General features: G+C 36.3%; 6 protein-coding genes and 1 long non-coding RNA gene across 9 annotated transcripts; 4 read left to right on the forward strand and 3 right to left on the reverse strand.

Moving 5' to 3' along the window:
• Positions 1-1883: 1883 nt before the first annotated feature.
• On the reverse strand, positions 1884-18745 carry LOC126495627 (olfactory receptor 4C45-like). Of its 2 annotated transcripts, XM_050133228.1 has the most exons (5): positions 18722-18745; positions 16832-16942; positions 5589-5675; positions 4624-4683; positions 1884-3021 (listed from the first exon to the last, which is right to left on the reverse strand). In XM_050133228.1, the coding sequence occupies exon 5, from the start codon at positions 2987-2989 to the stop codon at positions 2063-2065; it is 927 nt and encodes a 308-aa protein (XP_049989185.1). In that variant the 5' UTR covers positions 2990-3021; positions 4624-4683; positions 5589-5675; positions 16832-16942; positions 18722-18745; the 3' UTR covers positions 1884-2062. The 2 variants fall into 2 exon arrangements, with proteins under 2 accessions (XP_049989185.1, XP_049989184.1); XM_050133227.1 differs by lacking the exons at positions 5589-5675; positions 18722-18745 and having other exon boundaries at positions 4624-4715; positions 16832-16943.
• LOC126495625 (olfactory receptor 4C12-like) lies at positions 12694-23315 on the forward strand. 2 transcript variants are annotated; one of them, XM_050133223.1, is made up of 2 exons: positions 12694-14397; positions 16709-17670. In XM_050133223.1, the coding sequence occupies exons 1-2, from the start codon at positions 14384-14386 to the stop codon at positions 17622-17624; spliced, it is 930 nt and encodes a 309-aa protein (XP_049989180.1). In that variant the 5' UTR covers positions 12694-14383; the 3' UTR covers positions 17625-17670. The 2 variants fall into 2 exon arrangements, with proteins under 2 accessions (XP_049989180.1, XP_049989181.1); XM_050133224.1 differs by lacking the exon at positions 12694-14397 and adding an exon at positions 23298-23315 and having other exon boundaries at positions 16290-17603.
• LOC126495628 (uncharacterized) lies at positions 23296-27432 on the reverse strand. The gene is made up of 3 exons (XR_007590197.1): positions 26897-27432; positions 24110-24226; positions 23296-23527 (listed from the first exon to the last, which is right to left on the reverse strand). It is a non-coding gene; the product is annotated as an uncharacterized lncRNA (long non-coding RNA).
• LOC126495626 (olfactory receptor 4C46-like) lies at positions 24568-25730 on the reverse strand. Its single transcript, XM_050133226.1, has one exon. It carries the CDS (start codon positions 25495-25497, stop codon positions 24568-24570), a length of 930 nt encoding a protein of 309 aa, XP_049989183.1. The 5' UTR covers positions 25498-25730.
• Positions 27433-34192: 6760 nt separating the features above from the next.
• LOC126495629 (olfactory receptor 4C45-like) lies at positions 34193-35116 on the forward strand. The gene has a single exon (XM_050133229.1). It carries the CDS (start codon positions 34196-34198, stop codon positions 35114-35116), a length of 921 nt encoding a protein of 306 aa, XP_049989186.1. The 5' UTR covers positions 34193-34195.
• Positions 35117-41436: 6320 nt separating this feature from the next.
• On the forward strand, positions 41437-42345 carry LOC126495622 (olfactory receptor 4C12-like). Its single transcript, XM_050133221.1, has one exon. It carries the CDS (start codon positions 41443-41445, stop codon positions 42343-42345), a length of 903 nt encoding a protein of 300 aa, XP_049989178.1. The 5' UTR covers positions 41437-41442.
• Positions 42346-49628: 7283 nt separating this feature from the next.
• LOC126495624 (olfactory receptor 4A47-like) lies at positions 49629-50558 on the forward strand. Its single transcript, XM_050133222.1, has one exon. It carries the CDS (start codon positions 49629-49631, stop codon positions 50556-50558), a length of 930 nt encoding a protein of 309 aa, XP_049989179.1.
• The last annotated feature ends 2054 nt before the right edge of the window (positions 50559-52612 follow it).

A 52612-nucleotide genomic window follows, 5' to 3' on the forward strand; every position in this document is an offset into this window, starting at 1 on the left:
AGTTCTTTATATATTTTGGAGATAAGTCCTCTGTCTGATGTGAGGTTGGTGGAGATCTTTTCCAATTCAGTAGGCTGCTATTTTGTCTTATTGACCATGCCCTTTGCTTTATAGAATATTTTCAGTTTCAGGAGGTCTCATTTATTGATTGTTGGTCTCAATGTCTATGCTACAGGTGTTATGTTTAAGAAGTGGTCTTCTTACCAGTGCATTCAAGGCTACTTCCTAGCGGTGGTAGAGGAGAGGATATAGAGATGAGAACATGATGGAACAGGGATGGCTGAGGTGGGGACTGGATAGAGTAGGAGAACAATAAAAGAGATATCTTGATAGAGGGATCCATTATGAGGTTAGGGAGAAACCTGGTGCTAGGGAAATTCCCAGAAACCCACTAAAATGACGCCAGCGAAGACTCCTAGCAGTAGAGGAGAGGGTGTCTTAATTGGCACCCCAAAATAAGTCTTGTAATCATATTGGTAAATATTCTGTCATGATAGAGCCTCCATCCATCAACTGACAGAAGCAAATGCAGAGAAACACAGCCAAGCACCAGGCTGAGCTCTGAAAGCCCAGTGGAACAGAGGCAGGAGAGATTATTATATGATCAAGAGGGTCAAGATCATGATGAGAAAATCCATAGAGACAATCTCAGAGCAAACTTCCTGATACTTTGGCTCTTATAATCTTTCTACCAATTCCTTATTATATAGTTCGCATGTATGTATTTAGGAATATATATGCATCTACATATATGTTTGTAAAAACAATTATTAAGAAAAAAGAGGTCGTAAATTTGAAAGAGAGCAAGAAGGGATATACAGGTAGGATCAGAGGGAGGGGAGAGAGGGAACAATGATGTAATTGTGTTATATTTTCAAAAAATAAAATAAGCAATTAAAAAATACAAATAAAATTAAGCAAAAAACAAGCAATAGTGACTTTGACTCAGTTAGGCTATTCGTAGCCTTTTAGTTAGTTTATAAAGTCATAGACTTCCATATGGTTTTTCCTACATTCTTAGTTTTTGTTCAACCTTCTCCATCACACCCACTTTCCTCCATCCCTGCCCCATTTAAATATTTCAATCTCTAGTATCTATACATTTACATTCACAGTATGTGTGTTCTGCTTCTGCTCCCCATATCCCCTCGTATCTCCACACCTTTTTTTGTTTCTTTTCTTGCTTTCAGAGATCTATCTAAAAGATTTTAACTTAATACAGAAAAGCAAACATTCAAGCTAGGATTTCATGTGTAAGAGAACATGTATTATTTGTTCAATCTGGACCTGGGTTATCTCATTCAGTATAATATTTTAGAATCAACTATTTATATAAATATTACTTATTTTCATGTTTCTTTAGTGTGGAATAAAATTCCAGTCTGTGTATTGCCACATTATTTATTATCCACTCATCTATGAATAATCATCTTGGTTAATCCTGTTTCTTAGCTAGTGTGAATAGAGAAGCAACTAACACAAAAGTACAGATATTTCTGTAAATGCCCAAAAGTGTTATAGTTGGGTTGTATTGTTCTATTTTTAGATTTTTTAAAAACCCTATCTGATTTCTCACCAGCATTTGTTGTCATTTGTTTTACCTCACTGAAATTGAGAACAGAGTAAAGTCACTACAAACTGAAACTGAGAAAGAGAAAGAACAATAGGATCTGGGGTAACATATTCCTAAATATGGTTTGATAGAAGTACGTTATAAGCAGACTAGGGTGACAATAACACATAATAATTTATTTTATGTTATATATTATATTACATAATTATAGTTAAATTATATTAAGTGGAACAGAATTTAAAGATTCTAAACACAAAGAGATGATAAATTTTTGATGTCATTGAAATCCTTATCATTCTGGGGTTTTCATACACATTATCTACATGTATTATTACACTGTTCCTATTTCTTTAGTACAGAAATCATCCATTTGTAAATTCTGATGCAGAGTATAATAGACATTATCAATTAAAGTCACTTAGGGCAAATAAATTTATATGAAATATTTCTAGATATTACTATATAAATATAGAAAATTACTAGACTTCTTTAACCATAATGTGTCTTTATTTGACCCAGGAGTTTCTTAATAACTTTCTTGACATCTTCATTTCTGAGGGTATAGATTAAAGGGTTCAACAGAGGTGTCACTAGGGTGTAAAACACACTCACAATTTTGTCAATAGGAAAGGAGGTCATTGGTCTTACATACAAGTATGAGCAAGGTACAAAGAATAAGAAAACAACAGAGACATGAGAAGCACAGGTAGACAGGGCTTTGTGACGTCCTTCTGAACTGTGTTTCCTCAGGGAGTGAAGGATAACTATATAAGAAACAATAAGTAAACAGAAAATGATTAAGCACATTGACCCACTGTTGGCAGCAATAAGGGGCCCTAGAGTGTGAGTGTCAATGCAGGCCAACTCCAGAATGGGTATTAAATCACATATAAAATGATTAATGATATTGGGGCCACAGAAGGGTAACGGGGCTATAAAAGTAGTCTGTATCATTCCATGAACAAATCCCACAATTCCAGCTGCTACCACCAAGGAAACACACACAGAACGGTTCATGATGGTCATATAGTGCAATGGCTTGCAGATGGCTACATAACGATCATAGGCCATGGCAATCAGCAAGATGATTTCAGCTCCTGCAAAAAAATGCTCAGCAAAAAGCTGGGTCATGCAGCCATTGAAGGATATGCTGCTCCTCTCAGAGATCAGGTCGTAGATCATTTTGGGTGCTATGGAAGAAGAGTAGAAACCATCTATGATGGACAAGTAGGACAGAAAAAAGTACATGGGAGTAGCCAGGGCCGGGCTGATGAAGATGGTGACTGAGATGAGCGTGTTACCTGCCAGTGTGATCACATAGATTACTAAGCACACAATAAATAAGAGTTTCTTCAGATCTGGGTCTTGAGTCAAGCCCAGGAGAATGAATTCTGTGACATTGCTCATCCTTTTCATCAGTTTAGTTCAGGCTCTGAGCATCTGGTCATCTGAAAAAAAATCACAGTGTGTCTCAGTGATGATATTTAAAAGGAAACACTGAAAAGAATCAATCATCTCATTACTTCTGGTCCCTGAGGTGGCTATAGCTTCACTTCTCATCTCTGCCGATGGTATCACATCCTTTGCACTTTTAAAGAACAGAAGTAGATTCTATTTTTCCTAATTAACTTTTGTGGGGTAGTGATAGGACGTTATATAAATACTACAAGAAAACTGTCATTATAATTGATGACAAGGGTGACTTTCAAATTTTCTTCCTACCAGTTCCTTAAGTGTATAATTTCATTGTGGTTTTGGAAGGCAGATATCATCAATATCAATTATTTTGAAGCTTCGTTTGTCTAGTTGCAAAGATTTTTTTTATAAAAAATGAAGTATTTAATGAACAACTGTGAAATACACACTGAAAGGATGAGTGTTGCTGCACTTAAAGCTCTCATACTCTTTCATTTCCAATTCTTTTCTGTCATATAAATGCATCTGCTCCTAGAGTTAGAGATGTGACTCTGGATGGAGCTGTCTTCTCTCTGGATGCCAAAGCACCGCATTCGTTTAGCTCATTGAGCATACTGAATTCCAGAAACCAGATTTTTGTGCCTGGTTCCCCATGGCAATTATTTTCATTGTTTCAATGTTTCTTGTCTCCATATCTGTATGTTTACATGTAAGTTCCACAAAATATCTCCTAAACACCACAGTATTTTATGAATAAATTTTTCTTGTAGTTGGACTTTGATCAATTATACGATTATTCACAGATTTAGGTACATTTCTCCTCCCTAATCACATATTAAAAGTAGATAATGAGACTACCCTTAATTTCTTGTTGATAAGACACAAATGTCAGTATTAGTTAAGACACCACCCTTTACAGTAAATTCATCCAAAATAGGATGAATTTGCAGTTTTCCTTGCCTTGTTGGAGAAATGGTGAGGATAGTATAATATATTCTTTTCAATGAAATTTTCAAGTATGAATTAGAGGTGATAATAATGAGCTGAGATATTTTATACTTCTTTATCTTTTTCATTAAGACCTACCCAAAATCAAACCAAAAATTTCCTCAGTCTATCCCAGCTTCAAAAAATAAAATTCTGAAAAGAGTGCTAATCGCTTAATTTTTCAGACCCTTTAGAGTGAGGGGAAGAAGAAATGAGAAGAAGCCCTATTTGTTTTCAATTTGACTTAATTCAGAGTGTCTCTACACTGTGCATGATATCTATAGATTAGGACAATATAGTTAATCATTCTCAATAAATTTAGTTCACAAATTTTAACTTCATAATGATAGTACATATATCATGAAGAGGGAAAATCTTCAAGTCATTACAAACAATCATCTAGAATCAATGCATTTAGTGAGACATAGACATTTAACATTGCATTTTAGAAATGATTCCAGTCTTTCTCAGCATCACCTAATTAAGTAAAATTACCAATAGTATTTCCATGCTAGTGTGTCTAAATTAATTTCATAGCAAAATATAAAACTTCAAGTCAAGCATATAACTGTAAAGTCTACTTCAGAATAAACTGGCTAAATTAAGTTAATCTTAAATTTTGGGAAAAAGATTTAGGTTTCACTTACCAGGTTGTGGTTGGCTGTGGATTCCTCTGTTGATTGATTGCAGTAATTTTTTCTTCCCCTCTAAGCACAGCCAGTACAGTGTTCAGTAGACTCTATAAGGTAACATTGAAATTATCATTTTTCTATATAATTATATAATTTAGACTTTTTATTTATTTAACTTTGATCGTATTGCCAGCATTTACATAAAAAATAAACTATTTCAGTTAGGAACTTTGATATTACTAGTGATTACTTGCTTTTGTCTTGATTTTGTGTGATTGGTGGTGTGAATATACACAAACTTACAAACACACACACACACACACACATGTACCCACACATACCAACATTAGTAGATTATATTCTTTTCAGATAACAATGCTGTGCATAAAGCCTAGTTACTCAAATGGGAAAACCTTAGTATATTCCACTTTGACACGTATAAGAGAATAAAACCAAATGGTTTAGACTCTTTTCCTTATACTTTTGAGCATGTTTTCTGCTTCCTGAGAGTCTATGAACAACATGGAGAGAGAATTCGTCTCATTCCTCTACCCCAGTTCCTCTTTACCCCCATCTCCCTAGAAACCTGTCCATACCGAACATAGTTCCTCTTAAACAGATCTTCGTCTTATTGATTTACATGCTGCTCCAGTCATCAACACAACGACCTTTTGTTTTAATTCTTGATGCTAAATACTTAAATAGATTTGCAGTCTAAAAGTTCTGGTGATGTTTTGGTTTAACAAGTACCCAGAGGATTGGTAATTGTTTCTTATGAAATCTTCACCAAGGCCTTTTGATTAACCCCACTTGGTTCACCAGACATCATTACCAGTGGCTAGTTTCAGAAATTCATTTGGGTCATGAATTGAATTCAGGTTCTTGTATTCTGGCAAGGGTTCTACCAATGAACTTTATATAGCCCCACCTTCAGAGACTAGATAGCCATAAGAGCTAAGGTAAAACCAAATATTACTGACCTAATAAAACAATAAATGACTTCTAATAGTATTCTGCTATCCTCATAGATCAGTATCTTGCTGAACCATCATCAGAGAAGCTTCCTTCTGCAGCAGATTGGAATAAATACATAAGCTCACAGCCAGACATTTTTCACAAATAGAATGAGTGACCTTGGAACACACAACCCTAAATGAGTTGTCCCCAAGAAACTCTTCCCTCAGAGCTCAAGCAACCCTACAGAAGAGGAAACAGAAAGACAGTAAGAATCAGAGGGCATGAAGGACCCCAAGAGAACAAGGCCCTCTAAATCAACTGAGCAAAGCTCTTATGAACTCACAAAGATGGAAGCAGCAAGCCCAGGGGCTCCATGGGTCTGCACAAGATCCTCTGCATATATTTTAGTTTAACATTTTTATGGGATGCCTGAATGTGTGAATGAATGGGTTTCTGATTATTTTGGCTTCACTTGGAGCTCTTTTTCCTGTTTGTTTTTCCTGTCCAACTTTGATTTTATGGTTTTTGTTTTAACTTATTATATTTTATTTTGTTATGTTAAAAATGCATCCCATCACCTTGCCAAACTAACAACTTAAATTCACCATTCATATTATTGAAAAATATTTTTATAAAAGTACTAAGTAAAAAAACTAGAAAAGGAAAACAGCATCTTCTGGAAACAGAATGGAAGTTGCAAATATGAACTCATAGCAATTTTGAAAGCACACAAAAGACCTGTGCAACACATCAAGAAGAGTGTAACCCATCACGAAGTATAAAGTTATGCATGAAATATCATCTCTATATGAGGAACTGTTGTCAATTTTTAGTTGCTGGGGTAAGGGGCATAAGTCTTCTTCAGCATGTAGCCCCTGGTAAGTAACTCATGCTCCAGTGAAAGGCCACACATTCAGAGATAGTGAGGCAGAGCAATTGGAATTGGTAGAAAAAGAACACAAAGCTGGGCAGGTAAGTAAATAGGGGGCAGACGTGGGAGGAGTTGTGGAGTGAATATGAGCAATACACGTGACATAAAGTTCCCAAATGTTGGAAGACTAGCTCCTAATTCCCACTGGGTCCAATGACCTGGGATGGATGTGTGAAATTAGTGCAATGATGGAACTCTGATAAGCTGATATAAAAAAGTGGCCCCATATAGCCTGAGCCATTTTTATTTATACAATTCCAATGGTTTGGATGAATAGTTTTATAATCAAGTTTATTTCTTTAAGTTTCTAATAATGGTTACAATAATTGTCAGTTTGTTCCCTTACCTCATTCTTCTTCCATCCCATAACTTTCTCACTGGTAACCATTACCTACTTGACTCATAGCTCTAATGACAAAATCATAATAGGTATTGCAGGCAACAAAGAAAGTTTTCTAACTAGGCATACCTACAGGTAAAACAGTGTACCCAGTTGGCATTTTCAGTTATAGCATCATGCAAAATGAAAGAGAGTTTTGCCATAAGGTGGTTAATGTTTACCTTTGGACAAATATAAATTCTCATAATCAATTTATCAGTCAAGGTTGGATCAATTCATTTTTCATTATTTACTACTCCAACTCCAATAGTGGATATACCAGGTTTTTTTTTCTGTCATCCTGCAAACTACGTAACTAAAAAGTTTACTCTTAATAGGTGGCACTGCTTACCTCTTGTTCTCATGTCCTTCTCCTCTCAATTTCCTACAGTTTTGGCACAGCCTTTGGAAATTAGGTTATTATGGTTTCTATGATTCTGATTCATTCCACGTTCCTATACTATTACCATTAATCCCTGATGTATATTTATTACTATTTCTCCTGGACTCTTATGGCTAACATCAGTCTCTCCACAGTAGTCATGCAGATTTGCAATGCCATGAAGTACTATGACTCTTTTAAGGCTAATCACAAAGTGTATTGGAAAGGCAACATCTTGTTCTTAAGATCCTGAATTCATGGTCACACTTGCAATATCAAAGGCTTTAGGGGATGGATTAGATGCCCTATTTATTTTTTTTAAATATCTCCTCTGAGAGGGTGCCTGATGATGAATCAGTTTGATGAATAGCTTAAATGTCACCGTAGAACCTTCATCCAGCAACTGATGGAAACAGAGGCAGAGACTTTCAGCTGAGCACTGGGCTGAGCTCCCAAAGTTCAATTGAAGAGTGAAAAGAGTGAGAATATGAGCAAAGAGGTCAAGACTTTGATGGGGACACCCACTGAAACAATGAACCGGAGATAATGGGAACTCACCAACTCCATCCTGACAGAGAAGAAACCAGCATAGGACCAAACTAGATCCTCTGAATGCGGGTGACCTTTGTATGGCTGGGAAAGACTGCGAGGCCACTGGCAGTGGCACCAGGATTTATCCCTACTGCTTGTACTGACTGTTTGGGAACCCATTCTCTTTGTATGGATACCTTGCTCGGTCTTCATATAGCAAGGAGAATCTTGGACCTTCCCCAAAGGGAGTAGGATTGGGGGAAAGGCAGTGGGGATTGGAGGAGGGGAAGAAGTGTGAACTGAGATTGGTATGTAAATTTAAAAAAGTTTATTTTCTTTTAAAAAAAATAAATAAAATATAAAATTAAAAAAATAGTATGTTCTCTGGATCACCCACAAAAGAGTCATCATGGAGAAATGCCCTAGGCAATGGCCATTTCATCCATAGCTTTAAAGAAACTGAAATTGGAGTCAGCCAGCAATATTATTTGGATAAAGAAGGCAAGGAGAACAGGTAGCACATATGCTCCCGGGGGGCCATGCCGAGAACTGTGCATTGAACTATCCATCGGTCTTAACAAAAACTTGGGTCAGATTCTCCAGGGCCTTGCCAAAAGGAGAAGTTGTTCGTGAGAGTCTCAGGTTCCCACCACATGGCTGAGCTACCATCACTGCAACCAACCATCCAACTACCCGGAGTAGCTAGCAATTGTCTCCCCTGACACGTGTGGCCCACTGCCACCACCTATCCTATGATCTGCTTTTGATGTTCAGCTGCCACCAGGTCTGCTCTTACCAGGCTGAGCTCTGACCCAGGGAGCTCTGTCCCTGCTGTGCTAGTTAGCCAGAATATGGAACACTGGCTTGCTTTCCCTTCCCCCCCTCCCCCGGAGTGATAGGATCCCCCTCACAGCTTAGAGGTGCCTGCAGTTTCTGGGTTCCTTGAGCTTCTACCCAATGCAATCCTCTCCGTGTGAGAGAGTGCTGCTTTTGTCCAGTCTAACCAAATTTGTTAGCAGCTCTGCAAGTTCTCACATTTTAATTCAGTCTTGACCTAAGACGTACTTTAGTGGTACACCAGCGACTCCCTCTGGCCAATATCCTCATTACACCTTAACTCTCAACAACCACCTTAACCAGCCACCTGAACACTGGCTCCACCTGCTGGTCAGTCAAGATTATTGCACCTATGACAATTTTTTTTTGAAAATTGTAAGAGGTAAGTTAATTTTTTTGAGCAAAGCAATTCATTTATGTTAATTTTGTAGAAACAATACATCAACAGCAGCACAAATCATATCCATATTACAGTACACTCAAGTATAACTCAGGTTGCATTAGCATTGCAATTCATTTTCTATTGAGGTAAGTTAATTTGAAAACTAAATATTAGATTGATTAATAAATAAATAAATTTGAAATTTGTAAACCAACACCAAGACAATTGCAGACAATATTACCATCCAGGAATTTAACCATCCCCACTCTCTTTCCTGCTGTTCTTCTGAAGAGGCAAGCAGGTCTCTGTTTCTCTGTGTGTCTCTCTCTATCTCTGTCTCTGTCTCTTTTTTCTCCCCCTTTCTTTCTTCCCTCCCCCATTCCCTTTATCTCAATGAAACTCCTTATGCAAGCAGTGGCCTGCATGGTGTATTTCTCTCTCACCTGCCCTGAAGCATCTGGCTATCACCTGCCAAGGTCCCTCTCCTTCACAATTCTTACAAATGCTGCAGCATTCCTGTTCTCCAAAGACAAATATCCCAATAAAGAAATCAGTGAAATATGTTCATCCACAATAATGTCAATAAACTTTGAGATTAATATAGAAAACGAAGTGAAAGAGTTGTGTCATGTCTGCTGAGACACTCAAGCAAGAAACTGAAGATAGCAGAAAATGGAAAGACCCCCCCATGCTCATTGAATTTTCAAGATTATTACTGTGAAAATGACCATCCTACCAAAGAATGTGTAGATTTTACATAATCCCAATGTTCTTTTTTTTTTTTCACTAATATGGGCATTTATCAGCTCTCATCAAAAAGCTATATCTGGAAGTTAATATGCAGATCCACAGCTGGCCACCATGAAGAGAATACAAACCCTTGGAATGCTTAGTTCAAATTTAGAAAAGTATATCATACATATGACTACAAGGTTTGGAGATCACAGCTGAAGATAATATTGCAAGAACTATAGTTAGTGGAAGTTCATTGTAAAAAAGTTCTTAGGGCATGCTAGGATAATCGCACATATATACTCATAGAATCTGACTGCATGAACATGACCTGTATAAGGGAAGGTAGCCCAAATATCAGCATAGATGAGGTAAGTTTGTTGCTCAGAGAAGTCAAGGAGATCTTTTTTGTTGTTGTTAATTTTTATTTTAAATTTTAGTTTTCTTTTGGGGATGTTACAGTGCCTCAAAGAACATGGAAGGATTGGGAAATGAGTGGGATTGGGGTGCATGATGCCAAATATCCACCCAAAAAATCAATAAAAATATAACATTAGAACAAAAAAAGAATTAATGCTGAATCCACTCGTCTCCACTAAAGCACATAACATTTAATATAGCAGGTGATGCAAGAAAAGATTTTCTGAGGTTGAGTGGTAGATATACCCATGACCTCGACCTCAGCACCTAACGGGGAGAAAGGCAATATAATTCTGTGTGGCTGAGTGAGAGATATCCTCAAAAACATCAAAAAGTAAATGAATTTCATAAAATTGTAAAATAATCTGTGAAAGTATGTGGTCACTATTAATATAGTTTTTGATGGAATTCTCTTTCAAGAGTTTGAATCCGTTTGTCCATTTACACATAATACCTAGACAGTAAGACATGTGAGCTCCAAAAGAGGGTTAAGTCCTTCCAACCTCCTTGCTATGAATGTTAAATGATTTAGCCTATCTAATTTTTGGTCAGGTAAAACAATGAACATAAATGAACATTGTGCATAAATGCAGCAAGAACACAGAGCCAAATGAAATCATTCCAAACATTTCTGTGTACCCTAAGGTGAAAGGTGTTGCCATTGCATCCTTTGTCACCTAGGAACACCCATTGGTCCAGGAGGTGGTATATCAATAAAGAGAGGAGACAGGATGTACCACTAACACAGTATTCTTAACACATAGTAGAAATGGGAACACATAATAATGTAGAGCTTTTCCAAGAACTGGAAGAGCACTGAAGCTAAATCTCAAGAAAACTAGACTAAAGATCCTGAGGATAAAGATATTTCTTCAAACCTACTCATATAACCACAGTTCTGAACTCATAAACCCTGAGATAAGCTTGTCATTATTTAGAGACTTGGGATACTAGACAATAAAGTCTCAAAACTTTTGTCTTCCTTTGAAATTGCTAAAGAGGACCTCAGAAGCAGATACACAAAAATTATAATATTATTCTAAAATAGTTCAAGAATTCAATAGAAAAAGGTCACTGTTCCCCAAAAAGGAGTTTATTTTTTTATAAAGAAAGTGATAACATAGAAGAGTAATATAATTTAGCTTGAATATAATGGAGGAGCTATGGAAAACAACAACAATAATAAAACCCCACTAACCCTCATTAACTTTTCCAAAAATATAAGGGGACAATACTTCCTAACTTATTCTGTGATGCTGGCATAGTATTTTAATACCAAAATCAAACAAAGCTGCTAAATAATAATTTATAATAATACATAAAATAGGTGCAAAAATTCAATAAAAAGCTAGTATAGTATATTTAGTAGTTATAAAATTATTTTAGATTATCTCCTAGTGAGTTGTAACCCAGCAATGAAAATTATTGAATAAAAATTATCCAATAGAGTGCATCCTATCAGTAGAAAAAGGACATGACACTTACAAATTAGGACACAGAGCTTAGTGACTGCAGTAATTAAGTTTTGGTTTCTGCACAGGGGAACTTGATAGGAGGATTTTAGATCTAGATAGTACACTGCTTAAAATTACATCTGTTTCCGAAACTCGTTTCTATGGAGAGAAAGAGCACTGATGCACCCTCACACAGTTGGGTGAGTGATTGTCTCCATCTCGTACATGGTTGCAGGCTTAAAGAAAGTGTCCTCAGGGACAAACACTGAGCAATACTCCAGGCTGTTATCCATACAATAGTGAGAGTCCTTCATGTCACAGTCCTGGTTCTCAAGGGTTTATGCAATACATATTTCATCACAATATTCTAGACCAGAGATATGGACTGTTAATAAATTAGTTTCCGCTGCAGAAAAAGAACTTATTAGGTGAATTGTTTAGAGATAAGTGCTACTGAATATCTGTGCCTAAGGCAAACTCTTCAAAATAGAGAAGAAGTAATTAATTCCTGGGAGGGTAAAGGCGAGACAGATTTATCCATTAATAAAACAACCAGTAGCCTTCACACATAGTTTCATTCTTTTTCTTCCACTGGAAGAATTGAAAGGTAGACATTTGTGTTTTTCTTTGTAACGTGATCTAGGTAAGAAAGATTAGAAGATTCCCTTTAGTGCGGAGAACCATCAGTGCCTAATTCAACAGAACATTTTCTTTTTTTCTTTTGATGGGCATTACAAAGCTAACCAAGATTTGAAAGTGCTTGTTAAATGCATTTGAAGTCTGTGTCATTTGGCAGTCTCTGCCTCCTAAAATATTGTTTAGGTATTGCGGATTTGGGATGCATACATTACACAAAATATTGTCTAAATATCTGTATGTAATGATTACTCTGTGTTTCTGAAGACATTGGACATTCTCCTCAACTGTGGCAGTAGCCAAAGTAAGTTCCGCAGAATTCTGATTCTTAATCTAACTGATCGTATTTCTACCCCCAAGAAGTTTTCCATAAAAATCATCAAAACAATGTCTTTTAAACATTTTCAGATGTTTAAGATGTTGCTAAAATATTTGTTTATTTAAACTGTATATATGGTTACATATATTAAAAGTATTAGAAGGCTTACAATTCATGAAACTGCAAGAACTCATTTCTTTGGTTTGAGCACAGGAAGAATATAAAGGGGCTGAAAAGGTTGGGTGAGTTACTGAGAGTTTACTGCTGTGTAGGGCATAGAGCATGCTGATCTGGGCAGCTTCTTGACTAATGCAATCACACGTTTTCAGAAAAAAAAATTGTTTTGACTATTCTCAGGGAATCAAGAGAGGAAAAATATCAACTTGTACCAATAGCTAGAAACCCAAAATGCAGCTGAAAATCAAATAAGTCTTGTTGGAGTTAAAGCTATGATAGACATGACCTTCACTACAGCTGAAACAGGTCAAAACACGAGGGACAGTAACTGCTTTTCCAAAGAATTCTTTCAATTCTGAAGCAGAGGTTCAAAGATGAATATACTAAAGATTCAGAATCTGTAGTGGGAAAGGATACTCTCTGCTCTGATTGGAAGTCTGAATTAAAAGTTCAGACTCAGGGACACTTAATTTTGACCTCATCAAATGTTCTTGGGTATTGAGCAGTGAGAGCTTGCGATTGCAATAGTAGATCAGCTCCGAGCTGCATGATTAAATATCTGTCACCTTAAGCTCAGATTCAAGAAAGGTATTGATAAATATGAAATGGTAGCTGATTTCTCTCCTTTTGGCTATTGTTCCTCTTTATATATTTATATAAGAAAGGTGAGATGCAGAGGCAGAGAATACCAGTGTTATAGAGTTTAGCAGACCTAGGCTGTTCTTGTTTTCTGTCATTGGCTGATACGCTTTGGTTGTCTGAAATTCACCTGACTGCCCCTTCATTCCTCAACTTTATATATAAGTTGACAAAATACAAGATACCCAGGGATTTCTAATGTAGGGAAGTTCTGGAGGTTTGTGGACTGGGAATCTAAACTCATTACCATCTGGCTTTCTTCTGTAGCTTAGCAGAGGACTGAGGAGGATTTCTTACGTACAAAGGTGGTGGATTTAAGGCACTAGCTCACTTCTCTTAACTCTGGCCATGTTGACCTTCAAAGGAAACTGATCTGCCTTGGAGACACAGGCACTGAGTAAATGCTACAAATATAGAGACCGACATCGTGAATTTGGATACTCGACCCTTTACATTTTACCACTGGGACTTTAGGTAAGTTCTTTATCTTCCAGCCACAGTCTAGTCTTCTTTTCTTTAAAATTCACACTTATAAGTGTCTAAACCTTCTGACATTATTGTGAAGAATAGGTGAAACACTACACACAAATCACTTAGTATAGTGCCAAGTGCATGACAGTTACTCAGTGAAAGATTGTCCCACAGGAAGCTTGTGCAGGACATGCAAGCCCCAGCATGCTGCCACAAATGTGGAAAAACAGAGCACAACAAAGGGTTTATGCCCAAATATCTGAGCACAGGAATTAAAGTAGTGACCAGATTTTCTCAGTGTGAGATGAGGTTTCTATTAGTTTTTGAGCCAGGGCAGGGAACAAAATTCATTTATTACTTTAAGATGAATTGAACACCAAAGACATCAGTTTTGACATATACTCAAATTGTTCAGTTTACCTTTGTGTCTGCATGCTGTGAGGGAAAAGGAAGAATCTGAATATTTTAAAAGGATCAAAATATATACAGATTACTTGAAAATCTGCAGGAAATGGAATGAATAGCTGAATGAGTCATGTTTTGTGTGTGGTTTTGATCATGAAATATGATTTTGGCATTTACATTCTCAAATGTATAAAAAAACTTAGACCATTCTTTGTTATCCCAAAGATTAACTCCTCTAGAGAAGACCTGGCAATTAGAAAAGCACTCTTTTTTTATTCCCAGGGGTTCTTGTTCCTGGGAGGATTCTCTAATACTTTGGGCTATTTAGAAGGGAGGTTGGGATCCTGGGCTTAGAGATGTAAGGTCTATGTCTCAACAAAATATTCTTGAGGTCTCTTGGAAAGACATCTCTTTCCAGGAGACGTCACTATGTATCATGGCCACATGTGATGATCATGACCACATGTGATGGGGACAATCCATCTTACCCTCCACAGTTCTTGTGTGTCAGAACACATGAAGATATTTTAAAAAAAAAGAGAAAAGGAAAGAAATCTGAAGCTCAGGAAAAAAAACTGATAATGAATGGCATAGCAGTTTTAAATCATATTGTAAGGTTTGAGTGATATCTGCATTCTTCATCAAGTAAATGAAACAGATTTTGTTATAAAGTGAATTCAGGCTTGACTTATTTACTGTGCAAGCAAATTGTTGGTGCATGGGGTTAGTTCACATGAAAACCTATATTCGACTGTAGAACAAAAGACAGTATGTTGTGTGGGGTGGTCAGGGCAATCTCATGCTCTGTCCTGAGCGCCCATTCACTAGTGCCCATGCATCCCTTTGTCTTATGCTCATTTGGTGCATTGACAAGCACAGTTTTATGAGAACACCCCATTATCTTTTAGTTACATTCAGACACCATTAGCTGGCTTTCCCTGATGTGCCAATTTATAACCCTTTATATTTGTTGTGTCATATTTTACTCAGCTTTGAATATTCATTTTTTCAATTATAGTACCAAATATAGAAATCAAAGTTATTTTCTGATCATAAAATTAGTAATGCAATCTATGGTAATTTGGAAAACGATAAAAAAACTAAAGAAAAATATAACAAGTCATCCATAATCTTACATTTTGAAGCAAATGTTCTCAATATTTTAAGTAATTATTTTTTCAATATGTTTTGAATTGCTCTGAAATATTATTATGCTCCTATATTTTTGGAAAGTTTTGTGTGTGTGTGTGTCTATTTATGGGTATGCATACATGTGACTGAAGGTTTTGTAATAAGAAGAATTCAGATTTATCTGGAACTTAAGTTGTATTTTATTGTGAACCACCTGTTATGGATACTAGGAAGTGAACTGAGGTCCTCTGCAGGAGAAGCATGCACTCTTAACCACTGAGCAGTGCCTTCAGCTTCTACCTTATTTTTGATTAACATGTAATAATTGCACTATTAATGGGTCACAATGTGTTTATCAACACATATACACAGTATGTCCTGATCAAGTGAGGGTCATTAATATTCCCTTCTTACTATCAGCTCTGTATTTGGAGACATTGAACTCCTCTCTGCTCTTCATAAAACATATAATACATTATTATCAACTGCAGTTGTCCAACTGTGCTGTGGAGCATATGCAGGCATTGTCTTTGGGTACGTAATTGTTTGGTGCCTGTTCTTGAACACCTTGTTTTCCATTTCTACTTGTACCTTTGTATTAATGCTGGTGTTAGAATCCAGTTATGTGAGAGAATATATATGGCATTAATATTTGACTTATTTTAATTAAAAATTCCTCAATTTCTGCGAGGATGTGAAGAAAAGGAAACAAATATACTTGCGTTTTAACATCAATGAATCATAGTCTATATAAAATTTTATATGAAAACTTCAAAATTTAATTGTATTCCTGAATTACACATATTAGTATTTGAATAGATTTTCAAATACAAATTACATAGTTATTATACTAACATTTTACTTCTGTTAAATTTTCATAACTAGAACTGGTGTTTAAGTACTATTTTATGGTTGTATATTTAGATATATATTTAAGACATATATATGTGTATTGTTAATCTCCAAAATTTTGCTGCTAATGATTGCTCTGTTCCATCATTCTTATGTAAAAGTGAAGTTTGCCATTGTTCCCCTGACTGCAGAAAATGAGTTCCTTCCTTCAGTGTGTTCTTTGTATTTTAAGAATTCTTTTGAACTGAAAAAAATAAAGACTAGGAAAGTCAACTTAGAAAATGTTTGACCTGTTTTTATAGAATTTTGAGCAGACTAGTTCTAATTTATGACATGGTAGAATTCTGAAGATTAGAGTTTGTAACTATAATTACAATTTTCACCTTTCTTTTTTTTCCTGAAGATAAAATATTTCTTTTGGGGCTTTGAAAAAATTAACCATACCACACAGATGGAGAATAAAAGGAACGTGACTGAATTCATCTTGATCGGTCTTACACAAAACCCCCAAGTACAGAAAGTAGTGTTCGTGACATTTTTGGTTCTGTACACGGTAACAATTTCAGGCAACCTGCTCATTGTGGTTACCATCATCCACAGCCGGGCTCTGAGTTCCCCCATGTACTTCTTCCTGAGCCACCTTTCCTTGATAGATATGATTTACACTTCCTCTTCCGCTCCAAAGTTGATTGTGGACTCCTTTCAAGAGAACAAAGTCATCTCCTTTAATGGATGCATGGCACAAGTCTATGCAGAGCACATTTTTGGTGCAACTGAGATCATTCTCTTGACAGTGATGGCCTATGACCGCTATGTGGCCATCTGCAAACCTCTGCACTATATGACCATCATGAACTACAAGCTATGCTTTCTCCTGGTGGGAGTGGCCTGGACCGGAGGGTTTCTCCATGCAACTATTCAGATACTATTTACAGTCTGGCTGCCCTTCTGTGGCCCCAACATCATAGACCATTTTATGTGTGACTTGTACCCATTGTTGGAACTTGTCTGCATGGACACACATATCCTTGGTCTCTTCGTTGCTGCCAACAGTGGGTTCATCTGCCTATTTAACTTCCTCCTCTTGATGGGATCGTATGTGGTCATCCTGCGCTCCTTAAGGAACTATAGCTTGGAGGGCAGGCGCAAAGCCCTCTCTACCTGTGTGTCTCACATCACAGTAGTGGTTTTATTCTTTATCCCATGCATATTTGTATATTTACGACCAGTGACCACTCTGCCACTTGATAAGGCCGTCGCTGTCTTTTACACTATGGTGGCTCCTATGCTGAATCCTTTAATCTATACCCTCAGGAATGCTGAGGTAAAAAATGCAATAAAGAAGCTATGGAGAAAAAAAGTGAGTACAGATAACAATTAAACATGTCATTGAACTTTACATACAGAGGCAATACATGGACTCCTGACTGAAAATTTTTGCTCTCAAGATGAGAATGTCGAGTGTAATTTGATATTATTTGGATATAGCTATTTCAGTAGAAATTTAAGCATGAGTTATTGCTCATATTTCTGTTCTCCTGTCTCATATGTCTGTCATCATAACTAATTGCTTCTAAATTAGCAAATATCTATAAAGTGGTTGGAAATCTGAAACATCTCTAGAATCAAAAAAGTATGGGCCTAGAATATTGGATTGATAGTAATAACTTTATGTAATATTGAGACTGCTGATTATTAATGATAATAAAACTAACATCTGTAATGATCTCCCTTTACTTGAGATTCTGGTATCCACATTAATTCTTTGCTTTATGAATTTTGTTTTCTATTAAACATTGGTTATGTAGAAAAAGATATACTGCTTATTTTATACCTATAAATCTTCTATCTTTTTATATTTTATCAGTTGAAATCTAATTAAGAGATAGACCACAAAGTATCCTTGACTTGAACAGATGAAATTTTCCCGCAATGAATAATTTTAAGGTGTTTATGATAGAGGAGTAAAGATTCCCTGATATTTTATGACAAATATCTAAGAAAGATATATAATTTTTAGACTAGACTTCTCCATGAACTCTAGGATTCCAATAGTTGGGAAAGGCATAGTTGTTGTTCATTGAATAATGAGATTCATTGTGTTTTCTAAGGCCTGCATAGTTGCTAGTACAAAATAAATTCCTTTGATAAGTTAACAAGCTTCAAACCTTCCATTGGGATGATGATGATTATGATTATGTGTGTGTGTGTGTGTGTGTGTGAGAGAGAGAGAGAGAGNGTTGTCCCCAACTCTTGATTCTCCTGCTTCAGCCTGTGTGTGTGAGTGTGAGAGAGAGAGAGAGAGAGAGAGAGAGAGAGAGAGAGAGAGAGAGAGAGAGAGAGAGAGAGAGAGAGAATGTGCATGCACATACACATCACTGAGACTGGTAAGCAGGAAATTTATCTTGCGTTGATAGCCTAAGCTGCAGAGGACTGATGCTGGCAGAACAATCAACCCTCGTGTGTTTGCATCCATACCGACTCTGTGGTGGCCTTGTTTGGGGTTCCATGACACAAGTATAGCAGAGACCAGTTCAAGGATACATCTATAAAACACTCCCTCTCTGAGGCTCAGGAAACATTGTAGAAGAGAGGGGGAAAGTCTGTAAGAGCTAGGATCAAGAGCTAGTTACCTGTGAGATTGAGTCTCCTTTGGATTTAAAATGCTGTACCACCAGCATGATCACCCAAATATAAGCTGAGCAAGGATGACATCAATAAATGCACCAATGTGGATGGGGAAAAGACCACAAAACCTCAAAACTGTCCAAAGAACTATGGGCAATAAAAGAATGCTGAGTGGAAAAAACAGACTTCTCTAGGAAAGAGCACACACCAATTGGCTATGTATTACCAGTCAGCTCTGAAAACATACTTATGTAACAAAGAGATTGTTCATCTCTTTGTCTATGCATGCCTGTATCCATCACCTTCTGTCGATTTCTGAAAAAAATTGATGAACAGAAGACCCTGAAAAATAAAGCACATTTATTCATTATAACACGCTGCATGAAATTCATTTATTATAAGAAACACCAATTATAGTGGTATATTACTTGTCTTTTAATAAACAAATCTTGCCTGAAGACCAGAGGCAAAGCTAAAGCCACTAGAGGTCGTGTAATGGTGACACACACACCTTTAATCCCAGGATTTGGGAGACAGAAGTAGATGGATCTCTATGAGCTCAAGGCCATCTTGGGCTACACAAGATCAGCACAGAAACAAATCCAGGTGGTGGTGGCTCACACTTTTAATCCCAGTACTAGGGAGTCACATACCTTTAATCTCAGCACTAAAAGGAATATGAAATAGGAGGAGAGAGAGGCTTAGTCATATTAGCCTATAGTTGCCCAGCCTTGGTAGAGGTAAGATTTCTCTAGTGGTTTGGCTACTTTGCTTTTCTGGTTTTCAAACTGAAACCCAATTTCTGTCTCTGGGTTTTTATTAATAATGCTCACCTTCCTCTGCCTCCGGAGTGCTGGGATTAAAGGTATGCCCCACCATTGCCTGCATAGAAAAGTTTTTTTCTAAAGCAATGTTAAATATTTGAGGAGGTAGGCTGGTTTAAACATGACACAAGGCATACATGTGTCAGTACATAACATGGTACCTCAGATTTGTGTAGTTTTTACATATTTGTTGAAATTAAAATTTAAAAATCAAAAGGTTTTTTTTTTTCCTTCTAGAGATAGGGTTTCCTTGTTGTCCTGGAACAAGTTCTTCTAGACTAGGCTGGCCTCAAACTCACAGATCCTGGGACCAAAGGTGTGTGTCACCATTACCTGACCAAGTCCCCCACCCACGCCTAAGCTGAGCAAGGTATCTACCCACTGAAAATGTGCTCCACAAAGTCACTTCATGTATTAGGGTTAGATCCTGGTCCCACTACCAATAGTTCCACATATTGATAAAGTCACACCATTTGTGCCTGCATTCAGGGGGCCTAGTTTGGTCCTATGCAGGTTACCCAGTGGTCAGTTTGGAGTCAGTGAGCTCCTACTAGCTCAGGTCAGCAGCTTATGTGATTTCCCCATCATGGTCTTGACCACTTTGTTCATAATATCATTTCTCCCTCTCTTTGATTGTATCCAGGAGGGCAGCCCAGTAGTTAGTTGTGGATCTCTGCATCTACTTCCATGTGTTTCTGAATGAGGGTTCTCAAGGGTTGTGTACTGTAGGCTGGTTATTCTTTTTCTTTATATCTGATTTCTGCTTATGAGTAAGTACATGTTATATTTGTCTTTCTGGTTCTGGGATATCTCACTCAGGAAGAGTTTTTCTAGTTCTGTCCATTTTCCTGAAAATTTCAAGATGTCATTTTTTTTTCCTGGTGACTAGTACTCCATTGTGTAAATGTACCACATTTTCTTTATCCATTCTTCAGTTGAGGGGCATCAAGGTTGTTTCCAGGTTCTGGCTACTGTGACTAATGCTGCTATGAACATAGTTGAACAAATGTCCTTGTGGTTTGAGTGTACCTCCTTTGGGTTATGCCCCAAAGTGATATTGCCGGGTATAGAGGTAGATTGATTCCCAATTTCTAAGAAATTGTCGTACTGATTTCAGTAGTGGCTGTACAAGTTTGCACTCACATCAGCAATGAAAGTATATTCCCCTTACTCTATATTCCTTTCCGGCATAAACTCTAATCAGTGTTTTTGACCTTAGCCATTCCAGTTGGTGTAAAGTTAAATCTCAGAGTTGTTTTGATTTGTATTTCTCTGCTGGCTAAGGATGTTTAGCATTTTCTTAAGTGTCTTTCAGCCTTTGGAAATCTTCTATTGAGAATTATCTATTTAGATTTGTACCCCATTTTTAATTGGGTTATTTGGTAGTATGATGTCTAGTTTCTTGAATTCTCTGGATATTATAGAAACCAGCCCTCTGTCAGATGTGTGAATGATGAAGATCTCCAGTCCTATTGGTAGTTGTTTAGTTTTGTTGACCATGACCTTTGCTTTATGGAAGCTTCTCAGTTTCAGAAGATACCATTTATTAGTTGTTTCTCTCAGTGTCTGTGCTACTGGCATTATATTTAGGAAGAGGTCCCCTATGTCAATGCGTTCAAGGGTACTTCCCTCTTTCTCTTCTATGAGCTTCAGTTTGGTTGGATTTGTGTTAAATTCTTTTACACATATGAACTTAAGTTTTGTGCATGGTGATAGATATGGATTAATTTAAATTCTTCTACATGTCAACATCCACCACTAGTTGAATATGCTTTTTTTCGTTTTATTTAATACAGTATATAAATATTGTATATATTTCTTGAATTATCTCAATCTATTCGTTTAGGTGGTGGTGCACAGGTGGAGGTCCTGAGATCGGCATTTTGATGAAAGTGAGGTAAAAGAAGAAGGACTTGAGGGAAACTGACTACAGCTGTGGGAAAGAATGGGGTCTCAACTGCATTTGGCTTCATCCTGGAGTTTTGAGATCTTTGGAGTTGTGTTACAGAGCTGATTTCCCTTCAAGACAAAGAATTAACTGTTTTGACCTCTATATTGGACATTTGGAGGCTCTGAAATCGTTATATTTTCCCCCATGTTCTTTCATGCATTGTCTAGAGACACGTGGGCTATGAACTGTTAGTGATCTAGACTTGTGGTACTTGGAGTATGTGTGTGCTAGCGTAGTAGAACAGATTTAAGATGGACGAAGCAGAATCCATCACACTCTGTATCCTCACAGCATTTACACTTAAATCATTACAATAAGCTCATGCTTCTATTCTTGTTTCCTTTGATCTATTTTCAAGGTGTGGTTAGAGTAGATCATGGGGAACCCAGCTTCAGTGGGTACATCTTTATCATAGTCCCTGCATCTATGGCTCAAGTAACATTACAAAAGATGGGGTGGAAAGATTGGAAGAGCCAGAGCATTAAGAAATTTGCTCTGAAACAATCTATCTAGAAAACCTTTTGAATATTTTCCTTCTTTTTGAAATACTTTCAGATCAGCCTCATTTGTATGCATTCTACTGATATCTTTATGTATGTGTGTTCATTTTCTGTATGTATATGGGTACATGTGTATATATGTGCATGTGTGTAAGGATACTAGGGGTGAATACTGAGTGTCCACCATCATTATTCTTTTCTTTTCAGGCAGAATCTCTCACTGAGCCCTGAGCTCACTGTTTGGCCTGACTGGGTGGCCAGTGAGTGCTGAGATTTCCTGGTCTCTGCTGAGGTTTAGAATCTTGAAACCCAAGCACAGAATTTTAAAATATTCTTTTATTTTTGAGATTAAAATATAATTACAACATTTCCCTCTTTCCTTTCATTTCTCTAAGCTCTCCCAAATATACCTTCTTGTTCTCTTTTGAATTAATTTTCTCTATTTTTCACTGTTTACTGTTACATACATCAATGTGCATACATGTATATTCCTAAATACATAAAAACAACCTGCTAAGTTTGTATAGTATTACTGGTATAGATTTTTTTTCAAGGATGATCATTTGGTAATGGACAATCAATGGGGGTGATTTTCCTTGGGGAAGAATATTTCTCAGGCTCTTAGATCTCCTTCGGTTCTGGTAGGATTCTGGGGAGCTGGAATCCAGTCCTCATATTTGCACAGCAAGTACTTTTGTAAGTGAACCATCATCCAACCCCTGACACCATTTATAATGTTTTGGCTCATACCTCTGCTTCTCAATGTAGGGGTTCTTTCTTGGTTGTCCAATTCTGTGTTAATGCATAATGCACTTCTACTTTCTTATCATTTAAATTACTGTATTATACATTTATTCTTAGAATGTCCTAATGGGCACTAAGTTAAATCAAGGGAAGATCTGGAATTTTCCTTATTTACCATTAAAACAGTAATAAATGTCACTGTTTCTGATTTGGCCTCAAAGTAATTGTTGATTTGTGCATAAAAGATGTAAAAGCTAGAATGTATTTATTCTGAATTTGTGTGTGTGTTTCTTTGTTTGTGTGTTTGGATCTGTATACATCCATTATTTTTCTATTGCTGTGATAAAATTCTATGACCAAGGGCAATTTATGGAAGAAATAGTTTAATTTATTTTAAGATTACTAAGGATATAAGTCCATTATGATTGGTAGGTATAGACACAAGTGGCAGATATGGCTGCAGGAGCAGGAAACTGAGAACTTACATCTTCGACTGTAAGGTGGAAGCAGGAAGAATAAATTGGAAGTAGGGCAAAGGTATAAATTCTCAATCCAGCCCCAATAATGCACTTCCTCCAGCAAGGCTGCATCCCTTCCCCAAACAGCACAACCAAATGAGGACCAGGTGTTCAAGTATCTGAGCCAATGGGAGACATTTCTCATTTAAACCACCACAGGCACAGGAGACATATATATTTTAAATGTACTTTATTTCTAAAGTACATAATAATTATTATTAGCACATAATAACTGCACATATTTATGGAGCATTTCATGATACTTTATTACATAAATTATATGTAATATATCAGATCAGTATATATATATCATCTAAGATATATATCTTTGTATTGGAACATTTATTTACTCTTCAATGAATATGTTGGAAAATTCAATTACCTGTCATAAAACTTGCATCACCCCCATGATGTTATAGAATGTAAGGAGTTATACCTCCAGTCCAGCTTCAGCCATGTGTCCATTAACCACCAACGGCTTCCTACCTTAAACCATTCCCAAGTATGAGCACATTTTACAAAACAGTTTTATATAAGAAAATATTACCTAAATATAAAGTGGTTAAAAAAGAGAGTATAATTCTTAAAAACATGAAATTAAAAAAGAGAGTATTATTCTTAAAAACATGAAATCTTGCTAAGAATAGAGAGATTACTGAGGCAAAACAATCATTAATATGCTGAGGATCCGTTTATCTAACCTTTCTGTTGTCATCTCTTCACGAAGTATAAATGGAGAATGGCCTGAAAAATCAGTCTTATTCTGGTCACTGTTTCATCAGTTCTTATGATTTTGGTACTTTCATGTCTGTCGGTCCCTGAAAAGGGAAGAATATCAGTACCCATCTTTGGATGGACAGTGAGATTATGTTATACCACTGATTCTTATTACTTATTCACTTTTTACTGCACGGAAACCATATGATTTCTCATACAAGGCTGAGTTATTAAAAAAGTCTCAATTTTGTAGAATTTCCAAAATATGTGAGGGGTGGATGTTGTCTTTTGTTATACCCTTCTCTACTCTTTTTGCTGCAGAATTTGTAAATAAAATGCATAACTAATTTTCTCCTTATCCAATAAATGTGCTTTCTAAAATTATGGATAGTAACTTTTTATTTTATGATTTAATTTAATTCATGCTGTGCTCCAGGTGTGTTCATTCATTACTTGAAAGAACTTTTTTGATCCCCAATTTCTTAATGGCATCTTTCATCTGAGCATTTCTCAAGGTGTAGATTAAGGGATTTAGCATGGGAGTTATCATAGTATAGAACATAGCAACTGCTTTATCAATAGATAAGGTAGCTACAGGTCTCATGTACACAAATATGCAAGGCACAAAGAATAAGACAACCACTGTGATGTGTGAAATACAGGTAGAAAGGGCTTTGCGCCTTCCTTCTGCACTGTGGCTCTTTAGGGAGCGTAGGATGGCCACATAGGAGACCAACAGAAGGAGGAAGTTTAGCAGACAAATAAAGCCACTGTTAGCAGCAACAAAGAGTCCAAGAGTGTGAGTATCGGTGCAGACAAGGTTGAGCAAAGGATTAAGATCACACATAAAGTGATCTATGACATTAGGGCCACAGAAAGGTAATCTGAAAATGAACAGGATCTGTATGGTGGCATGAAGGAAACCTCCCAACCACGACACTCCTACTAGCAGGCTACATAGGCGTCGACTCATAATGGTTGCATAATGAAGGGGTTTGCAGATGGCCACATAGCGGTCATACGCCATCACAGTCAGCAGGATGATCTCAGCACCTCCAAACAAATGCTCCCCGAAGATTTGAGTCATGCATCCATTGAAGAGAATGGTCTTCTTTTCACAGAGAGAATCTACTATCAGTTTAGGGGTGCTAACAGAGGAATAACAGGCATCAATAAAGGACAGATAGGCCAGGAAAAAATACATGGGAGACTCTAACAATGATGTAGAAATTATGGTGACCACAATGAGCGTATTTCCTGCTATAGAAGTGATGTAGATAAGAAAAAACACAGCAAATACAACTTTCTGCATCTTTGGGTTCTCTGTGAGTCCCAGAAGGATAAACTCTGTTACGTTGTTTTGGTTCTCCATTTTATTTCATGTGATAGGTGGTTATATTACCTGAAAAATATCAATGCAATTTTTAATCTTTTAAAAATCTCCACCTTATTGTGTTTAGTCTCAGATCTCTGTTTTCTGCTTATCTGTAAATTTTTATTTGTGTTCTAAGACAGGTTCTGAATTCTTCAAGTTGTTTCTCATGTGACAACTCTCTTAGGAGATCAATATGAGGAATTTTTATGAGTGTGCAGGACAAAAGACAACTGATTATGCGAGTCTATTATGACTCGGGATCTAACTTGTAGTAGATTTTATGCTAGCGGAAGCTAAGCTTTAATAAAGATGTGGATGTTGTGTGTACAGGCTGTGAATGAAAAACTAAAGCACTTTCTCTATGTCCATGTGAAATAATAAAATTTAGCAAGTGTTTGGATATGAGTGTAAAACTAAAGAGGAAATGGAAGAAGGAAAAATATTGGGTGTTAATGCAGTAGAATTGTGTGTGTCAGCTGGATGAGAAGGTCTGAGGCTGAGTACCAGAATGGAAGCCAGAGAGAGGAGTTCAGACCCTATTTAGAGTAGGTGACATAGATATTCTAGGGTGTAACTCCTGGGAATATAGAGGATGCAAGTGCTGTGGTGGAAGGTATAAAGCAGGGGAAGAGTGTGAGAGAAGAGAGGAGGAGATACAGAAAAAAACATTTTTCCCTGAAAAATGATGTAATGAATCTGACATTTTATAGTCTAATAAAAAATACGAACATTAAAAATCATGTTTATGAAATCTAATAACTTCACAATACTACTACATACTTTCATGTGATTGAGCTTTTATGAGGCATGACACCCAGTTACCTGTGCACATGTTTCTTCATTAATAATTGACATTATTTTGTCAATTTTTCAAATGAGTCAAGAATCATGACGATTAAATGTTATTTGCCACAATAAGAACACTAATGCTCAAATGACTGATCAATGAGTGTATTCTGAATTTGTAGTTATTTCCCAATTTTATTCTCATTATATTCTTGAGAGATTGTCTCAATAGTTATTTTACATCATCTTAAAATTAAAATTAGAAAATAGAACCAATGAAATTAGCAATTGAGTACAAAATCAATGAATTAATAAAGAACAGTCAAATGTACATTTCATGTTATTTTTATATTTTTATTATTTTTTTCTTTAAATTATTGATTCACATTCTATATTGTTTTAATAAGTATACTTTAATTATTTTTATTTAATATTTTTATTATGGCCCAAATAATACTACTATTTTAATACTATTTTAAAGTAAATTTGCATGGAACATAGTATCCAATGCACACAATGATATTTTTCTACTCTCAAATATTAAGAAAGTTGTGATACTGTATTTAGTGACAGAGTCTTGGAATTTGGCATTTTTCATGGTCACACTCACCTTTACTTTACTATAATTATGAAATGAAGGCTTTAAGATTGTCCTTCAAAATGCTGAACACCATCCAACAGTAGCGATAAGGATATTAATTTTAGAACCCCAACTTCAGATTAGAATCCTAGTTCTTCCATGTGCAATTATTTTATCTTAGGTGCATTTCTTGGAATCTTATGCTGTTATTTCCTCACCTATGAAGTGAAAATATTGATACATTTTATAGATTTTTATCAGAATTATTGCAAGGAATATATAGGAAAACATAACACAATCAAACTAGAACAATACTATAAAAAGTATTTAGCCACTTGATAAACTCATGGAGAGTCATTACCAATATTTCTCTTCAAGAGACCATAAACTTATGCTATCTATAGCAGTAATCCCAGGAAGGGTTTTCTATGTTCATGGACTAAACCTTTGATAATTTATGTATTTAAACTTCCATGCATACGGAATGTACGGAAACTTTTTTTCATAATTTGTCTGGATATTTTTCACTTGGTATTCCATGGCAAAAGTGTGGTCTTTGATTTCAAAATCCTGTGTCCTACAAATTCTTTAAGAATTTAAACTTCAATTACAATGTGAGAGAAGTTTAATGCTTAAATGTCATAGACTTAAAATGAGAACAAAAAATAATATATAAATGTATTTGAAAAGCATTTAAAAATAATTATCATCATATGAGGAAAGTAAGAATTTTTCTAGTTATCAATCCCACTATGAAACTTACCTTGTTCATCTTAGATGATTCTAATGTCTGGAAATATCCAAACACAATGTTATTTTCAAACTGAACTTCCATTGAAATAATTAACTTTAATGTGAAACATATGCCACAGTTAGAAAAGAAATCACTTAGATAACTTGATGTGAAATCAAATGTTGAGTCTTTGTTAATCAAAATCTTCTCTTCTAAAGTCTTAAAACAATGTTACAGGAAACTCGATATTTGAATTTTAATATATTTATATAGAGAAATGATATTCAATGCAAAACTGTTGTTCCCAAAGGGCAGAAGGCAGATAGTGTGGATGAAATAAATAAGACAGATCACTCTTTTCATAATGAATCTTGACCTAGAGATATTAACAGCAAAAGCTTTTTACATTTTGAACTATACTGATATTTAAAGAGGACAAACAAGGATGCAGAGGCATTGACTTTTAACTGTTGGTGTTTCACCTGGGATTAATTATATCTTTTGATGGACAGGATTTGTCTTGGAAGCAGATATTCTGGAGAGAAATCATTGGAAAAAAATGTTGAGTGTGGAATTGTATCCTCTGAATTGGAATGAAAGCTTGTGACATTAATTTCTCATGTTATCTCAGATTAAGAAATCAAAATGTTGTATTGGTATCAAAGTGGCATAACTTCAAGTTGGAAAACTGTTCTAATTTTTATGAGTAACATCACAGAACCAGCTTCAATTTTCATATAAGTATTAAAATTTCTCTGAAAATTAACTCTTTCTTGTTAAAGTAATGGTGGTATTAATGGAGCCTTAAAAGTACTTTTTTCCAAATGTTGGTTTTCTTTCAATCTATATATTACATATTTTATTAAAGTAGTCTATTTTAAGATTTACTAATTAATCTTTTTTATATGTTCACAATATATCATAATGACAACAAGCACACTTAATAAGGAATTTAGCATTCTGGCTAACTGCTTTTTTTATAATAAGAAACACCTACCCTCATGGCAAATTTCAAGTATGTGATATAGAATCATTAAGTATAGTCACTTAACTGTGCAGTCTCCAGAATTCATCTATCTTAAGTCCTTGGCAATTACCTTTCTACTCATATCATTGACATGACTGTTTTCAGCACCTCTATATAAGTGAGAAACAATATTTGCATTTTACTTGATTTCTTTCACTTAACTTAATGCCCTCCAGGTCAACCAGTGTTAACTCAAATGGCAGTTTCCTTAATTTTAAAGATGGACCAGAATCACACACACACACACACACACACACACACACACACACACACACACATCTGGAATCCCTTCTCTTCTCTCTGTCACTCTATTCATTTATACTTTGATGGACAAGTAAACTGATTCCATATCTCATCAATTATGAATAGTGCTGAAACAATCATTTTCCTGATGGTTAAGCATGTTTAACACCTTCTTCAAATATGTATTTGTATTGATAACCCTTTTTTGAGAACACCCTATTCAGTTCATTGATACATTTATTGATTAGGTAACTTTTCAATTCTGCATTTTTATATATTCTATATATTAGTCCTCTGATACACAGTTTGCTGTAGGCTCTCTCTTCACTGTGCTGATAGTTTATTTTGCTTTGTGGAACTTTTTTTGCAATTTACAATCGCATTAGTCAGTCCTTGGGATTATTTCCTGCGCTATTTGAATCTTTCTTCAGAAAGATGTCCTGTATATATCCCATCTTTGTGTGGCTTATTTTTTATATTACTTTTCTCTCTCTCTAAAGAATTTATTAGTCCTAAACTATTTATATTTTCCAATAACTGTCTATATCCATTTTTATTGTATATGTTTAAGTTAGATTAAGTAAAAATTTGGACCTCTTTACTACATACCTGCAGCCTTCTCTGACCATGTGAGTTAAGCCATAAACCAGCCACTTGACTCTATACATGATGTTGGCTGGCTCAGGCCCACAGGCAGTAGCCTAGAACTGTATCACTGTACTACCTGAGAGGCTGCAGGATTAGGAATCTGTGTCTGGCTCTGTGTTTGTGTGTTTGGAAGATTTCTTTTTAACATGACCCCATTTTGGATGCCATATTTAACAAACTTTCTTATAGGGTTGTCTTTGGACCTCCAGCCTGCATATAATGACTTGGAGACTTATTATTAATTAAGAAAATTTATCCTTTAACTTAGCTCTTATAACTTAACCAATATTTTTTAAATCTATGCCCTGAGCTGGGCGGTGGTGGAGCATGCCTTTATTCCCAGCACTTGGGAGGCAGAGGCAGGCGGATCTCTGTGAGTTCGAGGCCAGCCTGATCTACAAGAGCTAGTTCCAGGACAGGAACCAAAAGCTACAGAGAAACCCTGTCTCGAAAAATCAAAAAAAAAAAAATCTATGCCCTGCCACATGGCTTGCCTATTCAATTGGGCACCTCCTGCCTCCTCTCTGTGTCTGACTCAAGAGCCCACCTTTCTTCTTTCCAGAGATCTATCTGTCTCCAAAAGTTCTGCTTAACCTCTTCCTTCCTAACTACTGACAATTAAGCTCTTTATTAAACCAACCAGAAAGAAGGGATCTTGGTAAAGATATGTCTTTACAGTGTAAACAGATATTCTCTAACATTTACTAATTTCAGTGTTTTAAAATTATAGATATTAAGACCAGAGTATAATAACAAGTAACTATTGCAATTGTGAAGAGTTTTGAATTAATTCCACTGGCAGCAGAAATCTCAAAACAGCCTAGTATAAACTATGTAGAGTGGTTATTAGTGATAACTCTAACAAAGATTTATAAAGAAAAGGAGAAAGCTGAGCATGGTAAATTCCAAAATATAGATTTTGAGGAGAAAGAGTACCAGGAAGTTGAATGGAGCTAAGTGTTGTGTTCAAGGAAATAAACAGATTAAGAAATAGAATAAAGGGAGTGGTGACCTCAGGACAAGATCCCAACCAGCTATTTTTCCAACTTGCAAAAAAGAACTAAAGAAAAGATTAGTACTGGGTGTGGTGGTGATCACCTTTTATCCCAACACTCAGAAGGCAGAGGCTTGTGGATCTCTGAACCAGCATGGTCTAGAGATCCAGTTTCAGGACACCCAAGCTTAGGCAGTTCTCCACCATCACAGGACCATGACAGAGTGTAGGCAGCCATGGTGCTGACCAGATCTTGATCAGAAGGCAACAGGAAGTGGGCTCAGACACTAGGTGGTATCTTGATCTTATATGCAGTCTCAAATTTGCTTCCGCAGTGACACATTTCCTCCACCAAGACCACACCTACTTCAATAAAGTCATACAACCTAATAGTACCACTCATTGTGAGATTATGGGGCCAGTTACAGTCAAACTAACACATTCTAATCCCTGGCTCCTATAAGCTTGTAACAATATAATAATGCAAAATGTGTTTAGTCCATCTTCAAAAATTCCCATAGTCTATCACAGTCTCAACAATTTCATAGATATTGATGAGGAAAATGGTTTATAATAATGTGAATATGGTTAATGGCACCAAACTAAACTTTGTAATTGAATGTGTTAAATATAGGGAGGACCATGAATGAGATTGATGGTAAACAAAGGCACCAAAAGTTGACTTTTAACAATACAGTTGGAAGATTTGTTTTGCTTCATTGGTCTTTGAATTCAGAAGCATATCGCTCTTGTTTAAATTCAAAGACTGATAACATCAACAGAAATATGAATACATGTGATGGTTCAGTGAGTTTGACATCACCTTGGGAGCTACAGGAACCTTTTTATAGAGTGATTCTCTTCCCTAACTCTGTTCATATATTCATACATAAATCCTTGGATGTGTGACTTTCTCAATTCCTACTTATTGAGAATATGGCACCTAACTTTAAGAATCAGTATCTTTTCTTTTTGTAGTGGAGATAAAATTTTCATGCTTCTCAGTTACACAGGACACCATGTGAGGTAGGCAATCATAATGGTGAAAAACAGTGTCTCTGACTTTTTAAAAATTCCTGTCCGGTAGCTAAGTGTCCTGTTTTATCTTGTTGACTAAATGGGCCATTAATGAAAATATCAAAATCCCTAATTCCTGGGTACTGTCATTTCAATCTTTAAGTAACAGTATCCTTTAACATAATCACATTTTTTTTGTGATAAGTCCACTCTCTGAATTATAAACTATACTTAAAACTACTCCGTATACTAGACCAACATCCATGAAGCTATAATTAAAAAGAGAAATTTACAAAATTTTAATAAAGGAGCTTTCAAAAGTATAGCACTCAGGTCTTATCTTAAACTTCAATGTACATACCAATTTAACATCCACCCAAGTGCATTCCTAAAATAAGTCACTGCTAATGAAGTTTGTGGGCACCAAGTGGGAGTGTGCAGATGACCTTGACTCTGTCTTGGCAAGTATTTCAACAGAAACAATTATCAGTCCTTTGGGTACTTGAGAGGCCAAAGCATTAACAGATCCTATATTATATCTGGAAGTCTATTTAAACAGTTGTTTAGAATCAAGGAAGAAGGAATTCCACAGGTTTTGTGAGCCAATGATTAGAGATGTGATAACAAGATTTGTTTAAGAAACACTGTTTGTTCTCAGTGAGTTTATACAAAGGTAAGTTACAGGAAAACTTGAGTTAGGATTGAAAGAAATTCTCTCTACACAATGTTCAAAGGCTACTAAGAAACAAAGCAGGCGCCCAGAGTGGAAAAGGAAATCAGATCCTTTCTAGCTATTCTATGCACTTACACAGTTTATAGTGCAATAAACAAATGCTTTCTGCTTTAAAATATTTGGCTTTATTTTAAATACTTTTAACTTGAAATATATTTACATATTTTAGAAACAAATATGTCTATAAATATATCTAAGGGCTTGTTTCAGAGTCAATTGTGACAATGGTAATAAAAATGAATGAAAATATGCACGCTGGAGAACTGTCTAGAGAGATGTCAGTTCACAGAGTCTGTGGGAAATTGTGCTCTATATATTCAAAGGAGAAGAAACAATAACTACACTAAACTTCAAACAAGGACATCTCTGTATTAAACTACACTGCATCGTTGCTTTATATACTTTAAGGTGATTCACTTGATTTGAACAATTTATTCTTACTGAAGTGGAACTTGTAATCTTATTGTGGATTCAAAATATAATATTTTGCTATGAAAATGAAAACATGAAACACAGTAACATTAAGTAATCTGTAGGAATAAGCAAGTAGGTGATATTGAAATGGTTGAAGTCACCTTTAAATTACTATGTTCAGTAACATCATTAAATACTCTGATTCTAAAGTCTTGTTTGTGACATCTTGAGGACTTTTCACCTTTTCCATTTTCCACACTGATAGTTTGAAGTTAGAACTTTAAGTTAAATACATTGAGAATGATCAACAACGTAGTCCCCATATACACGTCCAATGAATAAAAGGGAACCACTCAGAGACTAAGCTTATCTGAAAACCGAGTGTATTTTCCTCACTCATCTTGTGACTGAGAGGCCTTGATGCTGACCTCTCCATCCAGAATGGGGATGTTATGGGAAGGAAATTATGTTGCTTGCTTTTTGGTGGGTGTTGTGGAAAGAGGCAGAAAAGAGAAGAGAAAGAATAAAACCTCTCCTCTTTTGTAGAAACACTGCCATGCTAGTGAAAGTCCACATGTGTAGAAATTAAAAGAAAACATTTTTGGATAACATCAACATTTCCACCAGTTATCAATGAAAACTTTAAATTGACTGAATTGATTGGATGTATACCAAAAACAGAAAATCTATTTTCTTAGGAAGCCCTCTCCTAGACAAGCTTACCTCATGTAACTCTATTAAAAACAGTGAGTGCCCAGCAGAATTTTACCTAACCCTGAACATAATCCTAAATGAGGAAATAGTTCAACATGTAGGAAAAATTTATGAAATACTGTGAGGACACAGAAGGACTTTGGAGCCTTTACATGTACAAAGAGTGGGATCACGAAAGAAGGGACGTTGGAAGTCGGGCAGAAAAGCTGCTGTTCTAGAATTAATTATACGCAGTGAGCTGTAAAAAGATTTTTTTTTGTCATCCCAAAAGTAACTCTCCCTGCAGTTCTGTCTGTCCCTGGTTCATGAACCTCATATAGTATACAGAGAAATCATACAGGAGTTTTACATCCAGTGAGGCTTTTGTTCTTTAGTGTCCCAATGAATTTCATGCACAGTGTGTTCCTAGATTTTAACATTCACATTCATGTGCAAATGTAGTTTCAAATAAGTTGAGATTCATATTTTCCCACAAGAAAAAAAAACAATGAAGAAAGTCAGGTTTGAGATTATTCCTAGGGTTATTTTTTTTAAGGTTGACACCTAAACTTCAGCCAACAAGCATAATAAGATTTTGTTTGGTTGTGGTGTTATAATAAAGTATTAGTAGTAAGCTAACCTACTCCCATCTTCAAAATTGCCTGAAAGTGATATTAAGTGTAAAAGTAAATGTAGCTTTTCTATTTCAGCAGTTACAACAATGAGATAACAAAGTATTTCAGTTTAGTTTTACAATAACATTAATGGGACACCATCTTTTTTTCAGATGACCATATGGCCACAGCCTGCACTAAACCAATGAAAGGATGAACAATGTCACAGAATTCATTCTCCTGGGCTTGACTCAAGACCCAGATCTGAAGAAACTCTTATTTATTGTGTGCTTAGTAATCTATGTGATCACACTGGCAGGTAACACGCTCATCTCAGTCACCATCTTCATCAGCCCAGCCCTGGCTACTCCCATGTACTTTTTTCTGTCCTACTTGTCCATCAAAGATGGTTTCTACTCTTCTTCCATAGCACCCAAAATGATCTACGACCTGATCTCTGAGAGGAGCAGCATATCCTTCAATGGCTGCATGACACAGCTTTTTGCTGAGCATTTTTTTGCTGCAGCTGAAATCATCTTGCTGATTTCCATGGCCTATGATCGCTATGTAGCCATTTGTAAGCCTTTGCACTATATGACCATCATGAGCCGACCTGTGTGTATATTCCTGGTGAGGGCTGCTGTAATCCTGGGATTCATCCATGGAGGAATACAGATTTTATTTATGGCCCAATTACCGTTCTGTGGCCCAAATATCATTGACCACTTTATGTGTGATTTAATACCACTCCTCGAGTTGGCCTGCACTGACACTCACAATCTTGGGCCTCTGATTGCTGCCAACAGTGGGTCACTCTGTTTGCTCATTTTCTCTATGCTGGTTGCTTCCTATATAGCCATCCTTCACTCCCTGAGGAATCACAGTTCAGAAGGTCGTCGCAAGGCCCTGTCTACCTGTGCTTCTCACATAACTGTCGTTGTCTTATTCTTTGTACCTTGTTCTTACCTGTACCTAAGGCCTATGACTTCCTTCCCCACTGACAAAGCCGTGACTGTATTTTGTACCCTGGTGACACCTATGTTGAACCCTTTAATCTATACCCTCAGAAATGAAGAGGTCAAAAAGGTTATGAAGAAGCTCTGGGGTCAAATGTGCAAAGCTGGTGATGCATAAACCTGGGGATTTGTGTGTTTAAAAAATATCTAGAGCTGTTTTATGGACACTTGTTCTCTTTCTTAAATGATTAAAATGATGACAGTGAATTATATCCTATCTGAACCAAATTTTCATTGAATAGTAACTATATCTCTGAATGGAGTTCAGCGTGACAATCCATGTAGATAATATATATGTGAAATTATGGTGATAAACATTTCTATCCCATCTAATGACCATGGCTTCTTTGTGTTGTAAAATTTTAAGCTTCTCTCTAGTTCTTTATGAAACATATAATAAATTGTTGTGAACCATGTTCAGCCCAGTGTTTAGTATGTCCTCCTCTGATATACATGTATTTTGGTTTCTGTTATTCAACCTTACAATATTCCTTTGTTTTCTGTTGTCCTAGTATCTATGAGCACTATTCTACTCTCAACTCTAATGGGATAAAACTGTATGGCTTTTGCATTTGAGCAAGAACTTCCAGCATTTGGCTTTCTGTGCTTGGCTATTTCCCTTATATCACATCATCCATGGATAAATACAGCTTTTATTCCTGGCTCAGTTACTATTTTTGGCCCAAATATTATTGATCACTTTATGTGTGATTTTATGCCACTTCTGGAATTGGCCTGCCCTGAAACCTCCTTGGTCCACTGATTGTTGCCTATAGTGGATCACTGTGTTTACTCACTTTTTGTATGCTTATTCCTTCTTCTGTGGTCAATCTTCATTCCTTGTTCATTTTTTGAGGAAATACAGTTCTGAAGGGCATCACAAAACCCTCTCTACCTGCGTTTAAAGATTTAAAGCTTGGCACTATTATCCTAGACAACTACCCATGGCTGGGAAGGTCATGGACCCTAGAGGAAAGCCTACTGCTTCTACTTTCTTAAACCAATATAATCTCTAACAGGATTCCAAATAATTTTTAAAAACTTTTTAGTAATTCTTTGTAGATGTCACATCATGCATTCTGAACATATTTACCTCTGGCCCCTTTGCATTTGCCCTCTGCCCTTGAAAACTTCATCCCCCAAACAAAACAAAATTTAAAAGAGAAACCCAAAACCAACCAACCAACAAATCAATCAAACAAACAAAAAAATTGCAGTGCAGAAGCTGTAGTATGGCCCAGTGAGTCATGCAGTATACCTTTTAGTCCATACATCTTTACTCACAAGTGTTCATTGCTATGAGACATTGGTTTGGTTCAAGATGTAAATTAAACAGATACCTGTGTATAAAAGGGGGTGGAAAAATTGTTAGAGTTCAAGGTGGCCAATAACCTCAAGAAGGTAGTGTTTTCCAGACAGGAAAAGGTAGATGCCCAACTCACAGAGATTGTGTCAGCATGCGCATAACATCTGTACATATGCTTATGCTAGACAAAAATCCCAGCATGGACAGGGAGAGATGGCTATGAAGCTTCAATCCTCTCTAAAAAGCTACTGGTATTTGATTGCTGCTGGGTAAAGGAAAGTCAGTTTTCTTTAATGGAGTGACACCTGCCATAAGGACTACACTGTAGGGAAGGACCCATGCTAGGGACCAATACAAAACAAATTACATTTTTTTGGTTTATTTGCTTGAGAGAGGGGGAGGTGAGGGAGAGAGAGAATGAGTTGAACTCTTAAAATTAAGGGAGTAAAAAAGTAGGGAGAACCTGGCAGAAGTTGGGGGGAGGGGAATGGATATAATAAAATATATTATATGAAATTGCCAAAGAACAAATAAAGGCTTAGGAGTTGAAGAGATGGTTCATAGGTTAAGAGCACTTTCTATTTTTGCAGGGTACCTGAGTCCAGTTTGTGGTATCTCAAATCAGGCAACTTATAGCTGCTTATAACCCTAGTGCCTTGGGAATCATCATTGGTTGGGCTACTACAGGCACCTGCATATGTGTGATTACACCTAAACCAGGCAGGCACACACACAAATAAAATTAAATATTTTAAAAAATTAGAGCCTGTGATCTCCCCCTTACTTGACTATTGTTAGGCATAGTCTTGTGTGCACCCAGTACAGGTAGCTACATTTAGTGTGAGTTAATAATTGCAATTGTATGGATTCTAGGTAATAGTATTTTGTGGCTCTTCACCCTATCTTCCAACTCTTAAAAACTTCACCTCTTCTGTAATGTTTTCTGAACCTTATAGGGGTGATATTAATGCCTGTTTCATGTTTGACTAAACACATTTGTCACTTACTCTGTGTCTTAAGCAGTCATGGGTGGCTGCATTCACTGCCATTCATTGTAAAGTGAAGATCCTCTGATTGAGACTGGGAACCACTTTTGTCTATGAGTATTTAGGTATTTAGACAGTTTGCTACTGTCATTTTGTTTATGCCTTGTTTATACGTTTCTCACCTGGGCCTACTACCTCTTAAGGTTTGGACTATTAGCCAGGCTCACAGTACCAATCCTTGATCCCCCTTCTTCCCTGAGGAGTAAGCCTGGGCTTTAACCAAAGAGCAGTTGGTTACTCACACCACAGTCACTTTTAGCTATTCAAATAACATTCACTAAAGAAAAACTCGAGAGATAAATTCTTCAGACTCTAATTTCAGGTTGATGATTAGCTCAGTGCGGTAGATGAATTTCTAACCAGTCTTATTCACCTTAAGAAGGATAGTAAGATGATGTGATTAGTGTTTGACATTTTGGCAATGGCTTTTAAAATTAATTGTCCTTCCCTTGTGAAAATGGCAGAGGGTGGAGTTACTGCTAGTATCAAGTTCATGTATTTATATTCTAAGAATTTAAGCCTGAAAGTGCAAACTGCTAGGATTTCCGGCCAGAGTCCTCAACAAAGGTAGAGTCTTTCCTCTCAGTCACACACTGCAGTTGCAACTGGAATCTGAGAGGAAGAAGTCTGACGCTCAAGGACCAACTATGCCACTCGGAGCTTCCCAACCATGCTCTAAAAGTCTAAGTGAATGCTTGTAAACAATGGCTGCAGGAGGGTTCACACCCAAGGAATGCTTTCTCAGATGCTGGTACCTGGAAATCCGTCTTGCTTGCTTTTTTTTTTTTAATGATGACCTAGTTCCTAGTGTCCAGATTGCCAGTATTGGGCAAAGCACTGGATGAAAACTAATAAACCTTATGATTTCTCACAGAGAACTAGGTGAATCAGTGCTGCAGGAACCATTCCTGTGTTTTTAACATCAGAGGCCAAGAATTTGAAAGAGAGTGGGGTGAGGGTTTATGGGAGGGTTTGGAGTGAGGAAAGGGAGGAAAAATATAAATAAGTTATAATCTCAAGAAATAAAAAATGAAAAACTTGTATTTAAACATAGTATCAGCATATCTACTCTTTGGGACAGTGCATCATTGGCTGAAATGAGAAATCTCAGATCTGCAAGTAACATAAATATTGGTAAGTAGAATAAACATGGATTTTCTTTTCTTATTTTTAAATTATATTTTATGATTTTCTTTTACATAAACACCATTTTTAATTGTAAATGAACATGACAATTGTGCTGGCTGCAAAAATTTTTCAATGAGGCAAATTCTGAAAGAGTCTATTTTAAGTATCGTTGCATCTATGATAAGGGTAGTTTTCAACTTTGTATGGAATCATGCGAACTGAGCCCTCTCCCTTGATAGTCTGTAAGAATGACCAAAGATATTTATTTGCCAGTGTTTTCTTCTGTTGTTGTTTGGTGTGGGAAGACCTTTTGTATATGTATTGTTTTTGTTGATTAATGAATAAAGAAGTTCTTGGGCCTGAGGCAGGGCAGAATTGAGTTACGCAGGAAAACTAAACTGAATGCTGGGAGAAAATAGGTGGAGTCAGAGAGACGCCACATAGCTGTGGAGACAGATGCCCAGTTTACTGATAAACAACGAGCCTCATGGTAAAATACAGAACAGTGAAAATGGGTTAATTTAAGATATAAGACTAACAATAAGCTTAAGTGCTTGACCAAGCAGTATTGTAATTTGCGGCGAACTCCCTGACCAGCAGGAAGGAACAGCCACCAGACGAGGATTCTTCCCAAATCACGCTTTATTGGAGCCTTTTGGTTATAGGGAGAGCAGAAAGCAAGGGGCCCAGAGCTCTGAGCGGCAGCTGCTTATATAGGGATTCTGCCTAGCAACCTTTGATACTTTGACTGCTTTTCTGGAGACCCACCGGCCAGAAAGAAAGCAGGGGAACATCCCTGTCAATTACAGACCACAAGGAAGTTCCCCTGCCAGTCAGGGGAAGTGTGGGCAGCTAGATCACAACAACTCATCCTGTTTTCTAGTGGAAGAACTGCAACCTTTATTATGGTATCAAGCGAGGCCGGGGCCAAATGCCATCTTGTAATGGCAGCCACTCAAATCTGCTCCCAGCAGTAATTAATATAATTTCTGTGTGATTATTTCAGGTGTCGGTGGCCGGGAATGAACAAGCAGCCTCTACCAACAGTTGTTAATGCTAAGGGCTATAATTATCAAGCGAATTTGATAAAACTTTGGATTTAATGTTGTTTATATTTCAAAAGTTGCTTGAAATGTTACCTATTTAAAAATGCATCTAGATTGGTAAGGTGAAAGTCTGGCAAGCAGAGTTTGATTCCTGGAACCCATGAAAAGGTGGAGAGGAGTAAACTTACTCCACAGGTGTCCTCTGGCTTCCCACGTGCACACACACACACACACACACACACACACACACACACTCCAATTATAAAGATTCTTCTTCAGATTATTCTATGTCCATTCTCTCCAAATTTTCCTCTTCATTTTGTCTTGTTTCCTATCAGTCTTTTATTTCCCTATTTTCTTTCTTCTTTCTTGTTCTCATTTGTTCTGTTTTTCCGTTCCCCTATCCATACACATTACTTGCATTATCTTCAAGTATTTTACAGATTCTAGGCCAGCTCTGTAGTTACAAACACAAACTAAGCATTTATCTGCTTAATAAACTTGGTTTAATGTAATTGTTTCCATCTTTGTCTACAGTATCCGAGATGGAAGAAAGGCTTTATCTATGGATTGGCATATGACTTTAACAAATTAATCCAGAAATGCATAACTTCAACATAACTAAGAAAAACAAATCAAATACGTTTTGTTGTGAAGGGTGTTTTTGTTCTTCCTTTTAACAAGATAAACTTCCCTTTTAACATTCCTTCTTTTCTGTCTTTTTCAGAAAATTGAGGATTAATCCCATGACTAGCCCCTGCTTTCATTCATATTCTTTCTCTTTTAGGAATATTCAGAGACTATTTTAGAAAAAAAAGTTTTCTTTATTAATACTTCAATGAGAACTAGAAAATTATGCATCAAAATAAAACAGTAAATTAAACACAATTTTAATTCTAAGTTTAGGTATATTTTCTCTTTAGGTTGATAGGTCTAAAACTAAAATATAAAATATTATGTAGTTATTAATAATAGAATCAGTACTCCAAAATAAACACCTGGAGTTTTAAGATCATTGATCATTCTTTTTATTAAATCATTTTAAATTTTCTTTTCTCTTTCCCACTTTCTTTCTCATTTGCCCCTTTTCTTTCCCTTTCTTTCAGTAAATCCCTTGAGCATTTATGTTTTTGCCAGTACTGGGAATATAGCGAAAATAAGAGAAACTACAATGCTGTAAGCAGGACCTTTGCATTAAGAATCCTACTGTTGAGTGTCGAGAGTTGAGCATGAGACTGTGTTACAGTTGCTGTAATGGACATTTATCACAACCTCTGAACTTACATACTGAAGAAACTAAGAAGCTCCCAGACAGGTAAGGCAGGAAAAAGAAGGCCCATGAAAGTGTCTGTGTGTCCTTTATTCTTTTATAGAACATAAAACTAGAAAAATGGTATGTTTACAAACTTTCAGCTAAGACACATGGGATTTTGTGTAGATTTTATGTGCTACATGGATTGTACCCAATCCAGACCGTAGATTGGCTATTAAAACTTTATGAATCACAGTGTTCTTAGTTGATTTTAAAAATAACATTTTTGAGTAAACTTAAAAAAATTGAAAACATCTGAGGAAATTATAAATAAAATAAACATTTTCACTGTTACATGTGTAACATAAAAAAATGAAACAGTTGTTATGACATAGTACTTGCTTTAAGTTTTTATTCTTCAGAATTTTATACTTGTGTACAATTAAATCTGATCATATTTGTCTCCTTCCCATATCCTCCTCAACGGGCTCCCTCCCAACTTTATAAATTTTTTATTACCCACTGAGTTCATTTAGTGGTTTTTCAAATGTAGGATGGTATGGGGCAAAAAGAAACCAAAAGCAACAACTCAGTCAGAGTTTAAGTCTTGTGTCTCATTTATGTTTAGAACTTTCACCTGTCACTTCAGCTGAATGGATAGAGAAGATGAATAATATAACCGAATTCATCCTTATTGGCTTGACTCAAAATATGCAGCTTCAGATATTTTCATTTGTTGTGTTTTTCATTGTTTATCTCCTCACCCTGGTTGGCAACATGCTTATCATCGTCACTGTCAGCAGCAGCAGGGCCCTGGGATCTCCGATGTACTTCTTTCTCTCTTTCCTGTCTATGATTGATGGCTGCTGCTCCTCATCCATGACTCCTAAGATGCTGGCTGACTCTTTCTCTGTGAGGAAAACCATTTCTTTCAGTGGATGTATGACTCAAGTCTTTGCTGAGCATTTTTTCGGTGCTGCTGAGATCATTCTTCTCACAGTGATGGCTTATGATCGCTATGTGGCCATTTGTAAACCCCTGCACTACGCAATCATCATGAACAGATTTGTGTGTAGCCTCTTGGTGGGAGTGGCCTGGGCTGGAGGTTTTATTCATGCAACCATTCAGATCCTCTTCATGGTTTGGCTGCCTTTCTGTGGCCCCAATGTCATAGACCACTTTATGTGTGATCTGACCCCACTGTTGAAACTTGTCTGCATGGACACACATACTCTGGGTCTCTTTGTTGCTGCCAACAGTGGCTTCATCTGTCTGCTAAACTTTGTACTTCTGATTATCTCTTATATAGTCATCTTAAATGCTCTGAAATCTCACAGCAAGGAGAGAAGGTACAAAGCCCTCTCCACCTGTGTCTCTCATATCACTGTGGTCATCTTATTCTTCGTACCTTGCATATTTGTGTATCTGCGCCCAGTAACAACCTTCTCTATTGATAAAGCTGCAGCTGTATTTTATACAATGATAGCTCCTATGTTAAACCCCTTAATTTATACCCTCAGAAATGCTGAGGTAAAAAATGCTATGAGGAAATTCTTGGGCAAAAGTTGACTTCAATGGAAAAAGAATCAAATAACATAAATCATCTTTCAAATGGTATAGAGAAAAATTACTCTTAAGATTCTGAGTTTGGTGAGCACTATATGTTAAAGTGTGTACTATAATATGTCAAACATTCTGAGGAAGAATTGTACATTAAATTATGATTATAAAAATATCTCACTTAGATTTATTCATTGTTCATTTGCTTGCCAAACTTCAGTCTGCTGTGAGAGTTGGTTAAGGTTCTTGCTCAAGTGTATGGGCTAAGGACACCACTCTAGTAGTCTGAGGTTGAAGGGCTGTTGTTGACAGACATATCTTAATTTGTGGTAGATTTTTCTGGATTTAACCAAGGAAATTCCCTATATATACACTTTGAGAATTAATATACCTGCCTATTAAAATATTACATTGTTAAATAATCTTAGGTTATATCTTTCATAACAAAAACACTCCTTGCCACCTCCAACACATGGGAGAACTGACCTTGGGGACGTGAGAAGAGAAAAGAAGAGCTAGCTTATCCTGCCCCTCAACAAATGTAGCAATCTGGAGAGTAGGTCCTGCACCTCACCCAGGCAAAACAGTAGAGCTGGACTTGGTGTGAGTACAGGTTAACTGAGCCTGAGGGTGTGAAAGCAGAAGAACTAATCTCACTCATTTCTGTCTGCTACATTGGGTGAGCTAGCTGGGGCAGTGCTGGAGAATTTGCCTGGGTTGTAACAATGAGGGGAAGGATGGCAGGCTGACAAACTCAGCTACTACCCAGGCCCAGAACCAGGACTACAAGGTAGCCCATTACAATACCCACCTCATCTATAAACTGCTGGAGCATGTGAAGGGCCAGATCTGCAGACCCAAAATTACAGGATCTCCATGACACAAGGCAACAATAGGATATTCAAGAGGACTCCAAGTGAAGGCTCAGTATCAATGGTGTAGCAGAGACCAATGATTCATTGCAATGTATAAAGATGTATAGAATAAAGGGTATACTGTTTGACCCACTGGGCCACACTACTATTTCAATGCTGAGATTTTAAAAATTTATTTATTTATTTATTGGCTTTTTAGTCTTATTGTTTTATTTCTGAATTTTGTTTGGGGAGCTTGCAAGGACTGGGTGGAAATGAGGGGTGGGGAGATGAGTGGGATCAGGATATATTATGTGAAATCCACAACAAATCAATAAAAAGTTAAAAAAGAAAGTATCTCCCTAAAAATGATGATAATCACAAACTTGTCTTCTTGAATCATAGAATAAAAGTCTGCATCCTTACTTCTATTTATTCTATAGTTAAAATCCTATATCTTATAAGTCTTTGAATACTTATGTCAATCCATTCTCATTGTTTAAATCACCACATACAACTTTAACATTTTTCAATAACATTTCACCATTGAGCATCTTATTTGCTTTATAAATTCTGTGAAAGTAAAGACGTTGGCTACTTCACAAACTACTTTGTTTGTAATACCTAGACTTGGTATAACACAAACATTCGCTAAGTAAATGATCATCAAGTCCATTTGGCACTGAAGAACAAATTCATTTTAAAAAGAGATATTTGAGAGAGGAGTGGGGGGAAGGGGAGAGGAGTGGGGGGAGGAGGAGAGGAGTGGGAGGAGGGGGAGGAAAATGGGAGGCTGGGAGGAGGCGGAAATTTTTTTTCAATAAAAAAATAGAAGAAAAAACTAACAAAAAAGAGATATTTGATAACTGCTTTGTTTATAACATTGATCACATTTAATTCTTGCTAATAAATAGAAATGGAGACATTAAAATCAGTTTATTATACCATCCAGGGTTCTTATTTAATTACACAGGATCATCTGTTGCAAATTTAAGTAGGAGGGATTTATCATGTGTAACATATTGGCCTACAAAGCAGCTGTAAGGCTGGGATTGCACAGTGAAAGAACTATCAGGAACAACTTGCTGAGGTCCATTTGGTAGAGTAGGTGTTCTGGAGGATGTGTTGCTAGTGTTGAGACATTGACCTTGTGCTCACAGATATGTGTCTGAATAATACTATGTTAGTATTGTACAGAGTACAAAAAACACACCCACTACCATAGTCCATACAGTGTACAATGGTCCATATCCACTATGATAGTATAATACAGAATACAAAAAGCACACCCACTATCATAGTCATACAGTGTACAATGGTCCATATCCACTATTTTAGTATCGTACCGAGTACAAAAAACACACCCACTACCATGGTTATACAGAGTACAATGGTCCATATCCACTATGTTAGTATTGTACAGAGTACAAAAAAACACACCCACTACCATAGTCATACAGTGTACAATGGTCCATATCCACTATGTTAGTATTGTACAGAGTACGAAAAGCAAGCACATCCACTACCATGGCATCATACACAGTACAAAATACACATCATCTGTCCTAGCATCATACAGAGTTGTTTCACTAAAGTGAACATCTCCTAAGCTACCCCAATTCACTTGCTCCTGGACTGATTACATCTGTTGATCTCTACTTCCTTCAAAGTTTTTCCTTTAAAAAATAGCAAGGAAATGGAGTCAGGTCAGATCATCAATGGATGAATGGATAGTGAATATTGTACATACACACAATGAATTTTTATTTACCCATAAAGAAAAATGAAATTATGAAACATTTATGAAAATGGACAGGAACTGTAATAAATATTGAAAGTGACTCAGTCTAGGAAAGAAAAGGATCACATGTTCTCTCTCATATGTATGTCTTAGTTTCAGATATTTATATATGTGTACATGTGAGTGAGCAAGGGAAAATTCCAGGAAATAGAAAGGGGTCATGAGAGCGTGGGAAAGCATACTTCAAGGGGAAAGTGCTTAGGAAGGTTAAGGGAAACATATGGTGCAAAATTCAAATGAGTCTAAATAATTTAAGCAGGGCTTTGGGAGAGCAGGAATGGAGAAAGAAAGGAAGGGAAGGTCAAGAACAACTAAGAATTATATGGAAATGTCATCAGGAAACTTGCTAATTTGTAAACCAATTAAAAATATAAAAAACTGAAAATGCTAAAAGTGGACTGAGAATTTCTCTTCTCATCTCCTTTCCTCTCTTCTTCCAATCTTGTTTTCTTTTCTTTCATTTCCTCCAATCCTCCTCCCCCTCTTCTTTGTGGCTCCCTTCTATTTTTTTTTTCATTTATTTATTCCTTCAAGGCTGGAGATCGAAACCAAGGCGTTGTTCTGGTGGTTTTCCAATGCTTCACTTTGCTGTATATAAGCTTACCTTAGCCTTTTATAATCATTGATCTGCCAACATAAAAAAATGGTTCCCATCTCACCTATCAATTTCAGCTTAAGTATCACTTTTAAAATAATCTTTTATAATTACCTTAGTCATAGTTTACCTCACTGTTTTCTGTCATAATACTTGAATTGTTGTTTTATTAGCATAAAACCAATCATAGATTATAGTTATATTTTAAAAGCTACTCCCATCTTTATTTTAAGAGGCCACGACCTTGAAAGAGAGCAAGGAGAAGCATATGCGAGAGTTTGAGGGAGTATTCCACTTTGGAGGGGGGAGATATAATTATATAATAATCTCAAAGATAGACTAAAAGACCCTAAACTTGAGAAAGAAAAATTTTAAAAAGCACAAAAAGATATAAAGACAGTGCAAATAAGATTATATATATTTTTTTAATTTTGTCTGTTCTGGTAACTACTATGTATCTTGCTAATAGCATAGGCTTTGAAACAAAATAGAGTCTGATAATAGCTCAAACAATTCATAGATAAGAGTTAGTTTCTAAAAACAAATAAATACCTAAAAGTATATACAATTATACACCAATACTGGTGCAAAACTCAAAGGCTAAGTAAAAGGAGAAAACAATTGGCTCTAACAAACCATATAAGTGATGAAAAAATTATCTTCACTAGAAACAGTGAGCTGGGCTAATATTTTAATCTTTACTGCCAATTGCCCTACAATATTTTCTGAAAAGATTTTTTCCTTTTTATAACCCCCTGCCTCATGTGTCCGATAAATAGGATGGAATTTTTATATATAAATGTTCTTTTAAATATTAGTGGGAAGTCACAGCAAATTTTACTAAGAGTCAGTCTTGAATGGACTCCAGATGCTACATTCCATGACAAGTGTAGCTGTCAGGTATAAAAACCTTCTGTGTTCTGGGAAGAGGATTCTGCAGTCTGTAGTCGTGATCCAGACACAGAGCAAGCAAGATGTGACTACCTCACTGGAAAGGTACTGAGTCACGTGGCTAACTCAGACAAGAACTATGGGATAATGTAAGTTATAAGAATTAGTAAATAAGAAGCCTCAGTTAATGGATCATTCAGTTTATAATTTTTTAAAAAAACTACTATGATCCTTGTTTCTGCCAGGAAGAATGTGCAGTTCTCCTTGTAACTTCTATAATTGCTTTCTTTTCTAAAACATGATTTTTCAAAAGGCATGTGAATGATTTCCTCCAGTTTCAAGTGGATGTATTTGTCAAGAGGAGAGGAGGTGGGTTAAACACATGGAGGGCAGCTATTCTCTATTGAAGTTGTTAAAAATAAGAAAGCAAAATCTTCCTTGTTGTAAAGGTTAGTGGGGTCTTATTATGTGGATGCAGGATTTACCTGAATTTATGTTATTCTAACATCAAAACATTAATTTTTGTTTCCATCACATAACTCATTTGAAGTAGTTCTACAATGTAGACAATGATTTTCTGAAATATTCAGAAGAGCAGAAAACAAGCCACATGCCTTCAAAAAAATTTTCAAGAAATAATGTAACTTTTTTGCCTTCTATGTGCATACCCAAACCATCCTGAAAACAAAATATGTGCATACCCAAATGGAAGAAGATATTTTATTGTGAAGTAAAAAGTCCCTTTCAAACTTCAAAGAAACTCTCAAAAGTTGAGAATTCAGGAATTAGTAGGGGAAACCAGACTTTACAACTGGGTAAACTTTTCACTGAATGTTATATCAATTGAGTTGATCACAATACATTGAGAAACCTTTTACATGCAAAAAGTTACTGGGAAGATTGCATGTAACATGTAAATGAGTATAGTTTTGGAAAACCAAAGGAAATTGTTAGTGCTTGTTTCATGTACTTAAAAGTTACAATTCCAACATGGAAAGTAGAAGACTCACTGAAAAGTGATTCCTAAGCCGATACCAAGGTTCCTTTCCTTGAGCCTCTGGTGTACACCTTGTAGATAATGACTCTTTATGTTGTCTGGAAGTCTATATTGATCATTACAATAGCCACTTGTCAAATACAGGTTATATAGCATTCATTATTATTTTAGATGATGTAACTGGATTCTTGTCTCTAAAATTAGTCTATCTAAAAGAATAAATGAAACTCGGGTCACATAAAGTGTTTTGGACAAGGAACATCAATGTGACTTCATAATATGATGAATATGTAACCAGAAAACAATGAAGGAGTAAAGGAAACTTTTAGAATTGGTATTGAAATGTAAAAAAGAAATTATTTAACTAGAGAAAATTAGAAGGAATGGATTTCTTGTGAACAATTTTAAATTTATTTTGCAAGTACTCAATGAATATATAATTATATATTGACAGCAGTTTGAAAATGAAGGGAGAGAGACTACTGAAGACATACTACTTTGGAGCGCTTTACACATTTATAGGTTGGGAACAGGAGGGATACCTAATACACAAAAGGGAGTTGTCAATGATCTTGCTAGACATCTGAGATTCTGTTAGTTCTGGGCCGCATATTGTGTTACATGAAACATTACAGTTTCATTGTTATCCCTTCCATATACGTATACATTAACCTTGAGGAGTTCAGAATAAGACTTTATTTTGTGACAGAGTGTTGGTACAGATAACCAAGTTAAATTCATTATGAAAGGTAACAATCCCTTATGATTTGATGACTTTATTATAAAGGGAAATTTGAGTAAGCATGGTGGCCCATATTTATAACTGTAAAACTTGAGAGCTGGATGCAGGAGGATTTGGAGTTCAAGGTCATTCTCAGATGCATAGTAAATTTCAAGTCAATCCTAGGCTACATGAGACTTGCCATAAAGTATAAATATATAAAAAGGTAAGAAATTTTGGTACAGGGAGAGTACCACTTGAATTCACAGTTGGTAATGGGTATGCCAGGGTAGAGTACAGAAGAAGATGGTTTCCTAATGGTCTGCTGACGGACCCATCCCTGAGTCTGCTTGATTTTGAGTTTCTAGCATGCAGGGCTCTTAGACAACAAATCCCAGTTTGTGCTCATTTTAATTTCCTTTTCTTTTCTTTTTAACAGAAACTATAGCAAAAGAGCAATAATTTTGCAACTAAAAAAGTGTTGCTACAAAAGATATCTAAAGCAGCAGAAGTAGGTATTGGGAAGATGCTGGAACACTTTTGGGATTCATGAAAAAAAAAAAAAAACCTGAACTCTCTTGAAGGAAGATACTGCTTGCTTATAGAAGAATGGGCACGGAAAGGTGAATTTGCTGCGGGTAGAGAACTGAAAGTGGAAGCTTCAGAATGCAACCATATGCACACACACACACACACACACACACACACACACACACACACACACACTACACCCTGAACAGAATGTTCTCAGAAGCATGGTTGGTAAGGTAGTTGTGGCTGCTATCTCAAATAGAAATGAAAAATGTATTTAGAAACTGAAAGTAAGTGCCTGGAGGGATGGTTCAGCCATTAAAGTCTAGGCTCACAACCAAAATTACAAAAGACTGGAAGGAAGGTATTCATTGTTTTAAAACAAAAGATCTTTAACTAATACAGTTATTGACATATATTTGTAGTTCATTCTACTTTATATGCAAATCACCCTAATATTCAGAATTATATTTTGTGATTTCATACATGGTGCATCTAGTCATGGAATTCCTTTCTGTTCTCCACTGCTCTCTACCTCTCCTTTAAATCCACGTAAACTTGTTTCCTCTGAGAAGAATTCCTAGAAACTGGTTTATTAGAAATCCCAATACTGTGAATCTATAGTGTGGCATAAATAAATGTTTATGTTGATGCTTATTAACTGGTCTTTACCAACTGACCCCACCATTGCATATCAAATCACTTAGGGCAGGGAACCTTGCTTTGAATGACTTGGAAATCAATATATTTATAACAGGGAACTTTACACAAACACATGTGGTATATATTTACTTAAATTGATAAATAAAGGAGCACTGATTTTATCATTCTCTAAAGATATTTTCATTGTTTTGTAGGTAAAAATCTTCTAATATATGAAATCAGAACCAATAAAAAAGTAAATGGAACCAAGGAGCAATGTAACTTACTTTGTCCTCTTGGGCCTCTCAGAGAATCCAAAGGTGCAGAAAGGACTTTTTGTTCTGTTCTTGCTCTCCTACATTTTGACCATGGTGGGAAATGTGCTCATTGTTATGACTGTAACTGTTAGTAACAACCTGGGCTCACCAATGTATTTCTTCCTTGCTAGCTTGTCATTTGTGGATATCATTTATTCAACAGCCATTTCTCCCAAATTAATTTCAGATTTGTTGTTTGGTCAAAATACAATATCCTTTACATTTTGTATGACTCAGCTCTTCACAGAACACTTTTTTGGTGGATCAGAGGTCTTTCTTCTGTTGGCGATGGCCTATGATCGTTATGTGGCCATCTGTAAGCCCTTGCATTATTCGACTATCATGAAGCAATGGGTTTGTGTTGTACTCTTGATATTATCTTGGATTGGAGGATTTTTTCACTCAGTAATTCAGCTCAGTACTATTTATGGACTCCCATTCTGTGGTCCTAATATCATTGATCATTTTATGTGTGACATGTACCCATTATTAAAGCTTGTTTGTATTGATACTTATGTCATTGGCCTCTTAGTGATGGCTAATGGAGGACTGATCTGCACGATTGTGTTTCTGCTTTTACTCGTCTCTTACGCTGTCATCCTGTACTCTCTAAGGAACCTTAGTCAGGAAGGGAGGTGGAAAGCTCTCTCCACCTGTGGCTCTCACATCATTGTAGTTGTCTCCTTTTTTGTTCCCTGTATTTTCATGTATGCACGGCCTGCTAAAACTTTCCCCATTGATAAAATGTTGAACGTGTTTTATACAGTCATTACCCCCATGATGAACCCCTTGATATACACTCTGAGAAATTCAGAGATGACAAGTGCTATGAAGAAGATCTGGAGAAGAAAAGTTATTTCAGGACAGAAATAAGTGAGTCTTCTTCAAGGAAGAATGTCATCTGACTGTGATGTTGTTTCCTTATGATGCATATCTTCTGAATTCTGATGTTAACTTTCTTTATTTATAAAGCATTTCTTAAAACACAAGTGAATTAAAATGGTTTTGCTATTAATAAATTTCCATGCTATAACTTTCATAAAGTCTTGTTTATTATCATACCTTGACAGGCATAATACATATATAGTAGGGCACCAATGAATAAGAAGTAATGAATTAGTAAGTGAACACTTTATGGCATTGCACTCATTTTATCTGCATTTATAATTTACACTGCCACATCTTGTTTAATTTTTAGTTTAATTTTTACATTGATTTATTTTTATAGTAGTTAAATATTTAAATACTATTAGACTCTTGCCACTATTTGATTTCACTTATGTTATATATAGAATTTTGGGTGTCAGAATTTTAGAAAATGAAAATAGAGTTCAATAGAAAAAGTTAGTAGAAATAAAACCTACAAAAGTGTTAAGAATGTAAAATCAGTTTACCTATCAGTCACCTGGATGCCTCCACTCTAGACTGAACTGTGATTAAAGATACCCCAAGTAATCATTCATGAAAAGGGTGAGCCTGCAGGACACAAGCTAAGTGAAAAGCCAGAAACAGGAAGAAAAATAATGCAAAAAGTTATTTCTATGTGGAATATGAAAGTCATACTTACAGGAGCAGAAACAAATAAAGGATGTCATGGGCTGATTACACAGAATATGTTGCAAATATGGATGTTTATTATGAAGGACTAATAATTTCCAGGGTCTAAAGTATACCCCAGCATATACAGTTGATCATAACTTACTGCATACTTGAAATTTTGTAAGAAGGAAGAACTTAAATGTTCTTATAAGAATAAAACTAAGGAAGAATTTTACCAAGTAAGGGGATGGATGTGTTAATCAGCTTAATTGTGGTGAATTTTATATACTCCACATGAACTGCTCACCTCTTTAACAGTTCACCCTCTCATGCATTTTAAATCTCTCAGCCACATATACTGCTACACTTTTGGCCAGTTAAAATGCTGAATAGTTTATCTGAATGGCTTTTGTTGTTAATTTTCTCTTTAGAACATAAGATCCCTGTTAATTTATCAATGCCCATGATAGTATAGATTTAGCAAACCATTTGAATGACTGCTTTATAGAAATGATTAATTGAAAAACGTTACAGTAACTTTTTATTGACACATTTTAAGTAGAATTTTGATAATATTTTCCTTGATGGTATATGAATATAAGTCTTGCCTAAATATTAGAAAATGCATGTCCTTTTCGAGCAATCATGTCAAGCATATTATTTGTGTTTGTTTTCTTGTTCTGATCATAGAGTCTATTAGATATGTAGTATTATTGAACTTACTTTTTACATGCACAAGTACTCTTTCACAAAGCTTCAAAACCCTCCTCCAAATTCATTATCTTGAGATACCCACGACAGATTCTGAGTTACAGAAGCCCAGCCTGTGCTCACACATGGTAGGTATGGTTACAAGTGGATGTTGGCAAGAATTTCTGACCTACCTACCTAGATTGAGAAAATTACCTTCATTTACACATATGCACTCATGATACAGTGCAGTATGGGACTTGGGCTCACATTTTTGTTAAGAAAACTTTAATGGGGAAATCTATGAAATGGTAAGTTGTGTAGGTCACATCAATGTTATTTCTTTAAAAATTTAAATTACAGGCGTGACTCCCTTCCATCTTTGACCACATAACATCCCCCAGCCTGGCCAGTTCGGGCTCTAGGACCGAATCCGAATCGGCAGGGCAAACGGAAGGGTGCTAGCTCCTTTGTCCCCACTAGCCTGCCTGCAGCGAGCTAGGTAGATCCTTTGTTCGAGCCACCCAAGCAGCAAGGAGATACGGTCCAGGATCCAGGGGAGACATGACTGGGGTGAGTGAGTTTCTGACCTCCGCAGCAGCCTGGGACAGGGAACTCAGACACCCCTCCTACACTTCCTGGTCATCCTCAGGGGCTACTCTGCCCAATACCTCCTCTCTCTTCCTATCCCACCCAGC

Source organism: Alexandromys fortis, unplaced genomic scaffold (assembly GCF_014885135.2).
Source record: "Alexandromys fortis isolate MF-2015 unplaced genomic scaffold, M_Fortis_MF-2015_v1.1 scaffold_520, whole genome shotgun sequence".
Taxonomy (NCBI): domain Eukaryota; kingdom Metazoa; phylum Chordata; class Mammalia; order Rodentia; family Cricetidae; genus Alexandromys; species Alexandromys fortis.

What these genes read in the sequence shown, in the direction of transcription:
- LOC126495624 (XM_050133222.1), top strand. Translation starts at nt 49,629, where the DNA reads ATGGAACCAAGGAGCAATGTAACTTACTTTGTCCTCTTGGGCCTCTCA.
- LOC126495622 (XM_050133221.1), top strand. Translation starts at nt 41,443, where the DNA reads ATGAATAATATAACCGAATTCATCCTTATTGGCTTGACTCAAAATATG.
- LOC126495627 (XM_050133228.1), bottom strand. Translation starts at nt 2,989, where the DNA reads ATGAAAAGGATGAGCAATGTCACAGAATTCATTCTCCTGGGCTTGACT.
- LOC126495626 (XM_050133226.1), bottom strand. Translation starts at nt 25,497, where the DNA reads ATGGAGAACCAAAACAACGTAACAGAGTTTATCCTTCTGGGACTCACA.
- LOC126495629 (XM_050133229.1), top strand. Translation starts at nt 34,196, where the DNA reads ATGAACAATGTCACAGAATTCATTCTCCTGGGCTTGACTCAAGACCCA.